Raw genomic sequence first — 72,089 nt, 5'->3', positions numbered from 1 at the left:
ATATATTCTTTGAATTCCCAGTGAGACAATGGCACTATATACCAGTAGTAAAAATTGTGGGTGCACATAACCCCAATATTTTCTTTGAATTCCCAGTCAGACAATGGCACTATATACCAGTAGTAAAAATTGTGGGTGCACGTAACCCCCATATATTCTTTGAATTCCCAGTGAGACAATGGCACTATATACCAGTAGCAAAAATTGTGGGTGCACATAACCCCAATATATTCTTTGAATTCCCAGTGAGACAATGGCACTATATACCAGTAGCAAAAATTGTGGGTGCACGTAACCCCAATATATTCTTTGAATTCCCAGTGAGACAATGGCACTATATACCAGTAGCAAAAATTGTGGGTGCACATAACCCCAATATATTCTTTGAATTCCCAGTCAGACAATGGCACTATATACCAGTAGCAAAAATTGTGGGTGCACGTAATCCCAATATATTCTTTGAATTCCCAGTGAGACAATGGCACTATATACCAGTAGGCAAAATTGTGGGTTCACGTAACCCCCATATATTCTTTGAATTCCCAGTCAGACAATGGCACTATATACCAGTAGCAAAAATTGTGGGTGCACATAACCCCAATATATTCTTTGAATTCTTAGTGAGACAATGGCACTATATACCAGTAGCAAAAAATGTGGGTGCATGTAACCCCCATATATTCTTTGAATTCCCAGTGAGACAATGGCACTATATACCAGTAGCAAAAATTGTGGGTGCACGTAACCCCAATATATTCTTTGAATTCCCAGTGAGACAATGGCACTATATACCAGTAGCAAAAATTGTGGGTGCACGTAACCCCAATATATTCTTTGAATTTCCAGTCAGAAACTGGCACTATATACCAGTAGCAAAAATCGTGGGTGCACGTAACCCCCATATATTCTTTGAATTCCCAGTGAGACAATGGCACTATATACCAGTAGTAAAAATTGTGGGTGCACATAACCCCAATATATTCCTTGAATTCCCAGTCAGACAATGGCACTATATACCAGTAGCAAAAATTGTGGGTGCACATAACCCCCATATATTCTTTGAATTCCCAGTGAGACAATGGCACTTTATACCAATAGCAAAAATTGTGGGTGCACATGACCCCAATATATTCTTTGAATTCCCAGTGAGACAATGGCACTATATACCAGTAGCAATAATTGTGGGTGCACGTAACCCCCATATATTCTTTGAATTCCCAGTGAGACAATGGCACTATATAGCAGTAGCAAAAATTGTGGGTGCACGTAACCCCCATATATTCTTTGAATTCCCAGTGAGACAATGGCACTATATACCAGTAGCAAAAATTGTGGGTGCACGTAACCCCCATATATTCTTTGAATTCCCAGTCAGACAATGGCACTATATACCAGTAGCAAAAATTGTGGGTGCACGTAACCCCCATATATTCTTTGAATTCCCAGTGAGACAATGGCACTTTATACCAATAGCAAAAATTGTGGGTGCACATGACCCCAATATATTCTTTGAATTCCCAGTGAGACAATGGCACTATATACCAGTAGCAAAAATTGTGGGTGCACGTAACCCCAATATATTCTTTAAATTACCAGTCAGAAACTGGCACTATATACCAGTAGCAAAAATTGTGGGTGCACGTAACCCCAATATATTCTTTGAATTCCCAGTGAGACAATGGCACTATATACCAGTAGCAATAATTGTGGGTGCACGTAACCCCCATATATTCTTTGAATTCCCAGTGAGACAATGGCACTATATACCAGTAGCAAAAATTGTGGGTGCACGTAACCCCCATATATTCTTTGAATTCCCAGTGAGACAATGGCACTTTATACCAGTAACAAAAATTGTGGGTGCACATGACCCCAATATATTCTTTGAATTCCCAGTCAGACAATGGCACTATATACCAGTAGCAAAAATTGTGGGTGCACGTAACCACAATATATTCTTTGAATTACCAGTCAGAAACTGGAAATATATACCAGTAGCAAAAATTGTGGGTGCACGTAACCCCAATATATTCTTTGAATTCCCAGTGAGACAATGGCACTATATACCAGTAGCAAAAATTGTGGGTGCACGTAACCCCCATATATTCAATGAATTCCCAGTGAGACAATGGCACTATATACCAGTAGTAAAAATTGTGGGTGCACATAACCCCAATATATTCTTTGAATTCCCAGTCAGACAATGGCACTATATACCAGTAGCAAAAATTGTGGGTGCATGTAACCCCCATATATTCTTTGAATTCCCTTTGAGACAATGGCACTATATACCAGTAGCAAAAATTGTGGGTGCACATAACCCCAATATATTCTTTGAATTCCCAGTCAGACAATGGCACTATATACCAGTAGCAAAAATTGTGGGTGCACGTAACCCCCATATATTCTTTGAATTCCCAGTCAGACAATGGCACTATATACCAGTAGCAAAAATTGTGGGTGCACATAACCCCAATATATTCTTTGAATTCTTACTGAGACAATGGCACTATATACCAGTAGCAAAAATTGTGGGTGCACGTAACCCCCATATATTCTTTGAATTCCCAGTGAGACAATGGCACTATATACCAGTAGCAAAAATTGTGGGTGCACGTAACCCCAATATATTCTTTGAATTCCCAGTCAGAAACTGGAACTATATACCAGTAGCAAAAATTGTGGGTGCACGTAACCCCAATATATTCTTTGAATTACCAGTCAGAAACTGGCACTATATACCAGTAGCAAAAATTGTGGGTGCACGTAACCCCCATATATTCTTTGAATTCCCAGTGAGACAATGGCACTATATACCAGTAGCAAAAATTGTGGGTGCACATAACCCCAATATATTCTTTGAATTCCCAGTGAGACAATGGCACTATATACCAGTAGCAAAAATTGTGGGTGCACGTAACCCCAATATATTCTTTGAATTCCCAGTGAGACAATGGCACTATATACCAGTAGCAAAAATTGTGGGTGCACGTAACCCCAATATATTCTTTGAATTCCCAGTGAGACAATGGCACTATATACCAGTAGCAAAAATTGTGGGTGCACGTAAACCCCATATATTCTTTGAATTCCCAGTGAGACAATGGCACTATATACCAGTAGCAAAAATTGTGGGTGCACATAACCCCAATATATTCTTTGAATTCCCAGTCAGACAATGGCACTATATACCAGTAGCAAAAATTGTGGGTGCACGTAACCCCCATATATTCTTTGAATTCCCAGTGAGACAATGGCACTATATACCAGTAGCAAAAATTGTGGGTGCACGTAACCCCAATATATTCTTTGAATTCCCAGTGAGACAATGGCACTATATACCAGTTGCAAAAATTGTGGGTGCACTTAACCCCAATATATTTTTTGAATTACCAGTCAGAAACTGGCACTATATACCAGTAGCAAAAATTGTGGGTGCACGTAACCCCAATATATTCTTTGAATTCCCAGTGAGACAATGGCACTATATACCAGTAGCAATAATTGTGGGTGCACGTAACCCCCATATATTCTTTGAATTCCCAGTGAGACAATGGCACTATACACCAGTAGCAAAAATTGTGGGTGCACATAACCCCAATATATTCTTTGAATTCCCAGTCAGACAATGGCACTATATACCAGTAGCAAAAATTGATGGTGCACGTAACCCCCATATATTCTTTGAATTACCAGTCAGAAACTGGCACTATATACCAGTAGCAAAAATTGTGGGTGCACGTAACCCCAATATATTCTTTGAATTCCCAGTGAGACAATGGCACTATATACCAGTAGCAATAATTGTGGGTGCACGTAACCCCCATATATTCTTTGAATTCCCAGTGAGACAATGGCACTATATACCAGTAGCAAAAATTGTGGGTGCACGTAACCCCAATATATTCTTTGAATTCCCAGTGAGACAATGGCACTATATACCAGTAGCAATAATTGTGGGTGCACGTAACCCCCATATATTCTTTGAATTCCCAGTGAGACAATGGCACTATATACCAGTAGCAAAAATTGTGGGTGCACATAACCCCAATATATTCTTTGAATTCCCAGTCAGACAATGGCACTATATACCAGTAGCAAAAATTGTGGGTGCACGTAACCCCCATATATTCTTTGAATTCCCAGTGAGACAATGGCACTTTATACCAGTAGCAAAAATTGTGGGTGCACATGACCCCAATATATTCTTTAAATTCCCAGTGAGACAATGGCACTATATACCAGTAGCAAAAATTGTGGGTGCACGTAACCCCCATATATTCTTTGAATTCCCAGTAAGACAATGGCACTATATAGCAGTAGCAAAAATTGTGGGTGCACATAACCCCAATATATTCTTTGAATTCCCAGTGAGACAATGGCACTATATACCAGTAGCAAAAATTGTGGGTGCACGTAACCCCAATATATTCTTTAAATTACCAGTCAGAAACTGGCACTATATACCAGTAGCAAAAATTGTGGGTGCACGTAACCCCAATATATTCTTTGAATTCCCAGTGAGACAATGGCACTATATACCAGTAGCAAAAATTGTGGGTGCACGTAACCCCCATATATTCTTTGAATTCCCAGTGAGACAATGGCACTTTATACCAATAGCAAAAATTGTGGGTGCACATGACCCCAATATATTCTTTGAATTCCCAGTGAGACAATGGCACTATATACCAGTAGCAAAAATTGTGGGTGCACGTAACCCCAATATATTCTTTAAATTACCAGTCAGAAACTGGCACTATATACCAGTAGCAAAAATTGTGGGTGCACGTAACCCCAATATATTCTTTGAATTCCCAGTGAGACAATGGCACTATATACCAGTAGCAATAATTGTGGGTGCACGTAACCCCCATATATTCTTTGAATTCCCAGTGAGACAATGGCACTATATACCAGTAGCAAAAATTGTGGGTGCACGTAACCCCCATATATTCTTTGAATTCCCAGTGAGACAATGGCACTTTATACCAGTAGCAAAAATTGTGGGTGCACATGACCCCAATATATTCTTTGAATTCCCAGTCAGACAATGGCACTATATACCAGTAGCAAAAATTGTGGGTGCACGTAACCCCCATATATTCTTTGAATTCCCAGTAAGACAATGGTACTATATAGCAGTAGCAAAAATTGTGGGTGCACATAACCCCAATATATTCTTTGAATTTTCAGTCAGACAATGGCACTATATACCAGTAGCAAAAATTGTGGGTGCACGTAACCCCCATATATTCTTTGAATTCCCAGTCAGACAATGGCACTATATACCAGTAGCAAAAATTGTGGGTGCACATAACCCCAATATATTCTTTGAATTCCCTGTGAGACAATGGCACTATATACCAGTAGCAAAAATTGTGGGTGCACGTAACCCCCATATATTCTTTGAATTCCCAGTGAGACAATGGCACTATATACCAGTAGCAAAAATTGTGGGTGCACGTAACCCCAATATATTCTTTGAATTCCCAGTGAGACAATGGCACTATATACCAGTAGCAAAAATTGTGGGTGCAGGTAACCACAATATATTCTTTGAATTACCAGTCAGAAACTGGAAATATATACCAGTAGCAAAAATTGTGGGTGCACGTAACCCCAATATATTCTTTGAATTCCCAGTGAGACAATGGCACTATATACCAGTAGCAAAAATTGTGGGTGCACGTAACCCCCATATATTCTTTGAATTCCCAGTGAGACAATGGCACTATATACCAGTAGTAAAAATTGTGGGTGCACATAACCCCAATATATTCTTTGAATTCCCAGTCAGACAATGGCACTATATACCAGTAGCAAAAATTGTGGGTGCATGTAACCCCCATATATTCTTTGAATTCCCTTTGAGACAATGGCACTATATACCAGTAGCAAAAATTGTGGGTGCACATAACCCCAATATATTCTTTGAATTCCCAGTCAGACAATGGCACTATATACCAGTAGCAAAAATTGTGGGTGCACGTAACCCCCATATATTCTTTGAATTCCCAGTCAGACAATGGCACTATATACCAGTAGCAAAAATTGTGGGTGCACATAACCCCAATATATTCTTTGAATTCTTACTGAGACAATGGCACTATATAACAGTAGCAAAAATTGTGGGTGCACGTAACCCCCATATATTCTTTGAATTCCCAGTGAGACAATGGCACTATATACCAGTAGCAAAAATTGTGGGTGCACGTAACCCCAATATATTCTTTGAATTCCCAGTGAGACAATGGCACTATATATACCAGTAGCAAAAATTGTGGGTGCACGTAACCCCAATATATTCTTTGAATTCCCAGTCGGACAATGGCACTATATACCAGTAGCAAAAATTGTGGGTGCACGTAACCCCCATATATTCTTTGAATTCCCAGTGAGACAATGGCACTATATACCAGTAGCAAAAATTGTGGGTGCACGTAACCCCAATATATTCTTTGAATTCCCAGTGAGACAATGGCACTATATACCAGTAGCAAAAATTGTGGGTGCACGTAACCCCAATATATTCTTTGAATTCCCAGTGAGACAATGGCACTATATACCAGTAGCAAAAATTGTGGGTGCACGTAACCCCAATATATTCTTTGAATTCCCAGTGAGACAATGGCACTATATACTAGTAGCAAAAATTGTGGGTGCACGTAAACCCCATATATTCTTTGAATTCCCAGTGAGACAATGGCACTATATACCAGTAGCAAAAATTGTGGGTGCACATAACCCCAATATATTCTTTGAATTCCCAGTCAGACAATGGCACTATATACCAGTAGCAAAAATTGTGGGTGCACGTAACCCCCATATATTCTTTGAATTCCCAGTGAGACAATGGCACTATATACCAGTAGCAAAAATTGTGGGTGCACGTAACCCCCATATATTCTTTGAATTCCCAGTGAGACAATGGCACTATATACCAGTAGCAAAAATTGTGGGTGCACGTAACCCCAATATATTCTTTGAATTCCCAGTGAGACAATGGCACTATATACCAGTTGCAAAAATTGTGGGTGCACGTAACCCCAATATATTTTTTGAATTACCAGTCAGAAACTGGCACTATATACCAGTAGCAAAAATTGTGGGTGCACGTAACCCCAATATATTCTTTGAATTCCCAGTGAGACAATGGCACTATACACCAGTAGCAAAAATTGTGGGTGCACATAACCCCAATATATTCTTTGAATTCCCAGTGAGACAATGGCACTATATACCAGTAGCAAAAATTGATGGTGCACGTAACCCCCATATATTCTTTGAATTACCAGTCAGAAACTGGCACTATATACCAGTAGCAAAAATTGTGGGTGCACGTAACCCCAATATATTCTTTGAATTCCCAGTGAGACAATGGCACTATATACCAGTAGCAATAATTGTGGGTGCACGTAACCCCCATATATTCTTTGAATTCCCAGTGAGACAATGGCACTATATACCAGTAGCAAAAATTGTGGGTGCACGTAACCCCAATATATTCTTTGAATTCCCAGTGAGACAATGGCACTATATACCAGTAGCAATAATTGTGGGTGCACGTAACCCCCATATATTCTTTGAATTCCCAGTGAGACAATGGCACTATATACCAGTAGCAAAAATTGTGGGTGCACATAACCCCAATATATTCTTTGAATTCCCAGTCAGACAATGGCACTATATACCAGTAGCAAAAATTGTGGGTGCACGTAACCCCCATATATTCTTTGAATTCCCAGTGAGACAATGGCACTTTATACCAGTAGCAAAAATTGTGGGTGCACATGACCCCAATATATTCTTTAAATTCCCAGTGAGACAATGGCACTATATACCAGTAGCAAAAATTGTGGGTGCACGTAACCCCCATATATTCTTTGAATTCCCAGTAAGACAATGGCACTATATAGCAGTAGCAAAAATTGTGGGTGCACATAACCCCAATATATTCTTTGAATTCCCAGTGAGACAATGGCACTATATACCAGTAGCAAAAATTGTGGGTGCACGTAACCCCAATATATTCTTTGAATTACCAGTCAGAAACTGGAACTATATACCAGTAGCAAAAATTGTGGGTGCACGTAACCCCAATATATTCTTTGAATTCCCAGTGAGACAATGGCACTATATACCAGTAGCAAAAATTGTGGGTGCACGTAACCTCCATATATTCTTTGAATTCCCAGTGAGACAATGGCACTTTATACCAATAGCAAAAATTGTGGGTGCACATGACCCCAATATATTCTTTGAATTCCCAGTGAGACAATGGCACTATATACCAGTAGCAAAAATTGTGGGTGCACGTAAACCCCATATATTCTTTGAATTCCCAGTCAGACAATGGCACTATATAGCAGTAGCAAAAATTGTGGGTGCACGTAATCCCAATATATTCTTTGAATTCCCAGTGAGACAATGGCACTATATACCAGTAGCAAAAATTGTGGGTGCACGTAACCCCCATATATTCTTTGAATTCCCAGTGAGACAATGGCACTATATACCAGTAGCAAAAATTGTGGGTGCACGTAACCCCAATATATTCTTTGAATTACCAGTCAGAAACTGGCACTATATACCAGTAGCAAAAATTGTGGGTGCACGTAACCCCAATATATTCTTTGAATTCCCAGTAAGACAATGGCACTATATACCAGTAGCAATAATTGTGGGTGCACGTAACCCCCATATATTCTTTGAATTCCCAGTGAGACAATGGCACTATATACCAGTAGTAAAAATTGTGGGTGCACATAACCCCAATATTTTCTTTGAATTCCCAGTCAGACAATGGCACTATATACCAGTAGCAAAAATTGTGGGTGCACGTAACCCCCATATATTCTTTGAATTCCCAGTGAGACAATGGCACTATATACCAGTAGCAAAAATTGTGGGTGCACATAACCCCAATATATTCTTTGAATTCCCAGTGAGACAATGGCACTATATACCAGTAGCAAAAATTGTGGGTGCACGTAACCCCAATATATTCTTTGAATTCCCAGTGAGACAATGGCACTATATACCAGTAGCAAAAATTGTGGGTGCACATAACCCCAATATATTCTTTGAATTCCCAGTCAGACAATGGCACTATATACCAGTAGCAAAAATTGTGGGTGCACGTAATCCCAATATATTCTTTGAATTCCCAGTGAGACAATGGCACTATATACCAGTAGGCAAAATTGTGGGTTCACGTAACCCCCATATATTCTTTGAATTCCCAGTCAGACAATGGCACTATATACCAGTAGCAATAATTGTGGGTGCACATAACCCCAATATATTCTTTGAATTCTTAGTGAGACAATGGCACTATATACCAGTAGCAAAAAATGTGGGTGCATGTAACCCCCATATATTCTTTGAATTCCCAGTGAGACAATGGCACTATATACCAGTAGCAAAAATTGTGGGTGCACGTAACCCCAATATATTCTTTGAATTCCCAGTGAGACAATGGCACTATATACCAGTAGCAAAAATTGTGGGTGCACATAACCCCAATATATTCTTTGAATTCCCAGTCAGACAATGGCACTATATACCAGTAGCAAAAATTGTGGGTGCACGTAATCCCAATATATTCTTTGAATTCCCAGTGAGACAATGGCACTTTATACCAATAGCAAAAATTGTGGGTGCACATGACCCCAATATATTCTTTGAATTCCCAGTGAGACAATGGCACTATATACCAGTAGCAATAATTGTGGGTGCACGTAACCCCCATATATTCTTTGAATTCCCAGTGAGACAATGGCACTATATAGCAGTAGCAAAAATTGTGGGTGCACGTAACCCCCATATATTCTTTGAATTCCCAGTGAGACAATGGCACTATATACCAGTAGCAAAAATTGTGGGTGCACGTAACCCCCATATATTCTTTGAATTCCCAGTCAGACAATGGCACTATATACCAGTAGCAAAAATTGTGGGTGCACGTAACCCCCATATATTCTTTGAATTCCCAGTGAGACAATGGCACTTTATACCAATAGCAAAAATTGTGGGTGCACATGACCCCAATATATTCTTTGAATTCCCAGTGAGACAATGGCACTATATACCAGTAGCAAAAATTGTGGGTGCACGTAACCCCAATATATTCTTTAAATTACCAGTTAGAAACTGGCACTATATACCAGTAGCAAAAATTGTGGGTGCACGTAACCCCAATATATTCTTTGAATTCCCAGTGAGACAATGGCACTATATACCAGTAGCAATAATTGTGGGTGCACGTAACCCCCATATATTCTTTGAATTCCCAGTGAGACAATGGCACTATATACCAGTAGCAAAAATTGTGGGTGCACGTAACCCCCATATATTCTTTGAATTCCCAGTGAGACAATGGCACTTTATACCAGTAGCAAAAATTGTGGGTGCACATGACCCCAATATATTCTTTGAATTCCCAGTCAGACAATGGCACTATATACCAGTAGCAAAAATTGTGGGTGCACGTAACCCCCATATATTCTTTGAATTCCCAGTAAGACAATGGCACTATATAGCACTAGCAAAAATTGTGGGTGCACATAACCCCAATATATTCTTTGAATTTTCAGTCAGACAATGGCACTATATACCAGTAGCAAAAATTGTGGGTGCACGTAACCCCCATATATTCTTTGAATTCCCAGTCAGACAATGGCACTATATGCCAGTAGCAAAAATTGTGGGTGCACATAACCCCAATATATTCTTTGAATTTTCAGTCAGACAATGGCACTATATACCAGTAGCAAAAATTGTGGGTGCACGTAACCCCCATATATTCTTTGAATTCCCAGTGAGACAATGGCACTATATACCAGTAGCAAAAATTGTGGGTGCACGTAACCCCAATATATTCTTTGAATTCCCAGTGAGACAATGGCACTATATACCAGTAGCAAAAATTGTGGGTGCACGTAACCACAATATATTCTTTGAATTACCAGTCAGAAACTGGAAATATATACCAGTAGCAAAAATTGTGGGTGCACGTAACCCCAATATATTCTTTGAATTCCCAGTGAGACAATGGCACTATATACCAGTAGCAAAAATTGTGGGTGCACGTAACCCCCATATATTCTTTGAATTCCCAGTGAGACAATGGCACTATATACCAGTAGTAAAAATTGTGGGTGCACATAACCCCAATATATTCTTTGAATTCCCAGTCAGACAATGGCACTATATACCAGTAGCAAAAATTGTGGGTGCATGTAACCCCCATATATTCTTTGAATTCCCTTTGAGACAATGGCACTATATACCAGTAGCAAAAATTGTGGGTGCACATAACCCCAATATATTCTTTGAATTCCCAGTCAGACAATGGCACTATATACCAGTAGCAAAAATTGTGGGTGCACGTAACCCCCATATATTCTTTGAATTCCCAGTCAGACAATGGCACTATATACCAGTAGCAAAAATTGTGGGTGCACATAACCCCAATATATTCTTTGAATTCTTACTGAGACAATGGCACTATATACCAGTAGCAAAAATTGTGGGTGCACGTAACCCCCATATATTCTTTGAATTCCCAGTGAGACAATGGCACTATATACCAGTAGCAAAAATTGTGGGTGCACGTAACCCCAATATATTCTTTGAATTCCCAGTGAGACAATGGCACTATATACCAGTAGCAAAAATTGTGGGTGCACGTAACCCCAATATATTCTTTGAATTACCAGTCAGAAACTGGCACTATATACCAGTAGCAAAAATTGTGGGTGCACATAACCCCAATATATTCTTTGAATTCCCAGTCAGACAATGGCACTATATACCAGTAGCAAAAATTGTGGGTGCACGTAACCCCCATATATTCTTTGAATTCCCAGTGAGACAATGGCACTATTTACCAGTAGCAAAAATTGTGGGTGCACATAACCCCAATATATTCTTTGAATTCCCAGTGAGACAATGGCACTATATACCAGTAGCAAAAATTGTGGGTGCACGTAACCCCAATATATTCTTTGAATTCCCAGTGAGACAATGGCACTATATACCAGTAGCAAAAATTGTGGGTGAACGTAACCCCAATATATTCTTTGAATTCCCAGTGAGACAATGGCACTATATACCAGTAGCAAAAATTGTGGGTGCACGTAAACCCCATATATTCTTTGAATTCCCAGTGAGACAATGGCACTATATACCAGTAGCAAAAATTGTGGGTGCACATAACCCCAATATATTCTTTGAATTCCCAGTCAGACAATGGCACTATATACCAGTAGCAAAAATTGTGGGTGCACGTAACCCCCATATATTCTTTGAATTCCCAGTGAGACAATGGCACTATATACCAGTAGCAAAAATTGTGGGTGCACGTAACCCCAATATATTCTTTGAATTCCCAGTGAGACAATGGCACTATATACCAGTTGCAAAAATTGTGGGTGCACGTAACCCCAATATATTTTTTGAATTACCAGTCAGAAACTGGCACTATATACCAGTAGCAAAAATTGTGGGTGCACGTAACCCCAATATATTCTTTGAATTCCCAGTGAGACAATGGCACGATATACCAGTAGCAATAATTGTGGGTGCACGTAACCCCCATATATTCTTTGAATTCCCAGTGAGACAATGGCACTATACACCAGTAGCAAAAATTGTGGGTGCACATAACCCCAATATATTCTTTGAATTCCCAGTCAGACAATGGCACTATATACCAGTAGCAAAAATTGATGGTGCACGTAACCCCCATATATTCTTTGAATTACCAGTCAGAAACTGGCACTATATACCAGTAGCAAAAATTGTGGGTGCACGTAACCCCAATATATTCTTTGAATTCCCAGTGAGACAATGGCACTATATACCAGTAGCAATAATTGTGGGTGCACGTAACCCCCATATATTCTTTGAATTCCCAGTGAGACAATGGCACTATATACCAGTAGCAAAAATTGTGGGTGCACGTAACCCCAATATATTCTTTGAATTCCCAGTGAGACAATGGCACTATATACCAGTAGCAATAATTGTGGGTGCACGTAACCCCCATATATTCTTTGAATTCCCAGTGAGACAATGGCACTATATACCAGTAGCAAAAATTGTGGGTGCACATAACCCCAATATATTCTTTGAATTCCCAGTCAGACAATGGCACTATATACCAGTAGCAAAAATTGTGGGTGCACGTAACCCCCATATATTCTTTGAATTCCCAGTGAGACAATGGCACTATATACCAGTAGCAAAAATTGTGGGTGCACATGACCCCAATATATTCTTTAAATTCCCAGTGAGACAATGGCACTATATACCAGTAGCAAAAATTGTGGGTGCACGTAACCCCCATATATTCTTTGAATTCCCAGTAAGACAATGGCACTATATAGCAGTAGCAAAAATTGTGGGTGCACATAACCCCAATATATTCTTTGAATTCCCAGTGAGACAATGGCACTATATACCAGTAGCAAAAATTGTGGGTGCACGTAACCCCAATATATTCTTTGAATTACCAGTCAGAAACTGGAACTATATACCAGTAGCAAAAATTGTGGGTGCACGTAACCCCAATATATTCTTTGAATTCCCAGTGAGACAATGGCACTATATACCAGTAGCAAAAATTGTGGGTGCACGTAACCTCCATATATTCTTTGAATTCCCAGTGAGACAATGGCACTTTATACCAATAGCAAAAATTGTGGGTGCACATGACCCCAATATATTCTTTGAATTCCCAGTGAGACAATGGCACTATATACCAGTAGCAAAAATTGTGGGTGCACGTAAACCCCATATATTCTTTGAATTCCCAGTCAGACAATGGCACTATATAGCAGTAGCAAAAATTGTGGGTGCACGTAATCCCAATATATTCTTTGAATTCCCAGTGAGACAATGGCACTATATACCAGTAGCAAAAATTGTGGGTGCACGTAACCCCCATATATTCTTTGAATTCCCAGTGAGACAATGGCACTATATACCAGTAGCAAAAATTGTGGGTGCACGTAACCCCAATATATTCTTTGAATTACCAGTCAGAAACTGGCACTATATACCAGTAGCAAAAATTGTGGGTGCACGTAACCCTAATATATTCTTTGAATTCCCAGTAAGACAATGGCACTATATACCAGTAGCAATAATTGTGGGTGCACGTAACCCCCATATATTCTTTGAATTCCCAGTGAGACAATGGCACTATATACCAGTAGTAAAAATTGTGGGTGCACATAACCCCAATATTTTCTTTGAATTCCCAGTCAGACAATGGCACTATATACCAGTAGCAAAAATTGTGGGTGCACGTAACCCCCATATATTCTTTGAATTCCCAGTGAGACAATGGCACTATATACCAGTAGCAAAAATTGTGGGTGCACATAACCCCAATATATTCTTTGAATTCCCAGTGAGACAATGGCACTATATACCAGTAGCAAAAATTGTGGGTGCACGTAACCCCAATATATTCTTTGAATTCCCAGTGAGACAATGGCACTATATACCAGTAGCAAAAATTGTGGGTGCACATAACCCCAATATATTCTTTGAATTCCCAGTCAGACAATGGCACTATATACCAGTAGCAAAAATTGTGGGTGCACGTAATCCCAATATATTCTTTGAATTCCCAGTGAGACAATGGCACTATATACCAGTAGGCAAAATTGTGGGTTCACGTAACCCCCATATATTCTTTGAATTCCCAGTCAGACAATGGCACTATATACCAGTAGCAAAAATTGTGGGTGCACATAACCCCAATATATTCTTTGAATTCTTAGTGAGACAATGGCACTATATACCAGTAGCAAAAAATGTGGGTGCATGTAACCCCCATATATTCTTTGAATTCCCAGTGAGACAATGGCACTATATACCAGTAGCAAAAATTGTGGGTGCACGTAACCCCAATATATTCTTTGAATTCCCAGTGAGACAATGGCACTATATACCAGTAGCAAAAATTGTGGGTGCACGTAACCCCAATATATTCTTTGAATTTCCAGTCAGAAACTGGCACTATATACCAGTAGCAAAAATTGTGGGTGCACGTAACCCCCATATATTCTTTGAATTCCCAGTGAGACAATGGCACTATATACCAGTAGTAAAGATTGTGGGTGCACATAACCCTAATATATTCTTTGAATTCCCAGTGAGACAATGGCACTATATACCAGTAGCAAAAATTGTGGGTGCACGTAACCCCCATATATTCTTTGAATTCCCAGTCAGACAATGGCACTTTATACCAGTAGCAAAAATTGTGGGTGCACATGACCCCAATATATTCTTTGAATTCCCAGTCAGACAATGGCACTATATACCAGTAGCAAAAATTGTGGGTGCACGTAACCCCCATATATTCTTTGAATTCCCAGTAAGACAATGGCACTATATAGCACTAGCAAAAATTGTGGGTGCACATAACCCCAATATATTCTTTGAATTTTCAGTCAGACAATGGCACTATATACCAGTAGCAAAAATTGTGGGTGCACGTAACCCCCATATATTCTTTGAATTCCCAGTCAGACAATGGCACTATATACCAGTAGCAAAAATTGTGGGTGCACATAACCCCAATATATTCTTTGAATTCCCAGTGAGACAATGGCACTATATACCAGTAGCAAAAATTGTGGGTGCACGTAACCCCCATATATTCTTTGAATTCCCAGTGAGACAATGGCACTATATACCAGTAGCAAAAATTGTGGGTGCACGTAACCCCAATATATTCTTTGAATTCCCAGTGAGACAATGGCACTATATACCAGTAGCAAAAATTGTGGGTGCACGTAACCACAATATATTCTTTGAATTACCAGTCAGAAACTGGAAATATATACCAGTAGCAAAAATTGTGGGTGCACGTAACCCCAATATATTCTTTGAATTCCCAGTGAGACAATGGCACTATATACCAGTAGCAAAAATTGTGGGTGCACGTAACCCCCATATATTCTTTGAATTCCCAGTGAGACAATGGCACTATATACCAGTAGTAAAAATTGTGGGTGCACATAACCCCAATATATTCTTTGAATTCCCAGTCAGACAATGGCACTATATACCAGTAGCAAAAATTGTGGGTGCACGTAACCCCCATATATTCTTTGAATTCCCAGTGAGACAATGGCACTATATACCAGTAGCAAAAATTGTGGGTGCACGTAACCCCAATATATTCTTTGAATTCCCAGTGAGACAATGGCACTATATACCAGTAGCAAAAATTGTGGGTGCACGTAACCCCAATATATTCTTTGAATTACCAGTCAGAAACTGGCACTATATACCAGTAGCAAAAATTGTGGGTGCACATAACCCCAATATATTCTTTGAATTCCCAGTCAGACAATGGCACTATATACCAGTAGCAAAAATTGTGGGTGCACGTAACCCTTATATATTCTTTGAATTCCCAGTGAGACAATGGCACTATATACCAGTAGCAAAAATTGTGGGTGCACATAACCCCAATATATTCTTTGAATTCCCAGTGAGACAATGGCACTATATACCAGTAGCAAAAATTGTGGGTGCACGTAACCCCAATATATTCTTTGAATTCCCAGTGAGACAATGGCACTATATACCAGTAGCAAAAATTGTGGGTGCACGTAACCCCAATATATTCTTTGAATTCCCAGTGAGACAATGGCACTATATACCAGTAGCAAAAATTGTGGGTGCACGTAAACCCCATATATTCTTTGAATTCCCAGTGAGACAATGGCACTATATACCAGTAGCAAAAATTGTGGGTGCACATAACCCCAATATATTCTTTGAATTCCCAGTCAGACAATGGCACTATATACCAGTAGCAAAAATTGTGGGTGCACGTAACCCCCATATATTCTTTGAATTCCCAGTGAGACAATGGCACTATATACCAGTAGCAAAAATTGTGGGTGCACGTAACCCCAATATATTCTTTGAATTCCCAGTGAGACAATGGCACTATATACCAGTTGCAAAAATTGTGGGTGCACGTAACCCCAATATATTTTTTGAATTACCAGTCAGAAACTGGCACTATATACCAGTAGCAAAAATTGTGGGTGCACGTAACCCCAATATATTCTTTGAATTCCCAGTGAGACAATGGCACGATATACCAGTAGCAATAATTGTGGGTGCACGTAACCCCCATATATTCTTTGAATTCCCAGTGAGACAATGGCACTATACACCAGTAGCAAAAATTGTGGGTGCACATAACCCCAATATATTCTTTGAATTCCCAGTCAGACAATGGCACTATATACCAGTAGCAAAAATTGATGGTGCACGTAACCCCCATATATTCTTTGAATTACCAGTCAGAAACTGGCACTATATACCAGTAGCAAAAATTGTGGGTGCACGTAACCCCAATATATTCTTTGAATTCCCAGTGAGACAATGGCACTATATACCAGTAGCAATAATTGTGGGTGCACGTAACCCCCATATATTCTTTGAATTCCCAGTGAGACAATGGCACTATATACCAGTAGCAAAAATTGTGGGTGCACGTAACCCCAATATATTCTTTGAATTCCCAGTGAGACAATGGCACTATATACCAGTAGCAATAATTGTGGGTGCACGTAACCCCCATATATTCTTTGAATTCCCAGTGAGACAATGGCACTATATACCAGTAGCAAAAATTGTGGGTGCACATAACCCCAATATATTCTTTGAATTCCCAGTCAGACAATGGCACTATATACCAGTAGCAAAAATTGTGGGTGCACGTAACCCCCATATATTCTTTGAATTCCCAGTGAGACAATGGCACTATATACCAGTAGCAAAAATTGTGGGTGCACATGACCCCAATATATTCTTTAAATTCCCAGTGAGACAATGGCACTATATACCAGTAGCAAAAATTGTGGGTGCACGTAACCCCCATATATTCTTTGAATTCCCAGTAAGACAATGGCACTATATAGCAGTAGCAAAAATTGTGGGTGCACATAACCCCAATATATTCTTTGAATTCCCAGTGAGACAATGGCACTATATACCAGTAGCAAAAATTGTGGGTGCACGTAACCCCAATATATTCTTTGAATTACCAGTCAGAAACTGGAACTATATACCAGTAGCAAAAATTGTGGGTGCACGTAACCCCAATATATTCTTTGAATTCCCAGTGAGACAATGGCACTATATACCAGTAGCAAAAATTGTGGGTGCACGTAACCTCCATATATTCTTTGAATTCCCAGTGAGACAATGGCACTTTATACCAATAGCAAAAATTGTGGGTGCACATGACCCCAATATATTCTTTGAATTCCCAGTGAGACAATGGCACTATATACCAGTAGCAAAAATTGTGGGTGCACGTAAACCCCATATATTCTTTGAATTCCCAGTCAGACAATGGCACTATATAGCAGTAGCAAAAATTGTGGGTGCACGTAATCCCAATATATTCTTTGAATTCCCAGTGAGACAATGGCACTATATACCAGTAGCAAAAATTGTGGGTGCACGTAACCCCCATATATTCTTTGAATTCCCAGTGAGACAATGGCACTATATACCAGTAGCAAAAATTGTGGGTGCACGTAACCCCAATATATTCTTTGAATTACCAGTCAGAAACTGGCACTATATACCAGTAGCAAAAATTGTGGGTGCACGTAACCCTAATATATTCTTTGAATTCCCAGTAAGACAATGGCACTATATACCAGTAGCAATAATTGTGGGTGCACGTAACCCCCATATATTCTTTGAATTCCCAGTGAGACAATGGCACTATATACCAGTAGTAAAAATTGTGGGTGCACATAACCCCAATATTTTCTTTGAATTCCCAGTCAGACAATGGCACTATATACCAGTAGCAAAAATTGTGGGTGCACGTAACCCCCATATATTCTTTGAATTCCCAGTGAGACAATGGCACTATATACCAGTAGCAAAAATTGTGGGTGCACATAACCCCAATATATTCTTTGAATTCCCAGTGAGACAATGGCACTATATACCAGTAGCAAAAATTGTGGGTGCACGTAACCCCAATATATTCTTTGAATTCCCAGTGAGACAATGGCACTATATACCAGTAGCAAAAATTGTGGGTGCACATAACCCCAATATATTCTTTGAATTCCCAGTCAGACAATGGCACTATATACCAGTAGCAAAAATTGTGGGTGCACGTAATCCCAATATATTCTTTGAATTCCCAGTGAGACAATGGCACTATATACCAGTAGGCAAAATTGTGGGTTCACGTAACCCCCATATATTCTTTGAATTCCCAGTCAGACAATGGCACTATATACCAGTAGCAAAAATTGTGGGTGCACATAACCCCAATATATTCTTTGAATTCCCAGTGAGACAATGGCACTATATACCAGTAGCAAAAATTGTGGGTGCACGTAACCCCAATATATTCTTTGAATTTCCAGTCAGAAACTGGCACTATATACCAGTAGCAAAAATTGTGGGTGCACGTAACCCCCATATATTCTTTGAATTCCCAGTGAGACAATGGCACTATATACCAGTAGTAAAAATTGTGGGTGCACATAACCCTAATATATTCTTTGAATTCCCAGTCAGACAATGGCACTATATACCAGTAGCAAAAATTGTGGGTGCACGTAACCCCCATATATTCTTTGAATTCCCAGTCAGACAATGGCACTATATACCAGTAGCAAAAATTGTGGGTGCACATAACCCCAATATATTCTTTGAATTCCCAGTGAGACAATGGCACTATATACCAGTAGCAAAAATTGTGGGTGCACGTAACCCCCATATATTCTTTGAATTCCCAGTGAGACAATGGCACTATATAGCAGTAGCAAAAATTGTGAATGCACGTAACCCCCATATATTCTTTGAATTCCCAGTGAGACAATGGCACTATATACCAGTAGCAAAAATTGTGGGTGCACGTAACCCCCATATATTCTTTGAATTCCCAGTCAGACAATGGCACTATATACCAGTAGCAAAAATTGTGGGTGCACGTAACCCCCATATATTCTTTGAATTCCCAGTGAGACAATGGCACTTTATACCAATAGCAAAAATTGTGGGTGCACATGACCCCAATATATTCTTTGAATTCCCAGTGAGACAATGGCACTATATACCAGTAGCAAAAATTGTGGGTGCACGTAACCCCAATATATTCTTTAAATTACCAGTCAGAAACTGGCACTATATACCAGTAGCAAAAATTGTGGGTGCACGTAACCCCAATATATTCTTTGAATTCCCAGTGAGACAATGGCACTATATACCAGTAGCAATAATTGTGGGTGCACGTAACCCCCATATATTCTTTGAATTCCCAGTGAGACAATGGCACTATATACCAGTAGCAAAAATTGTGGGTGCACGTAACCCCCATATATTCTTTGAATTCCCAGTGAGACAATGGCACTTTATACCAGTAGCAAAAATTGTGGGTGCACATGACCCCAATATATTCTTTGAATTCCCAGTGAGACAATGGCACTATATACCAGTAGCAAAAATTGTGGGTGCACGTAACCCCCATATATTCTTTGAATTCCCAGTAAGACAATGGCACTATATAGCAGTAGCAAAAATTGTGGGTGCACATAACCCGAATATATTCTTTGAATTTTCAGTCAGACAATGGCACTATATACCAGTAGCAAAAATTGTGGGTGCACGTAACCCCCATATATTCTTTGAATTCCCAGTCAGACAATGGCACTATATACCAGTAGCAAAAATTGTGGGTGCACATAACCCCAATATATTCTTTGAATTCCCAGTGAGACAATGGCACTATATACCAGTAGCAAAAATTGTGGGTGCACGTAACCCCCATATATTCTTTGAATTCCCAGTGAGACAATGGCACTATATACCAGTAGCAAAAATTGTGGGTGCACGTAACCCCAATATATTCTTTGAATTCCCAGTGAGACAATGGCACTATATACCAGTAGCAAAAATTGTGGGTGCACGTAACCCCAATATATTCTTTGAATTACCAGTCAGAAACTGGAAATATATACCAGTAGCAAAAATTGTGGGTGCACGTAACCCCAATATATTCTTTGAATTCCCAGTGAGACAATGGCACTATATACCAGTAGCAAAAATTGTGGGTGCACGTAACCCCCATATATTCTTTGAATTCCCAGTGAGACAATGGCACTATATACCAGTAGTAAAAATTGTGGGTGCACATAACCCCAATATATTCTTTGAATTCCCAGTCAGACAATGGCACTATATACCAGTAGCAAAAATTGTGGGTGCACATAACCCCAATATATTCTTTGAATTCCCAGTCAGACAATGGCACTATATACCAGTAGCAAAAATTGTGGGTGCACGTAACCCCCATATATTCTTTGAATTCCCAGTCAGACAATGGAACTATATACCAGTAGCAAAAATTGTGGGTGCACATAACCCCAATATATTCTTTGAATTCTTACTGAGACAATGGCACTATTTACCAGTAGCAAAAATTGTGGGTGCACGTAACCCCCATATATTCTTTGAATTCCCAGTGAGACAATGGCACTATATACCAGTAGCAAAAATTGTGGGTGCACGTAACCCCAATATATTCTTTGAATTCCCAGTGAGACAATGGCACTATATACCAGTAGCAAAAATTGTGGGTGCACGTAACCCCAATATATTCTTTGAATTCCCAGTGAGACAATGGCACTATATACCAGTAGCAAAAATTGTGGGTGCACGTAACCCCAATATATTCTTTGAATTACCAGTCAGAAACTGGCACTATATACCAGTAGCAAAAATTGTGGGTGCACGTAACCCCAATATATTCTTTGAATTCCCAGTGAGACAATGGCACTATATACCAGTAGCAAAAATTGTGGGTGCACATAACCCCAATATATTCTTTGAATTCCCAGTCAGACAATGGCACTATATACCAGTAGCAAAAATTGTGGGTGCACGTAACCCCCATATATTCTTTGAATTCCCAGTGAGACAATGGCACTATATACCAGTAGCAAAAATTGTGGGTGCACATAACCCCAATATATTCTTTGAATTCCCAGTGAGACAATGGCACTATATACCAGTAGCAAAAATTGTGGGTGCACGTAACCCCAATATATTCTTTGAATTCCCAGTGAGACAATGGCACTATATACCAGTAGCAAAAATTGTGGGTGCACGTAACCCCAATATATTCTTTGAATTCCCAGTGAGACAATGGCACTATATACCAGTAGCAAAAATTGTGGGTGTACGTAAACCCCATATATTCTTTGAATTCCCAGTGAGACAATGGCACTATATACCAGTAGCAAAAATTGTGGGTGCACATAACCCCAATATATTCTTTGAATTCCCAGTCAGACAATGGCACTATATACCAGTAGCAAAAATTGTGGGTGCACGTAACCCCCATATATTCTTTGAATTCCCAGTGAGACAATGGCACTTTATACCAGTAGCAAAAATTGTGGGTGCACATGACCCCAATATATTCTTTGAATTCCCAGTGAGACAATGGCACTATATACCAGTATCAAAAATTGTGGGTGCACGTAACCCCCATATATTCTTTGAATTTCCAGTAAGACAATGGCACTATATAGCAGTAGCAAAAATTGTGGGTGCACGTAACCCCAATATATTCTTTGAATTTTCAGTCAGACAATGGCACTATATACCAGTAGCAAAAATTCTGGGTGCACGTAACCCCCATATATTCTTTGAATTCCCAGTCAGACAATGGCACTATATACCAGTAGCAAAAATTGTGGGTGCACGTAACCCCAATATATTCTTTGAATTCCCAGTGAGACAATGGCACTATATACCAGTAGCAAAAATTGTGGGTTCACGTAACCCCAATATATTCTTTGAATTACCAGTCAGAAACTGGAACTATATACCAGTAGCAAAAATTGTGGGTGCACGTAACCCCAATATATTCTTTGAATTCCCAGTGAGACAATGGCACTATATACCAGTAGCAAAAATTGTGGGTGCACGTAACCCCCATATATTCTTTGAATTCCCAGTGAGACAATGGCACTATATACCAGTTGTAAAAATTGTGGGTGCACATAACCCCAATATATTCTTTGAATTCCCAGTCAGGCAATGGCACTATATACCAGTAGCAAAAATTGTGGGTGGACGTAACCCCCATATATTCTTTGAATTCCCAGTGAGACAATGGCACTATATACCAGTAGCAAAAATTGTGGGTGCACATAACCCCAATATATTCTTTGAATTCCCAGTCAGACAATGGCACTATATACCAGTTGTAAAAATTGTGGGTGCACATAACCCCAATATATTCTTTGAATTCCCAGTCAGACAATGGCACTATATACCAGTAGCAAAAATTGTGGGTGCACGTAAACCCAATATATTCTTTGAATTCCCAGTGAGACAATGGCACTATATACCAGTAGCAAAAATTGTGGGTGCACGTAACCCCAATATATTCTTTGAATTACCAGTCAGAAACTCGCACTATATACCAGTAGCAAAAATTGTGGGTGCACGTAACCCCCATATATTCTTTGAATTCCCAGTGAGACAATGGCACTATATACCAGTAGCAAAATTTGTGGGTGCACATAACCCCAATATATTCTTTGAATTCCCAGTGAGACAATGGCACTATATACCAGTAGTAAAAATTGTGGGTGCACATAACCCCAATATATTCTTTGAATTCCCAGTCAGACAATGGCACTATGTACCAGTAGCAAAAATTGTGGGTGCACGTAACCCCCATATATTCTTTGAATTCCCAGTGAGACAATGGCACTATATACCAGTAGTAAAAATTGTGGGTGCACATAACCCCAATATATTCTTTGAATTCCCAGTGAGACAATGGCACTGTATACCAGTAGTAAAAATTGTGGGTGCACATAACCCCAATATATTCTTTGAATTCCCAGTCAGACAATGGCACTATATACCAGTAGCAAAAATTGTGGGTGCACGTAACCCCCATATATTCTTTGAATTCCCAGTGAGACAATGGCACTATATACCAGTTGTAAAAATTGTGGGTGCACATAACCCCAATATATTCTTTGAATTCCCAGTCAGACAATGGCACTATATACCAGTAGCAAAAATTGTGGGTGCACGTAACCCCAATATATTCTTTGAATTCCCAGTGAGACAATGGCACTATATACCAGTAGCAAAAATTGTGGGTGCACGTAACCCCAATATATTCTTTGAATTACCAGTCAGAAACTCGCACTATATACCAGTAGCAAAAATTGTGGGTGCACGTAACCCCCATATATTCTTTGAATTCCCAGTGAGACAATGGCACTATATACCAGTAGCAAAAAATGTGGGTGCACATAACCCCAATATATTCTTTGAATTCCCAGTGAGACAATGGCACTATATACCAGTAGTAAAAATTGTGGGTGCACATAACCCCAATATATTCTTTGAATTCCCAGTCAGACAATGGCACTATATACCAGTAGCAAAAATTGTGGGTGCACGTAACCCCCATATATTCTTTGAATTCCCAGTGAGACAATGGCACTATATACCAGTAGTAAAAATTGTGGGTGCACATAACCCCAATATATTCTTTGAATTCCCAGTGAGACAATGGCACTGTATACCAGTAGTAAAAATTGTGGGTGCACATAACCCCAATATATTCTTTGAATTCCCAGTCAGACAATGGCACTATATACCAGTAGCAAAAATTGTGGGTGCACGTAACCCCCATATATTCTTTGAATTCCCAGTGAGACAATGGCACTATATACCAGTAGCAAAAATTGTGGGTGCACGTAACCCCAATATATTCTTTGAATTCCCAGTCAGACAATTGCACTATATACCAGTAGCAAAAATTGTGGGTGCACGTAACCCCCATATATTCTTTGAATTCCCAGTGAGACAATGGCACTATATACCAGTAGCAAAAATTGTGGGTGCACATAACCCCAATATATTCTTTGAATTCCCAGTCAGACAATGGCACTATATACCAGTAGCAAAAATTGTGGGTGCACGTAACCCCCATATATTCTTTGAATTCCCAGTGAGACAATGGCACTTTATACCAGTAGCAAAAATTGTGGGTGCACATGACCTCAATATATTCTTAGAATTCCCAGTGAGACAATGGCACTATATACCAGTAGCAAAAATTGTGGGTGCACGTAACCCCCATATATTCTTTGAATTCCCAGTCAGACAATGGCACTATATACCAGTAGCAAAAATTGTGGGTGCACATAACCCCAATATATTCTTTGAATTCCCAGTCAGACAATGGCACTATATACCAGTAGCAAAAATTGTGGGTGCACGTAACCCCCATATATTCTTTGAATTCCCAGTGAGACAATGGCACTATATACCAGTAGCAAAAATTGTGGGTGCACGTAACCCCAATATATTCTTTGAATTCCCAGTGAGACAATGGCACTATATACCAGTAGCAAAAATTGTGGGTGCACGTAACCCCAATATATTCTTTGAATTACCAGTCAGAAACTGGAACTATATACCAGTAGCAAAAATTGTGGGTGCACGTAACCCCAATATATTCTTTGAATTCCCAGTGAGACAATGGCACTATATACCAGTAGCAAAAATTGTGGGTGCACGTAACCCCCATATATTCTTTGAATTCCCAGTGAGACAATGGCACTATATACCAGTAGTAAAAATTGTGGGTGCACATAACCCCAATATATTCTTTGAATTCCCAGTCAGACAATGGCACTATATACCAGTAGCAAAAATTGTGGGTGCATGTAACCCCCATATATTCTTTGAATTCCCAGTGAGACAATGGCACTATATACCAGTAGCAAAAATTGTGGGTGCACATAACCCCAATATATTCTTTGAATTCCCAGTCAGACAATGGCACTATATACCAGTAGCAAAAATTGTGGGTGCACGTAACCCCCATATATTCTTTGAATTCCCAGTCAGACAATGGCACTATATACCAGTAGCAAAAATTGTGGGTGCACATAACCCCAATATATTCTTTGAATTCTTAGTGAGACAATGGCACTATATACCAGTAGCAAAAAATGTGGGTGCACGTAACCCCCATATATTCTTTGAATTCCCAGTGAGACAATGGCACTATATACCAGTAGCAAAAATTGTGGGTGCACGTAACCCCAATATATTTTTTGAATTCCCAGTGAGACAATGGCACTATATACCAGTAGCAAAAATTGTGGGTGTACGTAACCCCCATATATTCTTTGAATTCCCAGTGAGACAATGGCACTATATACCAGTAGCAAAAATTGTGGGTGCACATAACCCCAATATTTTCTTTGAATTCCCAGTCAGACAATGGCACTATATACCAGTAGCAAAAATTGTGGGTGCACGTAAACCCCATATATTCTTTGAATTCCCAGTGAGACAATGGCACTATATACCAGTAGCAAAAATTGTGGGTGCACGTAACCCCCATATATTCTTTGAATTCCCAGTGAGACAATGGCACTATATACCAGTAGCAAAAATTGTGGGTGTACGTAACCCCCATATATTCTTTGAATTCCCAGTGAGAAAATGGCACTATATACCAGTAGCAAAAATTGTGGGTGCACATAACCCCAATATTTTCTTTGAATTCCCAGTCAGACAATGGCACTATATACCAGTAGCAAAAATTGTGGGTGCACGTAAACCCCATATATTCTTTGAATTCCCAGTGAGACAATGGCACTATATACCAGTAGCAAAAATTGTGGGTGCACATAACCCCAATATATTCTTTGAATTCCCAGTGAGACAATGGCACTATATACCAGTATTAAAAATTGTAGGTGCACATAACCCCAATACATTCTTTGAATTCCCAGTCAGACAATGGCACTATATACCAGTAGCAAAAATTGTGGATGCACGTAACCCCCATATATTCTTTGAATTCCCAGTGAGACAATGGCACTTTATACCAATAGCAAAAATTGTGGGTGCACATGACCCCAATATATTCTTTGAATTCCCAGTGAGACAATGGCACTATATACCAGTAGCAATAATTGTGGGTGCACGTAACCCCCATATATTCTTTGAATTCCCAGTGAGACAATGGCACTATATAGCAGTAGCAAAAATTGTGGGTGCACGTAACCCCCATATATTCTTTGAATTCCCAGTGAGACAATGGCACTATATACCAGTAGCAAAAATTGTGGGTGCACGTAACCCCCATATATACTTTGAATTCCCAGTCAGACAATGGCACTATATACCAGTAGCAAAAATTGTGGGTGCACGTAACCCCCATATATTCTTTGAATTCCCAGTGAGACAATGGCACTTTATACCAATAGCAAAAATTGTGGGTGCACATGACCCCAATATATTCTTTGAATTCCCAGTGAGACAATGGCACTATATACCAGTAGCAAAAATTGTGGGTGCACGTAACCCCAATATATTCTTTAAATTACCAGTCAGAAACTGGCACTATATACCAGTAGCAAAAATTGTGGGTGCACGTAACCCCAATATATTCTTTGAATTCCCAGTGAGACAATGGCACTATATACCAGTAGCAATAATTGTGGGTGCACGTAACCCCCATATATTCTTTGAATTCCCAGTGAGACAATGGCACTATATACCAGTAGCAAAAATTGTGGGTGCACGTAACCCCCATATATTCTTTGAATTCCCAGTGAGACAATGGCACTTTATACCAGTAGCAAAAATTGTGGGTGCACATGACCCCAATATATTCTTTGAATTCCCAGTGAGACAATGGCACTATATACCAGTAGCAAAAATTGTGGGTGCACGTAACCCCCATATATTCTTTGAATTCCCAGTAAGACAATGGCACTATATAGCAGTAGCAAAAATTGTGGGTGCACATAACCCCAATATATTCTTTGAATTTTCAGTCAGACAATGGCACTATATACCAGTAGCAAAAATTGTGGGTGCACGTAACCCCCATATATTCTTTGAATTCCCAGTCAGACAATGGCACTATATACCAGTAGCAAAAATTGTGGGTGCACATAACCCCAATATATTCTTTGAATTCCCAGTGAGACAATGGCACTATATACCAGTAGCAAAAATTGTGGGTGCACGTAACCCCCATATATTCTTTGAATTCCCAGTGAGACAATGGCACTATATACCAGTAGCAAAAATTGTGGGTGCACGTAACCCCAATATATTCTTTGAATTCCCAGTGAGACAATGGCACTATATACCAGTAGCAAAAATTGTGGGTGCACGTAACCCCAATATATTCTTTGAATTACCAGTCAGAAACTGGAAATATATACCAGTAGCAAAAATTGTGGGTGCACGTAACCCCAATATATTCTTTGAATTCCCAGTGAGACAATGGCACTATATACCAGTAGCAAAAATTGTGGGTGCACGTAACCCCCATATATTCTTTGAATTCCCAGTGAGACAATGGCACTATATACCAGTAGTAAAAATTGTGGGTGCACATAACCCCAATATATTCTTTGAATTCCCAGTCAGACAATGGCACTATATACCAGTAGCAAAAATTGTGGGTGCACGTAACCCCCATATATTCTTTGAATTCCCAGTGAGACAATGGCACTTTATACCAGTAGCAAAAATTGTGGGTGCACATGACCTCAATATATTCTTAGAATTCCCAGTGAGACAATGGCACTATATACCAGTAGCAAAAATTGTGGGTGCACGTAACCCCCATATATTCTTTGAATTCCCAGTCAGACAATGGCACTATATACCAGTAGCAAAAATTGTGGGTGCACATAACCCCAATATATTCTTTGAATTCCCAGTCAGACAATGGCACTATATACCAGTAGCAAAAATTGTGGGTGCACGTAACCCCCATATATTCTTTGAATTCCCAGTGAGACAATGGCACTATATACCAGTAGCAAAAATTGTGGGTGCACGTAACCCCAATATATTCTTTGAATTCCCAGTGAGACAATGGCACTATATACCAGTAGCAAAAATTGTGGGTGCACGTAACCCCAATATATTCTTTGAATTACCAGTCAGAAACTGGAACTATATACCAGTAGCAAAAATTGTGGGTGCACGTAACCCCAATATATTCTTTGAATTCCCAGTGAGACAATGGCACTATATACCAGTAGCAAAAATTGTGGGTGCACGTAACCCCCATATATTCTTTGAATTCCCAGTGAGACAATGGCACTATATACCAGTAGTAAAAATTGTGGGTGCACATAACCCCAATATATTCTTTGAATTCCCAGTCAGACAATGGCACTATATACCAGTAGCAAAAATTGTGGGTGCATGTAACCCCCATATATTCTTTGAATTCCCAGTGAGACAATGGCACTATATACCAGTAGCAAAAATTGTGGGTGCACATAACCCCAATATATTCTTTGAATTCCCAGTCAGACAATGGCACTATATACCAGTAGCAAAAATTGTGGGTGCACGTAACCCCCATATATTCTTTGAATTCCCAGTCAGACAATGGCACTATATACCAGTAGCAAAAATTGTGGGTGCACATAACCCCAATATATTCTTTGAATTCTTAGTGAGACAATGGCACTATATACCAGTAGCAAAAAATGTGGGTGCACGTAACCCCCATATATTCTTTGAATTCCCAGTGAGACAATGGCACTATATACCAGTAGCAAAAATTGTGGGTGCACGTAACCCCAATATATTTTTTGAATTCCCAGTGAGACAATGGCACTATATACCAGTAGCAAAAATTGTGGGTGTACGTAACCCCCATATATTCTTTGAATTCCCAGTGAGACAATGGCACTATATACCAGTAGCAAAAATTGTGGGTGCACATAACCCCAATATTTTCTTTGAATTCCCAGTCAGACAATGGCACTATATACCAGTAGCAAAAATTGTGGGTGCACGTAAACCCCATATATTCTTTGAATTCCCAGTGAGACAATGGCACTATATACCAGTAGCAAAAATTGTGGGTGCACGTAACCCCCATATATTCTTTGAATTCCCAGTGAGACAATGGCACTATATACCAGTAGCAAAAATTGTGGGTGTACGTAACCCCCATATATTCTTTGAATTCCCAGTGAGAAAATGGCACTATATACCAGTAGCAAAAATTGTAGGTGCACATAACCCCAATATTTTCTTTGAATTCCCAGTCAGACAATGGCACTATATACCAGTAGCAAAAATTGTGGGTGCACGTAAACCCCATATATTCTTTGAATTCCCAGTGAGACAATGGCACTATATACCAGTAGCAAAAATTGTGGGTGCACATAACCCCAATATATTCTTTGAATTCCCAGTGAGACAATGGCACTATATACCAGTATTAAAAATTGTAGGTGCACATAACCCCAATACATTCTTTGAATTCCCAGTCAGACAATGGCACTATATACCAGTAGCAAAAATTGTGGATGCACGTAACCCCCATATATTCTTTGAATTCCCAGTGAGACAATGGCACTTTATACCAATAGCAAAAATTGTGGGTGCACATGACCCCAATATATTCTTTGAATTCCCAGTGAGACAATGGCACTATATACCAGTAGCAATAATTGTGGGTGCACGTAACCCCCATATATTCTTTGAATTCCCAGTGAGACAATGGCACTATATAGCAGTAGCAAAAATTGTGGGTGCACGTAACCCCCATATATTCTTTGAATTCCCAGTGAGACAATGGCACTATATACCAGTAGCAAAAATTGTGGGTGCACGTAACCCCCATATATACTTTGAATTCCCAGTCAGACAATGGCACTATATACCAGTAGCAAAAATTGTGGGTGCACGTAACCCCCATATATTCTTTGAATTCCCAGTGAGACAATGGCACTTTATACCAATAGCAAAAATTGTGGGTGCACATGACCCCAATATATTCTTTGAATTCCCAGTGAGACAATGGCACTATATACCAGTAGCAAAAATTGTGGGTGCACGTAACCCCAATATATTCTTTAAATTACCAGTCAGAAACTGGCACTATATACCAGTAGCAAAAATTGTGGGTGCACGTAACCCCAATATATTCTTTGAATTCCCAGTGAGACAATGGCACTATATACCAGTAGCAATAATTGTGGGTGCACGTAACCCCCATATATTCTTTGAATTCCCAGTGAGACAATGGCACTATATACCAGTAGCAAAAATTGTGGGTGCACGTAACCCCCATATATTCTTTGAATTCCCAGTGAGACAATGGCACTTTATACCAGTAGCAAAAATTGTGGGTGCACATGACCCCAATATATTCTTTGAATTCCCAGTGAGACAATGGCACTATATACCAGTAGCAAAAATTGTGGGTGCACGTAACCCCCATATATTCTTTGAATTCCCAGTAAGACAATGGCACTATATAGCAGTAGCAAAAATTGTGGGTGCACATAACCCCAATATATTCTTTGAATTTTCAGTCAGACAATGGCACTATATACCAGTAGCAAAAATTGTGGGTGCACGTAACCCCCATATATTCTTTGAATTCCCAGTCAGACAATGGCACTATATACCAGTAGCAAAAATTGTGGGTGCACATAACCCCAATATATTCTTTGAATTCCCAGTGAGACAATGGCACTATATACCAGTAGCAAAAATTGTGGGTGCACGTAACCCCCATATATTCTTTGAATTCCCAGTGAGACAATGGCACTATATACCAGTAGCAAAAATTGTGGGTGCACGTAACCCCAATATATTCTTTGAATTCCCAGTGAGACAATGGCACTATATACCAGTAGCAAAAATTGTGGGTGCACGTAACCCCAATATATTCTTTGAATTACCAGTCAGAAACTGGAAATATATACCAGTAGCAAAAATTGTGGGTGCACGTAACCCCAATATATTCTTTGAATTCCCAGTGAGACAATGGCACTATATACCAGTAGCAAAAATTGTGGGTGCACGTAACCCCCATATATTCTTTGAATTCCCAGTGAGACAATGGCACTATATACCAGTAGTAAAAATTGTGGGTGCACATAACCCCAATATATTCTTTGAATTCCCAGTCAGACAATGGCACTATATACCAGTAGCAAAAATTGTGGGTGCATGTAACCCCCATATATTCTTTGAATTCCCAGTGAGACAATGGCACTATATACCAGTAGCAAAAATTGTGGGTGCACATAACCCCAATATATTCTTTGAATTCCCAGTCAGACAATGGCACTATATACCAGTAGCAAAAATTGTGGGTGCACGTAACCCCCATATATTCTTTGAATTCCCAGTCAGACAATGGCACTATATACCAGTAGCAAAAATTGTGGGTGCACATAACCCCAATATATTCTTTGAATTCTTACTGAGACAATGGCACTATTTACCAGTAGCAAAAATTGTGGGTGCACGTAACCCCCATATATTCTTTGAATTCCCAGTGAGACAATGGCACTATATGTCAGTAGCAAAAATTGTGGGTGCACGTAACCCCAATATATTCTTTGAATTCCCAGTGAGACAATGGCACTATATACCAGTAGCAAAAATTGTGGGTGCACGTAACCCCAATATATTCTTTGAATTACCAGTCAGAATCTGGCACTATATACCAGTAGCAAAAATTGTGGGTGCACATAACCCCAATATATTCTTTGAATTCCCAGTCAGACAATGGCACTATATACCAGTAGCAAAAATTGTGGGTGCACGTAACCCCCATATATTCTTTGAATTCCCAGTGAGACAATGGCACTATATACCAGTAGCAAAAATTGTGGGTGCACATAACCCCAATATATTCTTTGAATTCCCAGTGAGACAATGGCACTATATACCAGTAGCAAAAATTGTGGGTGCACGTAACCCCAATATATTCTTTGAATTCCCAGTGAGACAATGGCACTATATACCAGTAGCAAAAATTGTGGGTGCACGTAACCCCAATATATTCTTTGAATTCCCAGTGAGACAATGGCACTATATACCAGTAGCAAAAATTGTGGGTGCACGTAAACCCCATATATTCTTTGAATTCCCAGTGAGACAATGGCACTATATACCAGTAGCAAAAATTGTGGGTGCACATAACCCCAATATATTCTTTGAATTCCCAGTCAGACAATGGCACTATATACCAGTAGCAAAAATTGTGGGTGCACGTAACCCCCATATATTCTTTGAATTCCCAGTGAGACAATGGCACTTTATACCAGTAGCAAAAATTGTGGGTGCACATGACCCCAATATATTCTTTGAATTCCCAGTGAGACAATGGCACTATATACCAGTAGCAAAAATTGTGGGTGCACGTAACCCCCATATATTCTTTGAATTTCCAGTAAGACAATGGCACTATATAGCAGTAGCAAAAATTGTGGGTGCACGTAACCCCAATATATTCTTTGAATTATCAGTCAGACAATGGCACTATATACCAGTAGCAAAAATTCTGGGTGCACGTAACCCCCATATATTCTTTGAATTCCCAGTCAGACAATGGCACTATATACCAGTAGCAAAAATTGTGGGTGCACGTAACCCCAATATATTCTTTGAATTCCCAGTGAGACAATGGCACTATATACCAGTAGCAAAAATTGTGGGTTCACGTAACCCCAATATATTCTTTGAATTACCAGTCAGAAACTGGAACTATATACCAGTAGCAAAAATTGTGGGTGCACGTAACCCCAATATATTCTTTGAATTCCCAGTGAGACAATGGCACTATATACCAGTAGCAAAAATTGTGGGTGCACGTAACCCCCATATATTCTTTGAATTCCCAGTGAGACAATGGCACTATATACCAGTTGTAAAAATTGTGGGTGCACATAACCCCAATATATTCTTTGAATTCCCAGTCAGGCAATGGCACTATATACCAGTAGCAAAAATTGTGGGTGGACGTAACCCCCATATATTCTTTGAATTCCCAGTGAGACAATGGCACTATATACCAGTAGCAAAAATTGTGGGTGCACGTAACCCCAATATATTCTTTGAATTACCAGTCAGAAACTCGCACTATATACCAGTAGCAAAAATTGTGGGTGCACGTAACCCCCATATATTCTTTGAATTCCCAGTGAGACAATGGCACTATATACCAGTAGCAAAAATTGTGGGTGCACATAACCCCAATATATTCTTTGAATTCCCAGTGAGACAATGGCACTATATACCAGTAGTAAAAATTGTGGGTGCACATAACCCCAATATATTCTTTGAATTCCCAGTCAGACAATGGCACTATATACCAGTAGCAAAAATTGTGGGTGCACGTAACCCCCATATATTCTTTGAATTCCCAGTGAGACAATGGCACTATATACCAGTAGTAAAAATTGTGGGTGCACATAACCCCAATATATTCTTTGAATTCCCAGTGAGACAATGGCACTGTATACCAGTAGTAAAAATTGTGGGTGCACATAACCCCAATATATTCTTTGAATTCCCAGTCAGACAATGGCACTATATACCAGTAGCAAAAATTGTGGGTGCACGTAACCCCCATATATTCTTTGAATTCCCAGTGAGACAATGGCACTATATACCAGTTGTAAAAATTGTGGGTGCACATAACCCCAATATATTCTTTGAATTCCCAGTCAGACAATGGCACTATATACCAGTAGCAAAAATTGTGGGTGCACGTAACCCCAATAAATTCTTTGAATTCCCAGTGAGACAATGGCACTATATACCAGTAGCAAAAATTGTGGGTGCACGTAACCCCAATATATTCTTTGAATTACCAGTCAGAAACTCGCACTATATACCAGTAGCAAAAATTGTGGGTGCACGTAACCCCCATATATTCTTTGAATTCCCAGTGAGACAATGGCACTATATACCAGTAGCAAAAATTGTGGGTGCACATAACCCCAATATATTCTTTGAATTCCCAGTGAGACAATGGCACTATATACCAGTAGTAAAAATTGTGGGTGCACATAACCCCAATATATTCTTTGAATTCCCAGTCAGACAATGGCACTATATACCAGTAGCAAAAATTGTGGGTGCACGTAACCCCCATATATTCTTTGAATTCCCAGTGAGACAATGGCACTATATACCAGTAGTAAAAATTGTGGGTGCACATAACCCCAATATATTCTTTGAATTCCCAGTGAGACAATGGCACTGTATACCAGTAGTAAAAATTGTGGGTGCACATAACCCCAATATATTCTTTGAATTCCCAGTCAGACAATGGCACTATATACCAGTAGCAAAAATTGTGGGTGCACGTAACCCCCATATATTCTTTGAATTCCCAGTGAAACAATGGCACTATATACCAGTAGCAAAAATTGTGGGTGCACGTAACCCCAATATATTCTTTGAATTCCCAGTCAGACAATTGCACTATATACCAGTAGCAAAAATTGTGGGTGCACGTAACCCCCATATATTCTTTGAATTCCCAGTGAGACAATGGCACTATATACCAGTAGCAAAAATTGTGGGTGCACATAACCCCAATATATTCTTTGAATTCCCAGTCAGACAATGGCACTATATACCAGTAGCAAAAATTGTGGGTGCACGTAACCCCCATATATTCTTTGAATTCCCAGTGAGACAATGGCACTATATACCAGTAGCAAAAATTGTGGGTGCACATAACCCCAATATTTTCTTTGAATTCCCAGTCAGACAATGGCACTATATACCAGTAGCAAAAATTGTGGGTGCACGTAAACCCCATATATTCTTTGAATTCCCAGTGAGACAATGGCACTATATACCAGTAGCAAAAATTGTGGGTGCACGTAACCCCCATATATTCTTTGAATTCCCAGTGAGACAATGGCACTATATACCAGTAGCAAAAATTGTGGGTGTACGTAACCCCCATATATTCTTTGAATTCCCAGTGAGAAAATGGCACTATATACCAGTAGCAAAAATTGTGGGTGCACATAACCCCAATATTTTCTTTGAATTCCCAGTCAGACAATGGCACTATATACCAGTAGCAAAAATTGTGGGTGCACGTAAACCCCATATATTCTTTGAATTCCCAGTGAGACAATGGCACTATATACCAGTAGCAAAAATTGTGGGTGCACATAACCCCAATATATTCTTTGAATTCCCAGTGAGACAATGGCACTATATACCAGTATTAAAAATTGTAGGTGCACATAACCCCAATACATTCTTTGAATTCCCAGTCAGACAATGGCACTATATACCAGTAGCAAAAATTGTGGATGCACGTAACCCCCATATATTCTTTGAATTCCCAGTGAGACAATGGCACTTTATACCAATAGCAAAAATTGTGGGTGCACATGACCCCAATATATTCTTTGAATTCCCAGTGAGACAATGGCACTATATACCAGTAGCAATAATTGTGGGTGCACGTAACCCCCATATATTCTTTGAATTCCCAGTGAGACAATGGCACTATATAGCAGTAGCAAAAATTGTGGGTGCACGTAACCCCCATATATTCTTTGAATTCCCAGTGAGACAATGGCACTATATACCAGTAGCAAAAATTGTGGGTGCACGTAACCCCCATATATACTTTGAATTCCCAGTCAGACAATGGCACTATATACCAGTAGCAAAAATTGTGGGTGCACGTAACCCCCATATATTCTTTGAATTCCCAGTGAGACAATGGCACTTTATACCAATAGCAAAAATTGTGGGTGCACATGACCCCAATATATTCTTTGAATTCCCAGTGAGACAATGGCACTATATACCAGTAGCAAAAATTGTGGATGCACGTAACCCCAATATATTCTTTGAATTCCCAGTGAGACAATGGCACTATATACCAGTAGCAATAATTGTGGTTGCACGTAACCCCCATATATTCTTTGAATTCCCAGTGAGACAATGGCACTATATACCAGTAGCAAAAATTGTGGGTGCACATAACCCCAATATATTCTTTGAATTCTTACTGAGACAATGGCACTATTTACCAGTAGCAAAAATTGTGGGTGCACGTAACCCCCATATATTCTTTGAATTCCCAGTGAGACAATGGCACTATATACCAGTAGCAAAAATTGTGGGTGCACGTAACCCCAATATATTCTTTGAATTCCCAGTGAGACAATGGCACTATATACCAGTAGCAAAAATTGTGGGTGCACGTAACCCCAATATATTCTTTGAATTACCAGTCAGAAACTGGCACTATATACCAGTAGCAAAAATTGTGGGTGCACATAACCCCAATATATTCTTTGAATTCCCAGTCAGACAATGGCACTATATACCAGTAGCAAAAATTGTGGGTGCACGTAACCCCCATATATTCTTTGAATTCCCAGTGAGACAATGGCACTATATACCAGTAGCAAAAATTGTGGGTGCACATAACCCCAATATATTCTTTGAATTCCCAGTGAGACAATGGCACTATATACCAGTAGCAAAAATTGTGGGTGCACGTAACCCCAACATATTCTTTGAATTCCCAGTGAGACAATGGCACTATATACCAGTAGCAAAAATTGTGGGTGCACGTAACCCCAATATATTCTTTGAATTCCCAGTGAGACAATGGCACTATATACCAGTAGCAAAAATTGTGGGTGCACGTAAACCCCATATATTCTTTGAATTCCCAGTGAGACAATGGCACTATATACCAGTAGCAAAAATTGTGGGTGCACATAACCCCAATATATTCTTTGAATTCCCAGTCAGACAATGGCACTATATACCAGTAGCAAAAATTGTGGGTGCACGTAACCCCCATATATTCTTTGAATTCCCAGTGAGACAATGGCACTTTATACCAGTAGCAAAAATTGTGGGTGCACATGACCCCAATATATTCTTTGAATTCCCAGTGAGACAATGGCACTATATACCAGTAGCAAAAATTGTGGGTGCACGTAACCCCCATATATTCTTTGAATTTCCAGTAAGACAATGGCACTATATAGCAGTAGCAAAAATTGTGGGTGCACGTAACCCCAATATATTCTTTGAATTTTCAGTCAGACAATGGCACTATATACCAGTAGCAAAAATTCTGGGTGCACGTAACCCCCATATATTCTTTGAATTCCCAGTCAGACAATGGCACTATATACCAGTAGCAAAAATTGTGGGTGCACGTAACCCCAATATATTCTTTGAATTCCCAGTGAGACAATGGCACTATATACCAGTAGCAAAAATTGTGGGTTCACGTAACCCCAATATATTCTTTGAATTACCAGTCAGAAACTGGAACTATATACCAGTAGCAAAAATTGTGGGTGCACGTAACCCCAATATATTCTTTGAATTCCCAGTGAGACAATGGCACTATATACCAGTTGTAAAAATTGTGGGTGCACATAACCCCAATATATTCTTTGAATTCCCAGTCAGGCAATGGCACTATATACCAGTAGCAAAAATTGTGGGTGGACGTAACCCCCATATATTCTTTGAATTCCCAGTGAGACAATGGCACTATATACCAGTAGCAAAAATTGTGGGTGCACATAACCCCAATATATTCTTTGAATTCCCAGTCAGACAATGGCACTATATACCAGTTGTAAAAATTGTGGGTGCACATAACCCCAATATATTCTTTGAATTCCCAGTCAGACAATGGCACTATATACCAGTAGCAAAAATTGTGGGTGCACGTAACCCCAATATATTCTTTGAATTCCCAGTGAGACAATGGCACTATATACCAGTAGCAAAAATTGTGGGTGCACGTAACCCCAATATATTCTTTGAATTACCAGTCAGAAACTCGCACTATATACCAGTAGCAAAAATTGTGGGTGCACGTAACCCCCATATATTCTTTGAATTCCCAGTGAGACAATGGCACTATATACCAGTAGCAAAAATTGTGGGTGCACATAACCCCAATATATTCTTTGAATTCCCAGTGAGACAATGGCACTATATACCAGTAGTAAAAATTGTGGGTGCACATAACCCCAATATATTCTTTGAATTCCCAGTCAGACAATGGCACTATATACCAGTAGCAAAAATTGTGGGTGCACGTAACCCCCATATATTCTTTGAATTCCCAGTGAGACAATGGCACTATATACCAGTAGTAAAAATTGTGGGTGCACATAACCCCAATATATTCTTTGAATTCCCAGTGAGACAATGGCACTGTATACCAGTAGTAAAAATTGTGGGTGCACATAACCCCAATATATTCTTTGAATTCCCAGTCAGACAATGGCACTATATACCAGTAGCAAAAATTGTGGGTGCACGTAACCCCCATATATTCTTTGAATTCCCAGTGAGACAATGGCACTATATACCAGTTGTAAAAATTGTGGGTGCACATAACCCCAATATATTCTTTGAATTCCCAGTCAGACAATGGCACTATATACCAGTAGCAAAAATTGTGGGTGCACGTAACCCCAATATATTCTTTGAATTCCCAGTGAGACAATGGCACTATATACCAGTAGCAAAAATTGTGGGTGCACGTAACCCCAATATATTCTTTGAATTACCAGTCAGAAACTCGCACTATATACCAGTAGCAAAAATTGTGGGTGCACGTAACCCCCATATATTCTTTGAATTCCCAGTGAGACAATGGCACTATATACCAGTAGCAAAAATTGTGGGTGCACATAACCCCAATATATTCTTTGAATTCCCAGTGAGACAATGGCACTATATACCAGTAGTAAAAATTGTGGGTGCACATAACCCCAATATATTCTTTGAATTCCCAGTCAGACAATGGCACTATATACCAGTAGCAAAAATTGTGGGTGCACGTAACCCCCATATATTCTTTGAATTCCCAGTGAGACAATGGCACTATATACCAGTAGTAAAAATTGTGGGTGCACATAACCCCAATATATTCTTTGAATTCCCAGTGAGACAATGGCACTGTATACCAGTAGTAAAAATTGTGGGTGCACATAACCCCAATATATTCTTTGAATTCCCAGTCAGACAATGGCACTATATACCAGTAGCAAAAATTGTGGGTGCACGTAACCCCCATATATTCTTTGAATTCCCAGTGAGACAATGGCACTATATACCAGTAGCAAAAATTGTGGGTGCACATAACCCCAATATATTCTTTGAATTCCCAGTGAGACAATGGCACTATATACCAGTAGTAAAAATTGTGGGTGCACATAACCCCAATATATTCTTTGAATTCCCAGTGAGACAATGGCACTATATACCAGTATTAAAAATTGTAGGTGCACATAACCCCAATACATTCTTTGAATTCCCAGTCAGACAATGGCACTATATACCAGTAGCAAAAATTGTGGGTGCACGTAACCCCCATATATTCTTTGAATTCCCAGTGAGACAATGGCACTTTATACCAATAGCAAAAATTGTGGGTGCACATGACCCCAATATATTCTTTGAATTCCCAGTGAGACAATGGCACTATATACCAGTAGCAATAATTGTGGGTGCACGTAACCCCCATATATTCTTTGAATTCCCAGTGAGACAATGGCACTATATAGCAGTAGCAAAAATTGTGGGTGCACGTAACCCCCATATATTCTTTGAATTCCCAGTGAGACAATGGCACTATATACCAGTAGCAAAAATTGTGGGTGCACGTAACCCCCATATATACTTTGAATTCCCAGTCAGACAATGGCACTATATACCAGTAGCAATAATTGTGGTTGCACGTAACCCCCATATATTCTTTGAATTCCCAGTGAGACAATGGCACTATATACCAGTAGCAAAAATTGTGGGTGCACGTAACCCCCATATATTCTTTGAATTCCCAGTAAGACAATGGCACTATATAGCAGTAGAAAAAATTGTGGGTGCACATAACCCCAATATATTCTTTGAATTTTCAGTCAGACAATGGCACTATATACCAGTAGCAAAAATTGTGGGTGCACGTAACCCCCATATATTCTTTGAATTCCCAGTCAGACAATGGCACTATATACCAGTAGCAAAAATTGTGGGTGCACATAACCCCAATATATTCTTTGAATTCTTACTGAGACAATGGCACTATTTACCAGTAGCAAAAATTGTGGGTGCACGTAACCCCCATATATTCTTTGAATTCCCAGTGAGACAATGGCACTATATACCAGTAGCAAAAATTGTGGGTGCACGTAACCCCAATATATTCTTTGAATTCCCAGTGAGACAATGGCACTATATACCAGTAGCAAAAATTGTGGGTGCACGTAACCCCAATATATTCTTTGAATTACCAGTCAGAAACTGGCACTATATACCAGTAGCAAAAATTGTGGGTGCACATAACCCCAATATATTCTTTGAATTCCCAGTCAGACAATGGCACTATATACCAGTAGCAAAAATTGTGGGTGCACGTAACCCCCATATATTCTTTGAATTCCCAGTGAGACAATGGCACTATATACCAGTAGCAAAAATTGTGGGTGCACATAACCCCAATATATTCTTTGAATTCCCAGTGAGACAATGGCACTATATACCAGTAGCAAAAATTGTGGGTGCACGTAACCCCAACATATTCTTTGAATTCCCAGTGAGACAATGGCACTATATACCAGTAGCAAAAATTGTGGGTGCACGTAACCCCAATATATTCTTTGAATTCCCAGTGAGACAATGGCACTATATACCAGTAGCAAAAATTGTGGGTGCACGTAAACCCCATATATTCTTTGAATTCCCAGTGAGACAATGGCACTATATACCAGTAGCAAAAATTGTGGGTGCACATAACCCCAATATATTCTTTGAATTCCCAGTCAGACAATGGCACTATATACCAGTAGCAAAAATTGTGGGTGCACGTAACCCCCATATATTCTTTGAATTCCCAGTGAGACAATGGCACTTTATACCAGTAGCAAAAATTGTGGGTGCACATGACCCCAATATATTCTTTGAATTCCCAGTGAGACAATGGCACTATATACCAGTAGCAAAAATTGTGGGTGCACGTAACCCCCATATATTCTTTGAATTTCCAGTAAGACAATGGCACTATATAGCAGTAGCAAAAATTGTGGGTGCACGTAACCCCAATATATTCTTTGAATTTTCAGTCAGACAATGGCACTATATACCAGTAGCAAAAATTCTGGGTGCACGTAACCCCCATATATTCTTTGAATTCCCAGTCAGACAATGGCACTATATACCAGTAGCAAAAATTGTGGGTGCACGTAACCCCAATATATTCTTTGAATTCCCAGTGAGACAATGGCACTATATACCAGTAGCAAAAATTGTGGGTTCACGTAACCCCAATATATTCTTTGAATTACCAGTCAGAAACTGGAACTATATACCAGTAGCAAAAATTGTGGGTGCACGTAACCCCAATATATTCTTTGAATTCCCAGTGAGACAATGGCACTATATACCAGATGTAAAAATTGTGGGTGCACATAACCCCAATATATTCTTTGAATTCCCAGTCAGGCAATGGCACTATATACCAGTAGCAAAAATTGTGGGTGGACGTAACCCCCATATATTCTTTGAATTCCCAGTGAGACAATGGCACTATATACCAGTAGCAAAAATTGTGGGTGCACATAACCCCAATATATTCTTTGAATTCCCAGTCAGACAATGGCACTATATACCAGTTGTAAAAATTGTGGGTGCACATAACCCCAATATATTCTTTGAATTCCCAGTCAGACAATGGCACTATATACCAGTAGCAAAAATTGTGGGTGCACGTAACCCCAATATATTCTTTGAATTACCAGTCAGAAACTCGCACTATATACCAGTAGCAAAAATTGTGGGTGCACGTAACCCCCATATATTCTTTGAATTCCCAGTGAGACAATGGCACTATATACCAGTAGCAAAAATTGTGGGTGCACATAACCCCAATATATTCTTTGAATTCCCAGTGAGACAATGGCACTATATACCAGCAGTAAAAATTGTGGGTGCACATAACCCCAATATATTCTTTGAATTCCCAGTCAGACAATGGCACTATATACCAGTAGCAAAAATTGTGGGTGCACGTAACCCCCATATATTCTTTGAATTCCCAGTGAGACAATGGCACTATATACCAGTAGTAAAAATTGTGGGTGCACATAACCCCAATATATTCTTTGAATTCCCAGTGAGACAATGGCACTGTATACCAGTAGTAAAAATTGTGGGTGCACATAACCCCAATATATTCTTTGAATTCCCAGTCAGACAATGGCACTATATACCAGTAGCAAAAATTGTGGGTGCACGTAACCCCCATATATTCTTTGAATTCCCAGTGAGACAATGGCACTATATACCAGTTGTAAAAATTGTGGGTGCACATAACCCCCATATATTCTTTGAATTCCCAGTAAGACAATGGCACTATATAGCAGTAGAAAAAATTGTGGGTGCACATAACCCCAATATATTCTTTGAATTTTCAGTCAGACAATGGCACTATATACCAGTAGCAAAAATTGTGGGTGCACGTAACCCCCATATATTCTTTGAATTCCCAGTCAGACAATGGCACTATATACCAGTAGCAAAAATTGTGGGTGCACATAACCCCAATATATTCTTTGAATTCTTACTGAGACAATGGCACTATTTACCAGTAGCAAAAATTGTGGGTGCACGTAACCCCCATATATTCTTTGAATTCCCAGTGAGACAATGGCACTATATACCAGTAGCAAAAATTGTGGGTGCACGTAACCCCAATATATTCTTTGAATTCCCAGTGAGACAATGGCACTATATACCAGTAGCAAAAATTGTGGGTGCACGTAACACCAATATATTCTTTGAATTACCAGTCAGAAACTGGCACTATATACCAGTAGCAAAAATTGTGGGTGCACATAACCCCAATATATTCTTTGAATTCCCAGTCAGACAATGGCACTATATACCAGTAGCAAAAATTGTGGGTGCACGTAACCCCCATATATTCTTTGAATTCCCAGTGAGACAATGGCACTATATACCAGTAGCAAAAATTGTGGGTGCACATAACCCCAATATATTCTTTGAATTCCCAGTGAGACAATGGCACTATATACCAGTAGCAAAAATTGTGGGTGCACGTAACCCCAACATATTCTTTGAATTCCCAGTGAGACAATGGCACTATATACCAGTAGCAAAAATTGTGGGTGCACGTAACCCCAATATATTCTTTGAATTCCCAGTGAGACAATGGCACTATATACCAGTAGCAAAAATTGTGGGTGCACGTAAACCCCATATATTCTTTGAATTCCCAGTGAGACAATGGCACTATATACCAGTAGCAAAAATTGTGGGTGCACATAACCCCAATATATTCTTTGAATTCCCAGTCAGACAATGGCACTATATACCAGTAGCAAAAATTGTGGGTGCACGTAACCCCCATATATTCTTTGAATTCCCAGTGAGACAATGGCACTTTATACCAGTAGCAAAAATTGTGGGTGCACATGACCCCAATATATTCTTTGAATTCCCAGTGAGACAATGGCACTATATACCAGTAGCAAAAATTGTGGGTGCACGTAACCCCCATATATTCTTTGAATTTCCAGTAAGACAATGGCACTATATAGCAGTAGCAAAAATTGTGGGTGCACGTAACCCCAATATATTCTTTGAATTTTCAGTCAGACAATGGCACTATATACCAGTAGCAAAAATTCTGGGTGCACGTAACCCCCATATATTCTTTGAATTCCCAGTCAGACAATGGCACTATATACCAGTAGCAAAAATTGTGGGTGCACGTAACCCCAATATATTCTTTGAATTCCCAGTGAGACAATGGCACTATATACCAGTAGCAAAAATTGTGGGTTCACGTAACCCCAATATATTCTTTGAATTACCAGTCAGAAACTGGAACTATATACCAGTAGCAAAAATTGTGGGTGCACGTAACCCCAATATATTCTTTGAATTCCCAGTGAGACAATGGCACTATATACCAGTTGTAAAAATTGTGGGTGCACATAACCCCAATATATTCTTTGAATTCCCAGTCAGGCAATGGCACTATATACCAGTAGCAAAAATTGTGGGTGGACGTAACCCCCATATATTCTTTGAATTCCCAGTGAGACAATGGCACTATATACCAGTAGCAAAAATTGTGGGTGCACATAACCCCAATATATTCTTTGAATTCCCAGTCAGACAATGGCACTATATACCAGTAGCAAAAATTGTGGGTGCACGTAACCCCAATATATTCTTTGAATTCCCAGTGAGACAATGGCACTATATACCAGTAGCAAAAATTGTGGGTGCACGTAACCCCAATATATTCTTTGAATTACCAGTCAGAAACTCGCACTATATACCAGTAGCAAAAATTGTGGGTGCACGTAACCCCCATATATTCTTTGAATTCCCAGTGAGACAATGGCACTATATACCAGTAGCAAAAATTGTGGGTGCACATAACCCCAATATATTCTTTGAATTCCCAGTGAGACAATGGCACTATATACCAGTAGTAAAAATTGTGGGTGCACATAACCCCAATATATTCTTTGAATTCCCAGTCAGACAATGGCACTATATACCAGTAGCAAAAATTGTGGGTGCACGTAACCCCCATATATTCTTTGAATTCCCAGTGAGACAATGGCACTATATACCAGTAGTAAAAATTGTGGGTGCACATAACCCCAATATATTCTTTGAATTCCCAGTGAGACAATGGCACTGTATACCAGTAGTAAAAATTGTGGGTGCACATAACCCCAATATATTCTTTGAATTCCCAGTCAGACAATGGCACTATATACCAGTAGCAAAAATTGTGGGTGCACGTAACCCCCATATATTCTTTGAATTCCCAGTGAGACAATGGCACTATATACCAGTTGTAAAAATTGTGGGTGCACATAACCCCAATATATTCTTTGAATTCCCAGTCAGACAATGGCACTATATACCAGTAGCAAAAATTGTGGGTGCACGTAACCCCAATATATTCTTTGAATTCCCAGTGAGACAATGGCACTATATACCAGTAGCAAAAATTGTGGGTGCACGTAACCCCAATATATTCTTTGAATTACCAGTCAGAAACTCGCACTATATACCAGTAGCAAAAATTGTGGGTGCACGTAACCCCCATATATTCTTTGAATTCCCAGTGAGACAATGGCACTATATACCAGTAGCAAAAATTGTGGGTGCACATAACCCCAATATATTCTTTGAATTCCCAGTGAGACAATGGCACTATATACCAGTAGTAAAAATTGTGGGTGCACATAACCCCAATATATTCTTTGAATTCCCAGTCAGACAATGGCACTATATACCAGTAGCAAAAATTGTGGGTGCACGTAACCCCCATATATTCTTTGAATTCCCAGTGAGACAATGGCACTATATACCAGTAGTAAAAATTGTGGGTGCACATAACCCCAATATATTCTTTGAATTCCCAGTGAGACAATGGCACTGTATACCAGTAGTAAAAATTGTGGGTGCACATAACCCCAATATATTCTTTGAATTCCCAGTCAGACAATGGCACTATATACCAGTAGCAAAAATTGTGGGTGCACGTAACCCCCATATATTCTTTGAATTCCCAGTGAGACAATGGCACTATATACCAGTAGCAAAAATTGTGGGTGCACATAACCCCAATATATTCTTTGAATTCCCAGTGAGACAATGGCACTATATACCAGTAGTAAAAATTGTGGGTGCACATAACCCCAATATATTCTTTGAATTCCCAGTGAGACAATGGCACTATATACCAGTATTAAAAATTGTAGGTGCACATAACCCCAATACATTCTTTGAATTCCCAGTCAGACAATGGCACTATATACCAGTAGCAAAAATTGTGGGTGCACGTAACCCCCATATATTCTTTGAATTCCCAGTGAGACAATGGCACTTTATACCAATAGCAAAAATTGTGGGTGCACATGACCCCAATATATTCTTTGAATTCCCAGTGAGACAATGGCACTATATACCAGTAGCAATAATTGTGGGTGCACGTAACCCCCATATATTCTTTGAATTCCCAGTGAGACAATGGCACTATATAGCAGTAGCAAAAATTGTGGGTGCACGTAACCCCCATATATTCTTTGAATTCCCAGTGAGACAATGGCACTATATACCAGTAGCAAAAATTGTGGGTGCACGTAACCCCCATATATACTTTGAATTCCCAGTCAGACAATGGCACTATATACCAGTAGCAAAAATTGTGGGTGCACGTAACCCCCATATATTCTTTGAATTCCCAGTGAGACAATGGCACTTTATACCAATAGCAAAAATTGTGGGTGCACATGACCCCAATATATTCTTTGAATTCCCAGTGAGACAATGGCACTATATACCAGTAGCAAAAATTGTGGGTGCACGTAACCCCAATATATTCTTTAAATTACCAGTCAGAAACTGGCACTATATACCAGTAGCAAAAATTGTGGGTGCACGTAACCCCAATATATTCTTTGAATTCCCAGTGAGACAATGGCACTATATACCAGTAGCAATAATTGTGGGTGCACGTAACCCCCATATATTCTTTGAATTCCCAGTGAGACAATGGCACTATATACCAGTAGCAAAAATTGTGGGTGCACGTAACCCCCATATATTCTTTGAATTCCCAGTGAGACAATGGCACTTTATACCAGTAGCAAAAATTGTGGGTGCACATGACCCCAATATATTCTTTGAATTCCCAGTGAGACAATGGCGCTATATACCAGTAGCAAAAATTGTGGGTGCACGTAACCCCCATATATTCTTTGAATTCCCAGTAAGACAATGGCACTATATAGCAGTAGCAAAAATTGTGGGTGCACATAACCCCAATATATTCTTTGAATTTTCAGTCAGACAATGGCACTATATACCAGTAGCAAAAATTGTGGGTGCACGTAACCCCCATATATTCTTTGAATTCCCAGTCAGACAATGGCACTATATACCAGTAGCAAAAATTGTGGGTGCACATAACCCCAATATATTCTTTGAATTCCCAGTGAGACAATGGCACTATATACCAGTAGCAAAAATTGTGGGTGCACGTAACCCCCATATATTCTTTGAATTCCCAGTGAGACAATGGCACTATATACCAGTAGCAAAAATTGTGGGTGCACGTAACCCCAATATATTCTTTGAATTCCCAGTGAGACAATGGCACTATATACCAGTAGCAAAAATTGTGGGTGCACGTAACCCCAATATATTCTTTGAATTACCAGTCAGAAACTGGAAATATATACCAGTAGCAAAAATTGTGGGTGCACGTAACCCCAATATATTCTTTGAATTCCCAGTGAGACAATGGCACTATATACCAGTAGCAAAAATTGTGGGTGCACGTAACCCCCATATATTCTTTGAATTCCCAGTGAGACAATGGCACTATATACCAGTAGTAAAAATTGTGGGTGCACATAACCCCAATATATTCTTTGAATTCCCAGTCAGACAATGGCACTATATACCAGTAGCAAAAATTGTGGGTGCATGTAACCCCCATATATTCTTTGAATTCCCAGTGAGACAATGGCACTATATACCAGTAGCAAAAATTGTGGGTGCACATAACCCCAATATATTCTTTGAATTCCCAGTCAGACAATGGCACTATATACCAGTAGCAAAAATTGTGGGTGCACGTAACCCCCATATATTCTTTGAATTCCCAGTCAGACAATGGCACTATATACCAGTAGCAAAAATTGTGGGTGCACATAACCCCAATATATTCTTTGAATTCTTACTGAGACAATGGCACTATTTACCAGTAGCAAAAATTGTGGGTGCACGTAACCCCCATATATTCTTTGAATTCCCAGTGAGACAATGGCACTATATACCAGTAGCAAAAATTGTGGGTGCACGTAACCCCAATATATTCTTTGAATTCCCAGTGAGACAATGGCACTATATACCAGTAGCAAAAATTGTGGGTGCACGTAACCCCAATATATTCTTTGAATTACCAGTCAGAAACTGGCACTATATACCAGTAGCAAAAATTGTGGGTGCACATAACCCCAATATATTCTTTGAATTCCCAGTCAGACAATGGCACTATATACCAGTAGCAAAAATTGTGGGTGCACGTAACCCCCATATATTCTTTGAATTCCCAGTGAGACAATGGCACTATATACCAGTAGCAAAAATTGTGGGTGCACATAACCCCAATATATTCTTTGAATTCCCAGTGAGACAATGGCACTATATACCAGTAGCAAAAATTGTGGGTGCACGTAACCCCAATATATTCTTTGAATTCCCAGTGAGACAATGGCACTATATACCAGTAGCAAAAATTGTGGGTGCACGTAAACCCCATATATTCTTTGAATTCCCAGTGAGACAATGGCACTATATACCAGTAGCAAAAATTGTGGGTGCACATAACCCCAATATATTCTTTGAATTCCCAGTCAGACAATGGCACTATATACCAGTAGCAAAAATTGTGGGTGCACGTAACCCCCATATATTCTTTGAATTCCCAGTGAGACAATGGCACTTTATACCAGTAGCAAAAATTGTGGGTGCACATGACCCCAATATATTCTTTGAATTCCCAGTGAGACAATGGCACTATATACCAGTAGCAAAAATTGTGGGTGCACGTAACCCCCATATATTCTTTGAATTTCCAGTAAGACAATGGCACTATATAGCAGTAGCAAAAATTGTGGGTGCACGTAACCCCAATATATTCTTTGAATTTTCAGTCAGACAATGGCACTATATACCAGTAGCAAAAATTCTGGGTGCACGTAACCCCCATATATTCTTTGAATTCCCAGTCAGACAATGGCACTATATACCAGTAGCAAAAATTGTGGGTGCACGTAACCCCAATATATTCTTTGAATTCCCAGTGAGACAATGGCACTATATACCAGTAGCAAAAATTGTGGGTTCACGTAACCCCAATATATTCTTTGAATTACCAGTCAGAAACTGGAACTATATACCAGTAGCAAAAATTGTGGGTGCACGTAACCCCAATATATTCTTTGAATTCCCAGTGAGACAATGGCACTATATACCAGTAGCAAAAATTGTGGGTGCACGTAACCCCCATATATTCTTTGAATTCCCAGTGAGACAATGGCACTATATACCAGTTGTAAAAATTGTGGGTGCACATAACCCCAATATATTCTTTGAATTCCCAGTCAGGCAATGGCACTATATACCAGTAGCAAAAATTGTGGGTGGACGTAACCCCCATATATTCTTTGAATTCCCAGTGAGACAATGGCACTATATACCAGTAGCAAAAATTGTGGGTGCACATAACCCCAATATATTCTTTGAATTCCCAGTCAGACAATGGCACTATATACCAGTTGTAAAAATTGTGGGTGCACATAACCCCAATATATTCTTTGAATTCCCAGTCAGACAATGGCACTATATACCAGTAGCAAAAATTGTGGGTGCACGTAACCCCAATATATTCTTTGAATTCCCAGTGAGACAATGGCACTATATACCAGTAGCAAAAATTGTGGGTGCACGTAACCCCAATATATTCTTTGAATTACCAGTCAGAAACTCGCACTATATACCAGTAGCAAAAATTGTGGGTGCACGTAACCCCCATATATTCTTTGAATTCCCAGTGAGACAATGGCACTATATACCAGTAGCAAAAATTGTGGGTGCACATAACCCCAATATATTCTTTGAATTCCCAGTGAGACAATGGCACTATATACCAGTAGTAAAAATTGTGGGTGCACATAACCCCAATATATTCTTTGAATTCCCAGTCAGACAATGGCACTATATACCAGTAGCAAAAATTGTGGGTGCACGTAACCCCCATATATTCTTTGAATTCCCAGTGAGACAATGGCACTATATACCAGTAGTAAAAATTGTGGGTGCACATAACCCCAATATATTCTTTGAATTCCCAGTGAGACAATGGCACTGTATACCAGTAGTAAAAATTGTGGGTGCACATAACCCCAATATATTCTTTGAATTCCCAGTCAGACAATGGCACTATATACCAGTAGCAAAAATTGTGGGTGCACGTAACCCCCATATATTCTTTGAATTCCCAGTGAGACAATGGCACTATATACCAGTAGCAAAAATTGTGGGTGCACGTAACCCCAATATATTCTTTGAATTCCCAGTCAGACAATTGCACTATATACCAGTAGCAAAAATTGTGGGTGCACGTAACCCCCATATATTCTTTGAATTCCCAGTGAGACAATGGCACTATATACCAGTAGCAAAAATTGTGGGTGCACATAACCCCAATATATTCTTTGAATTCCCAGTCAGACAATGGCACTATATACCAGTAGCAAAAATTGTGGGTGCACGTAACCCCCATATATTCTTTGAATTCCCAGTGAGACAATGGCACTTTATACCAATAGCAAAAATTGTGGGTGCACATGACCCCAATATATTCTTTGAATTCCCAGTGAGACAATGGCACTATATACCAGTAGCAAAAATTGTGGGTGCACGTAACCCCCATATATTCCTTGAATTCCCAGTGAGACAATGGCACTATATACCAGTAGCAAAAATTGTGGGTGCACGTAACCCCCATATATTCTTTGAATTCCCAGTGAGACAATGGCACTTTATACCAGTAGCAAAAATTGTGGGTGCACATGACCTCAATATATTCTTTGAATTCCCAGTGAGACAATGGCACTATATACCAGTAGCAAAAATTGTGGGTGCACATAACCCCAATAAATTCTTTGAATTCCCAGTGAGACAATGGCACTATATACCAGTAGCAAAAATTGTGGGTGCACGTAACCCCCATATATTCTTTGAATTCCCAGTGAGACAATGGCACTATATACCTGTAGCAAAAATTGTGGGTGCACGTAACCCCAATATATTCTTTGAATTCCCAGTGAGACAATGGCACTATATACCAGTAGCAAAAATTGTGGGTGCACGTAACCCCCATATATTCTTTGAATTCCCAGTCAGACAATGGCACTATATACCAGTAGCAAAAATTGTGGGTGCACATAACCCCAATAAATTCTTTGAATTCCCAGTGAGACAATGGCACTATATACCAGTAGCAAAAATTGTGGGTGCACGTAACCCCCATATATTCTTTGAATTCCCAGTGAGACAATGGCACTATATACCTGTAGCAAAAATTGTGGGTGCACGTAACCCCAATATATTCTTTGAATTCCCAGTGAGACAATGGCACTATATACCAGTAGCAAAAATTGTGGGTGCACGTAACCCCAATATATTCTTTGAATTACCAGTCAGAAACTGGAACTATATACCAGTAGCAAAAATTGTGGGTGCACGTAACCCCAATATATTCTTTGAATTCCCAGTGAGACAATGGCACTATATACCAGTAGCAAAAATTGTGGGTGCACGTAACCCCCATATATTCTTTGAATTCCCAGTGAGACAATGGCACTATATACCAGTAGTAAAAATTGTGGGTGCACATAACCCCAATATATTCTTTGAATTCCCAGTCAGACAATGGCACTATATACCAGTAGCAAAAATTGTGGGTGCATGTAACCCCCATATATTCTTTGAATTCCCAGTGAGACAATGGCACTATATACCAGTAGCAAAAATTGTGGGTGCACATAACCCCCATATATTCTTTGAATTCCCAGTCAGACAATGGCACTATATACCAGTAGCAAAAATTGTGGGTGCACGTAACCCCCATATATTCTTTGAATTCCCAGTCAGACAATGGCACTATATACCAGTAGCAAAAATTGTGGGTGCACATAACCCCAATATATTCTTTGAATTCTTAGTGAGACAATGGCACTATATACCAGTAGCAAAAAATGTGGGTGCACGTAACCCCCATATATTCTTTGAATTCCCAGTGAGACAATGGCACTATATACCAGTAGCAAAAATTGTGGGTGCACGTAACCCCAATATATTTTTTGAATTCCCAGTGAGACAATGGCACTATATACCAGTAGCAAAAATTGTGGGTGTACGTAACCCCCATATATTCTTTGAATTCCCAGTGAGACAATGGCACTATATACCAGTAGCAAAAATTGTGGGTGCACATAACCCCAATATTTTCTTTGAATTCCCAGTCAGACAATGGCACTATATACCAGTAGCAAAAATTGTGGGTGCACGTAAACCCCATATATTCTTTGAATTCCCAGTGAGACAATGGCACTATATACCAGTAGCAAAAATTGTGGGTGCACGTAACCCCCATATATTCTTTGAATTCCCAGTGAGACAATGGCACTATATACCAGTAGCAAAAATTGTGGGTGTACGTAACCCCCATATATTCTTTGAATTCCCAGTGAGAAAATGGCACTATATACCAGTAGCAAAAATTGTGGGTGCACATAACCCCAATATTTTCTTTGAATTCCCAGTCAGACAATGGCACTATATACCAGTAGCAAAAATTGTGGGTGCACGTAAACCCCATATATTCTTTGAATTCCCAGTGAGACAATGGCACTATATACCAGTAGCAAAAATTGTGGGTGCACATAACCCCAATATATTCTTTGAATTCCCAGTGAGACAATGGCACTATATACCAGTATTAAAAATTGTAGGTGCACATAACCCCAATACATTCTTTGAATTCCCAGTCAGACAATGGCACTATATACCAGTAGCAAAAATTGTGGATGCACGTAACCCCCATATATTCTTTGAATTCCCAGTGAGACAATGGCACTTTATACCAATAGCAAAAATTGTGGGTGCACATGACCCCAATATATTCTTTGAATTCCCAGTGAGACAATGGCACTATATACCAGTAGCAAAAATTGTGGGTGCACGTAACCCCCATATATTCTTTGAATTCCCAGTCAGACAATGGCACTATATAGCAGTAGCAAAAATTGTGGGTGCACGTAATCCCAATATATTCTTTGAATTCCCAGTGAGACAATGGCACTATATACCAGTAGCAAAAATTGTGGGTGCACGTAACCCCCATATATTCTTTGAATTCCCAGTCAGACAATGGCACTATATACCAGTAGCAAAAATTGTGGGTGCACATAATCCCAATATATTCTTTGAATTCTTAGTGAGACAATGGCACTATATACCAGTAGCAAAAATTGTGGGTGCACGTAACCCCCATATATTCTTTGAATTCCTAGTGAGACAATGGCACTATATACCAGTAGCAAAAATTGTGGGTGCACGTAACCCCAATATATTCTTTGAATTCCCAGTGAGACAATGGCACTATATACCAGTTGCAAAAATTGTGGGTGCACGTAACCCCAATATATTTTTTGAATTACCAGTCAGAAACTGGCACTATATACCAGTAGCAAAAATTGTGGGTGCACGTAACCCCAATATATTCTTTGAATTCCCAGTGAGACAATGGCACTATATACCAGTAGCAATAATTGTGGGTGCACGTAACCCCCATATATTCTTTGAATTCCCAGTGAGACAATGGCACTATATACCAGTAGCGAAAATTGTGGGTGCACATAACCCCAATATATTCTTTGAATTCCCAGTCAGACAATGGCACTATATACCAGTAGCAATAATTGTGGGTGCACGTAACCCCCATATATTCTTTGAATTCCCAGTGAGACAATGGCACTATATACCAGTAGCAAAAATTGTGGGTGCACATAACCCCAATATATTCTTTGAATTCCCAGTCAGACAATGGCACTATATACCAGTAGCAAAAATTGTGGGTGCACGTAACCCCCATATATTCTTTGAATTCCCAGTGAGACAATGGCACTATATACCAGTAGCAAAAGTTGTGGGTGCACATAACCCCAATATATTCTTTGAATTCCCAGTGAGACAATGGCACTATATACCAGTAGCAAAAATTGTGGGTGCACGTAACCCCCATATATTCTTTGAATTCCCAGTGAGACAATGGCACTATATACCAGTAGCAAAAATTGTGGGTGCACGTAACCCCAATATATTCTTTGAATTCCCAGTGAGACAATGGCACTATATACCAGTAGCAATAATTGTGGGTGCACGTAACCCCCATATATTCTTTGAATTCCCAGTGAGACAATGGCACTATATACCAGTAGCAAAAATTGTGGGTGCACATAACCCCAATATATTCTTTGAATTCCCAGTCAGACAATGGCACTATATACCAGTAGCAAAAATTGTGGGTGCACGTAACCCCCATATATTCTTTGAATTCCCAGTGAGACAATGGCACTTTATACCAGTAGCAAAAATTGTGGGTGCACATGACCCCAATATATTCTTTAAATTCCCAGTGAGACAATGGCACTATATACCAGTAGCAAAAATTGTGGGTGCACATAACCCCAATATATTCTTTGAATTCCCAGTGAGACAATGGCACTATATACCAGTAGCAAAAATTGTGGGTGCACGTAACCCCAATATATTCTTTGAATTACCAGTCAGAAACTGGAACTATATACCAGTAGCAAAAATTGTGGGTGCACGTAACCCCAATATATTCTTTGAATTCCCAGTGAGACAATGGCACTATATACCAGTAGTAAAAATTGTGGGTGCACATAACCCCAATATATTCTTTGAATTCCCAGTCAGACAATGGCACTATATACCAGTAGCAAAAATTGTGGGTGCACGTAAACCCCATATATTCTTTGAATTCCCAGTGAGACAATGGCACTATATACCAATAGCAAAAATTGTGGGTGCACATAACCCCAATATATTCTTTGAATTCCCAGTCAGACAATGGCACTATATACCAGTAGCAAAAATTGTGGTTGCACGTAACCCCAATATATTCTTTGAATTACCAGTCAGAAACTGGAACTTTATACCAGTAGCAAAAATTGTGGGTGCACGTAACCCCAATATATTCTTTGAATTCCCAGTGAGACAATGGCACTATATACCAGTAGCAAAAATTGTGGGTGCACGTAACCCCCATATATTCTTTGAATTCCCAGTGAGACAATGGCACTATATACCAGTAGTAAAAATTGTGGGTGCACATAACCCCAATATATTCTTTGAATTCCCAGTCAGACAATGGCACTATATACCAGTAGCAAAAATTGTGGGTGCACGTAACCCCCATATATTCTTTGAATTCCCAGTGAGACAATGGCACTATATACCAGTAGCAAAAATTGTGGGTGCACATAACCCCAATATATTCTTTGAATTCCCAGTCAGACAATGGCACTATATACCAGTAGCAAAAATTGTGGGTGCACGTAACCCCCATATATTCTTTGAATTCCCAGTCAGACAATGGCACTATATACCAGTAGCAAAAATTGTGGGTGCACATAACCCCAATATATTCTTTGAATTCTTAGTGAGACAATGGCACTATATACCAGTAGCAAAAAATGTGGGTGCACGTAACCCCCATATATTCTTTGAATTCCCAGTGAGACAATGGCACTATATACCAGTAGCAAAAATTGTGGGTGCACGTAACCCCAATATATTCTTTGAATTCCCAGTGAGACAATGCACAATATACCAGTAGCAAAAATTGTGGGTGCACATAACCCCAATATTTTCTTTGAATTCCCAGTCAGACAATGGCACTATATACCAGTAGCAAAAATTGTGGGTGCACGTAAACCCCATATATTCTTTGAATTCCCAGTGAGACAATGGCACTATATACCAGTAGCAAAAATTGTGGGTGCACATAACCCCCATATATTCTTTGAATTCCCAGTGAGACAATGGCACTATATACCAGTATTAAAAATTGTAGGTGCACATAACCCCAATATATTCTTTGAATTCCCCAGTCAGACAATGGCACTATATACCAGTAGCAAAAATTGTGGGTGCACGTAACCCCCATATATTCTTTGAATTCCCAGTGAGACAATGGCACTTTATACCAATAGCAAAAATTGTGGGTGCACATGACCCCAATATATTCTTTGAATTCCCAGTGAGACAATGGCACTATATACCAGTAGCAAAAATTGTGGGTGCACGTAAACCCCCATATATTCTTTGAATTCCCAGTCAGACAATGGCACTATATAGCAGTAGCAAAAATTGTGGGTGCACGTAATCCCAATATATTCTTTGAATTCCCAGTGAGACAATGGCACTATATACAGTAGCAAAAATTGTGGTGCACGTAACCCCCATATATTCTTTGAATTCCCAGTCAGACAATGGCACTATATACCAGTAGCAAAAATTGTGGGTGCACATAACCCCAATATATTCTTTGAATTCTTAGTGAGACAATGGCACTATATACCAGTAGCAAAAATTGTGGGTGCACGTAACCCCCCATATATTCTTTGAATTCCCAGTGAGACAATGGCACTATATACCAGTAGCAAAAATTGTGGGTGCACGTAACCCCAATATATTCTTTAAATTCCCAGTGAGACAATGGCACTATATACCAGTAGCAAAAATTGTGGGTGCACGTAACCCCCATATATTCTTTGAATTGCCAGTCAGAAACTGGCACTATATACCAGTAGCAAAAATTGTAGGTGCACGTAACCCCAATATATTCTTTGAATTCCCAGTCAGACAATGGCACTATATACCAGTAGCAAAAATTGTGGGTGCACGTAACCCCCATATATTCTTTGAATTCCCAGTGAGACAATGGCACTATATACCAGTAGCAAAAATTGTGGGTGCACATAACCCCAATATATTCTTTGAATTCCCAGTCAGACAATGGCACTATATACCAGTAGCAAAAATTGTGGGTGCACGTAACCCCCATATATTCTTTGAATTCCCAGTCAGACAATGGCACTATATACCAGTAGCAAAAATTGTGGGTGCACATAACCCCAATATATTCTTTGAATTCTTAGTGAGACAATGGCACTATATACCAGTAGCAAAAAATGTGGGTGCACGTAACCCCCATATATTCTTTGAATTCCCAGTGAGACAATGGCACTATATACCAGTAGCAAAAATTGTGGGTGCACGTAACCCCAATATATTCTTTGAATTCCCAGTGAGACAATGGCACTATATACCAGTAGCAAAAATTGTGGGTGTACGTAACCCCCATATATTCTTTGAATTCCCAGTGAGACAATGGCACTATATACCAGTAGCAAAAATTGTGGGTGCACATAACCCCAATATTTTCTTTGAATTCCCAGTCAGACAATGGCACTATATACCAGTAGCAAAAATTGTGGGTGCACGTAAACCCCATATATTCTTTGAATTCCCAGTGAGACAATGGCACTATATACCAGTAGCAAAAATTGTGGGTGCACATAACCCCAATATATTCTTTGAATTCCCAGTGAGACAAAGGCACTATATACCAGTATTAAAAATTGTAGGTGCACATAACCCCAATATATTCTTTGAATTCCCAGTCAGACAATGGCACTATATACCAGTAGAAAAAATTGTGGGTGCACGTAACCCCCATATATTCTTTGAATTCCCAGTGAGACAATGGCACTTTATACCAATAGCAAAAATTGTGGGTGCACATGACCCCAATATATTCTTTGAATTCCCAGTGAGACAATGGCACTATATACCAGTAGCAAAAATTGTGGGTGCACGTAAACCCCATATATTCTTTGAATTCCCAGTCAGACAATGGCACTATATAGCAGTAGCAAAAATTGTGGGTGCACGTAATCCCAATATATTCTTTGAATTCCCAGTGAGACAATGGCACTATATACCAGTAGCAAAAATTGTGGGTGCACGTAACCCCCATATATTCTTTGAATTCCCAGTCAGACAATGGCACTATATACCAGTAGCAAAAATTGTGGGTGCACATAACCCCAATATATTCTTTGAATTCTTAGTGAGACAATGGCACTATATACCAGTAGCAAAAATTGTGGGTGCACGTAACCCCCCATATATTCTTTGAATTCCCAGTGAGACAATGGCACTATATACCAGTAGCAAAAATTGTGGGTGCACGTAACCCCAATATATTCTTTAAATTCCCAGTGAGACAATGGCACTATATACCAGTAGCAAAAATTGTGGGTGCACGTAACCCCCATATATTCTTTGAATTGCCAGTCAGAAACTGGCACTATATACCAGTAGCAAAAATTGTGGGTGCACGTAACCCCAATATATTCTTTGAATTCCCAGTGAGACAATGGCACTATATACCAGTAGCAATAATTGTGGGTGCACGTAACCCCCATATATTCTTTGAATTCCCAGTGAGACAATGGCACTATATACCAGTAGCAAAAATTGTGGGTGCACATAACCCCAATATATTCTTTGAATTCCCAGTCAGACAATGGCACTATATACCAGTAGCAAAAATTGTGGGTGCACGTAACCCCCATATATTCTTTGAATTCCCAGTGAGACAATGGCACTATATACCAGTAGCAAAAATTGTAGGTGCACATAACCCCAATATATTCTTTGAATTCCCAGTGAGACAATGGCACTATATACCAGTAGCAAAAATTGTGGGTGCACGTAACCCCCATATATTCTTTGAATTCCCAGTGAGACAATGGCACTATATACCAGTAGCAAAAATTGTGGGTGCACGTAACCCCAATATATTCTTTGAATTCCCAGTGAGACAATGGCACTATATACCAGTAGCAATAATTGTGGGTGCACGTAAACCCCATATATTCTTTGAATTCCCAGTGAGACAATGGCACTATATACCAGTAGCAAAAATTGTGGGTGCACATAACCCCAATATATTCTTTGAATTCCCAGTCAGACAATGGCACTATATACCAGTAGCAAAAATTGTGGGTGCACGTAACCCCCATATATTCTTTGAATTCCCAGTGAGACAATGGCACTTTATACCAGTAGCAAAAATTGTGGGTGCACATGACCCCAATATATTCTTTGAATTCCCAGTGAGACAATGGCACTATATACCAGTAGCAAAAATTGTGGGTGCACGTAACCCCCATATATTCTTTGAATTCCCAGTAAGACAATGGCACTATATAGCAGTAGCAAAAATTGTGGGTGCACATAACCCCAATATATTCTTTGAATTCCCAGTGAGACAATGGCACTATATACCAGTAGCAAAAATTGTGGGTACACGTAACCCCAATATATTCTTTGAATTACCAGTCAGAAACTGGAACTATATACCAGTAGCAAAAATTGTGGGTGCACGTAACCCCAATATATTCTTTGAATTCCCAGTGAGACAATGGCACTATATACCAGTAGCAAAAATTGTGGGTGCACGTAACCCCCATATATTCTTTGAATTCCCAGTAAGACAATGGCACTATATACCAGTAGTAAAAATTGTGGGTGCACGTAACCCCCATATATTCTTTGAATTCCCAGTCAGACAAGGGCACTATATACCAGTAGCAAAAATTGTGGGTGCACGTAACCCCCATATATTCTTTGAATTCCCAGTGAGACAATGGCACTATATACCAGTAGCAAAAATTGTGGGTGCACATAACCCCAATATATTCTTTGAATTCCCAGTCAGACAATGGCACTATATACCAGTAGCAAAAATTGTGGGTGCACGTAACCCCAATATATTCTTTGAATTACCAGTCAGAAACTGGAACTTTATACCAGTAGCAAAAATTGTGGGTGCACGTAACCCCAATATATTCTTTGAATTCCCAGTGAGACAATGGCACTATATACCAGTAGCAAAAATTGTGGGTGCACGTAAACCCCACATAATCTTTGAATTCCCAGTCAGACAATGGCACTATATAGCAGTAGCAAAAATTGTGGGTGCACGTAATCCCAATATATTCTTTGAATTCCCAGTGAGACAATGGCACTATATACCAGTAGCAAAAATTGTGGGTGCACGTAACCCCCATATATTCTTTGAATTCCCAGTCAGACAATGGCACTATATACCAGTAGCAAAAATTGTGGGTGCACATAACCCCAATATATTCTTTGAATTCTTAGTGAGACAATGGCACTATATACCAGTAGCAAAAATTGTGGGTGCACGTAACCCCCATATATTCTTTGAATTCCCAGTGAGACAATGGCACTATATACCAGTAGCAAAAATTGTGGGTGCACGTAACCCCAATATATTCTTTGAATTCCCAGTGAGACAATGGCACTATATACCAGTTGCAAAAATTGTGGGTGCACGTAACCCCAATATATTCTTTGAATTCCCAGTGAGACAATGGCACTATATACCAGTAGCAAAAATTGTGGGTACACGTAACCCCAATATATTCTTTGAATTACCAGTCAGAAACTGGAACTATATACCAGTAGCAAAAATTGTGGGTGCACGTAACCCCAATATATTCTTTGAATTCCCAGTGAGACAATGGCACTATATACCAGTAGCAAAAATTGTGGGTGCACGTAACCCCCATATATTCTTTGAATTCCCAGTAAGACAATGGCACTATATACCAGTAGTAAAAATTGTGGGTGCACGTAACCCCCATATATTCTTTGAATTCCCAGTCAGACAAGGGCACTATATACCAGTAGCAAAAATTGTGGGTGCACGTAACCCCCATATATTCTTTGAATTCCCAGTGAGACAATGGCACTATATACCAGTAGCAAAAATTGTGGGTGCACATAACCCCAATATATTCTTTGAATTCCCAGTCAGACAATGGCACTATATACCAGTAGCAAAAATTGTGGGTGCACGTAACCCCAATATATTCTTTGAATTACCAGTCAGAAACTGGAACTTTATACCAGTAGCAAAAATTGTGGGTGCACGTAACCCCAATATATTCTTTGAATTCCCAGTGAGACAATGGCACTATATACCAGTAGCAAAAATTGTGGGTGCACGTAAACCCCACATAATCTTTGAATTCCCAGTCAGACAATGGCACTATATAGCAGTAGCAAAAATTGTGGGTGCACGTAATCCCAATATATTCTTTGAATTCCCAGTGAGACAATGGCACTATATACCAGTAGCAAAAATTGTGGGTGCACGTAACCCCCATATATTCTTTGAATTCCCAGTCAGACAATGGCACTATATACCAGTAGCAAAAATTGTGGGTGCACATAACCCCAATATATTCTTTGAATTCTTAGTGAGACAATGGCACTATATACCAGTAGCAAAAATTGTGGGTGCACGTAACCCCCATATATTCTTTGAATTCCCAGTGAGACAATGGCACTATATACCAGTAGCAAAAATTGTGGGTGCACGTAACCCCAATATATTCTTTGAATTCCCAGTGAGACAATGGCACTATATACCAGTTGCAAAAATTGTGGGTGCACGTAACCCCAATATATTCTTTGAATTACCAGTCAGAAACTGGCACTATATACCAGTAGCAAAAATTGTGGGTGCACGTAACCCCAATATATTCTTTGAATTCCCAGTGAGACAATGGCACTATATACCAGTAGCAATAATTGTGGGTGCACGTAACCCCCATATATTCTTTGAATTCCCAGTGAGACAATGGCACTATATACCAGTAGCAAAAATTGTGGGTGCACATAACCCCAATATATTCTTTGAATTCCCAGTCAGACAATGGCACTATATACCAGTAGCAAAAATTGTGGGTGCACGTAACCCCCATATACTCTTTGAATTACCAGTCAGAAACTGGCACTATATACCAGTAGCAAAAATTGTGGGTGCACGTAACTAGAGATGAGCGAACACTAAAATGTTCGAGGTTCGAAATTCGATTCGAACAGCCGCTCACTGTTCGAGTGTTCGAATGGGTTTCGAACCCCATTATAGTCTATGGGGAACATAAACTCGTTAAGGGGGAAACCCAAATTCGTTTCTGGAGGGTCACCAAGTCCACTATGACACCCCAGGAAATGATACCAACACCCTGGAATGACACTGGGACAGCAGGGGAAGCATGTCTGGGGGCATAAAAGTCACTTTATTTCATGGAAATCCCTGTCAGTTTGCGATTTTCGCAAGCTAACTTTTCCCCATAGAAATGCATTGGCCAGTGCTGATTGGCCAGAGTACGGAACTCGACCAATCAGCGCTGGCTCTGCTGGAGGAGGCGGAGTCTAAGATAGCTCCACACCAGTCTCCATTCAGGTCCGACCTTAGACTCCGCCTCCTCCGGCAGAGCCAGCGCTGATTGGCCGAAGGCTGGCCAATGCATTCCTATGCGAATGCAGACTTAGCAGTGCTGAGTCAGTTTTGCTCAACTACACATCTGATGCACACTCGGCACTGCTACATCAGATGTAGCAATCTGATGTAGCAGAGCCGAGGGTGCACTAGAACCCCTGTGCAAACTCAGTTCACGCTAATAGAATGCATTGGCCAGCGCTGATTGGCCAATGCATTCTATTAGCCCGATGAAGTAGAGCTGAATGTGTGTGCTAAGCACACACATTCAGCACTGCTTCATCAAGCCAATACAATGCATTAGCCAGTGCTGATTGGCCAGAGTACGGAATTCGGCCAATCAGCGCTGGCTCTGCTGGAGGAGGCGGAGTCTAAGGTCGGACCTGAATGGAGACTGGTGTGGAGCGATCTTAGACTCCGCCTCCTCCAGCAGAGCCAGCGCTGATTGGCCGAATTCCGTACTCTGGCCAATCAGCACTGGCTAATGCATTGTATTGGCGTGATGAAGCAGTGCTGAATGTGTGTGCTTAGCACACACATTCAGCTCTACTTCATCGGGCTAATAGAATGCATTGGCCAGCGCTGATTGGCCGAATTCCGTACTCTGGCCAATCAGTGCTGGCCAATGCATTCTATTAGCTTGATGAAGCAGAGTGTGCACAAGGGTTCAAGCGCACCCTCGGCTCTGATGTAGCAGAGCCGAGGCTGCACAAGGGTTCAAGCGTACCCTCGGCTCTGATGTAGGAGAGCCGAGGGTGCACTTGAACCCTTGTGCACACTCTGCTTCATCAAGCTAATAGAATGCATTGGCCAGCACTGATTGGCCAGAGTACGGAATTCGGCCAATCAGCGCTGGCCAATGCATCCCTATGGGAAAAAGTTTATCTCACAAAAATCACAATTACACACCCGATAGAGCCCCAAAAAGTTATTTTTAATAACATTCCCCCCTAAATAAAGGTTATCCCTAGCTATCCCTGCCTGTACAGCTATCCCTGTCTCATAGTCACAAAGTTCACATTCTCATATGACCCGGATTTGAAATCCACTATTCGTCTAAAATGGAGGTCACCTGATTTCGGCAGCCAATGACTTTTTCCAATTTTTTTCAATGCCCCCAGTGTCGTAGTTCCTGTCCCACCTCCCCTGCGCTGTTATTGGTGCAAAAAAGGCGCCAGGGAAGGTGGGAGGGGAATCGAATTTTGGCGCACTTTACCACGTGGTGTTCGATTCGATTCGAACATGGCGAACACCCTGATATCCGATCGAACATGTGTTCGATAGAACACTGTTCGCTCATCTCTACACGTAACCCCAATATATTCTTTGAATTCCCAGTGAGACAATGGCACTATATACCAGTAGCAATAATTGTGGGTGCACGTAACCCCAATATATTCTTTGAATTCCCAGTGAGACAATGGCACTATATACCAGTAGCAAAAAATGTGGGTGCACGTAACCCCCATATATTCTTTGAATTCCCAGTGAGACAATGGCACTATATACCAGTAGCAAAAATTGTGGGTGCACATAACCCCAATATATTCTTTGAATTCCCAGTGAGACAATGGCACTATATACCAGTAGCAAAAAATGTGGGTGCACGTAACCCCCATATATTCTTTGAATTCCCAGTGAGACAATGGCACTATATACCAGTAGCAAAAATTGTGGGTGCACGTAACCCCAATATATTCTTTGAATTCCCAGTGAGACAATGGCACTATATACCAGTAGCAATAATTGTGGGTGCACGTAAACCCCATATATTCTTTGAATTCCCAGTGAGACAATGGCACTATATACCAGTAGAAAAAATTGTGGGTGCACATAACCCCAATATATTCTTTGAATTCCCAGTCAGACAATGGCACTATATACCAGTAGCAAAAATTGTGGGTGCACGTAACCCCCATATATTCTTTGAATTCCCAGTGAGACAATGGCACTTTATACCAGTTTCAAAAATTGTGGGTGCACATGACCCCAATATATTCTTTGAATTCCCAGTGAGACAATGGCACTATATACCAGTAGCAAAAATTGTGGGTGCACGTAACCCCCATATATTCTTTGAATTCCCAGTAAGACAATGGCACTATATAGCAGTAGCAAAAATTGTGGGTGCACATAACCCCAATATATTCTTTGAATTCCCAGTGAGACAATGGCACTACATACCAGTAGCAAAAATTGTGGGTACACGTAACCCCAATATATTCTTTGAATTACCAGTCAGAAACTGGAACTATATACCAGTAGCAAAAATTGTGGGTGCACGTAACCCCAATATATTCTTTGAATTCCCAGTGAGACAATGGCACTATATACCAGTAGCAAAAATTGTGGGTGCACATAACCCCCATATATTCTTTGAATTCCCAGTGAGACAATGGCACTATATACCAGTAGTAAAAATTGTGGGTGCACATAACCCCAATATATTCTTTGAATTCCCAGTCAGACAAGGGCACTATATACCAGTAGCAAAAATTGTGGGTGCACGTAACCCCCATATATTCTTTGAATTCCCAGTGAGACAATGGCACTATATACCAGTAGCAAAAATTGTGGGTGCACATAACCCCAATATATTCTTTGAATTCCCAGTCAGACAATGGCACTATATACCAGTAGCAAAAATTGTGGGTGCACGTAACCCCAATATATTCTTTGAATTACCAGTCAGAAACTGGAACTTTATACCAGTAGCAAAAATTGTGGGTGCACGTAACCCCAATATATTCTTTGAATTCCCAGTGAGACAATGGCACTATATACCAGTAGTAAAAATTGTGGGTGCACATAACCCCAATATATTCTTTGAATTCCCAGTCAGACAATGGCACTATATACCAGTAGCAAAAATTGTGGGTGCACGTAACCCCCATATATTCTTTGAATTCCCAGTGAGACAATGGCACTATATACCAGTAGCAAAAATTGTGGGTGCACATAACCCCAATATATTCTTTGAATTCCCAGTCAGACAATGGCACTATATACCAGTAGCAAAAATTGTGGGTGCACGTAACCCCCATATACTCTTTGAATTCCCAGTCAGACAATGGCACTATATACCAGTAGCAAAAATTGTGGGTGCACATAACCCCAATATATTCTTTGAATTCCCAGTCAGACAATGGCACTATATACCAGTAGCAAAAATTGTGGGTGCACGTAACCCCAATATATTCTTTGAATTACCAGTCAGAAACTGGAACTTTATACCAGTAGCAAAAATTGTGGGTGCACGTAACCCCAATATATTCTTTGAATTCCCAGTGAGACAATGGCACTATATACCAGTAGCAAAAATTGTGGGTGCACGTAAACCCCACATAATCTTTGAATTCCCAGTCAGACAATGGCACTATATACCAGTAGCAAAAATTGTGGGTGCACGTAATCCCAATATATTCTTTGAATTCCCAGTGAGACAATGGCACTATATACCAGTAGCAAAAATTGTGGGTGCACGTAACCCCCATATATTCTTTGAATTCCCAGTCAGACAATGGCACTATATACCAGTAGCAAAAATTGTGGGTGCACATAACCCCAATATATTCTTTGAATTCTTAGTGAGACAATGGCACTATATACCAGTAGCAAAAATTGTGGGTGCACGTAACCCCCATATATTCTTTGAATTCCCAGTGAGACAATGGCACTATATACCAGTAGCAAAAATTGTGGGTGCACGTAACCCCAATATATTCTTTGAATTCCCAGTGAGACAATGGCACTATATACCAGTTGCAAAAATTGTGGGTGCACGTAACCCCAATATATTCTTTGAATTCCCAGTGAGACAATGGCACTATATACCAGTAGCAAAAATTGTGGGTACACGTAACCCCAATATATTCTTTGAATTACCAGTCAGAAACTGGAACTATATACCAGTAGCAAAAATTGTGGGTGCACGTAACCCCAATATATTCTTTGAATTCCCAGTGAGACAATGGCACTATATACCAGTAGCAAAAATTGTGGGTGCACGTAACCCCCATATATTCTTTGAATTCCCAGTAAGACAATGGCACTATATACCAGTAGTAAAAATTGTGGGTGCACGTAACCCCCATATATTCTTTGAATTCCCAGTCAGACAAGGGCACTATATACCAGTAGCAAAAATTGTGGGTGCACGTAACCCCCATATATTCTTTGAATTCCCAGTGAGACAATGGCACTATATACCAGTAGCAAAAATTGTGGGTGCACATAACCCCAATATATTCTTTGAATTCCCAGTCAGACAATGGCACTATATACCAGTAGCAAAAATTGTGGGTGCACGTAACCCCAATATATTCTTTGAATTACCAGTCAGAAACTGGAACTTTATACCAGTAGCAAAAATTGTGGGTGCACGTAACCCCAATATATTCTTTGAATTCCCAGTGAGACAATGGCACTATATACCAGTAGCAAAAATTGTGGGTGCACGTAAACCCCACATAATCTTTGAATTCCCAGTCAGACAATGGCACTATATAGCAGTAGCAAAAATTGTGGGTGCACGTAATCCCAATATATTCTTTGAATTCCCAGTGAGACAATGGCACTATATACCAGTAGCAAAAATTGTGGGTGCACGTAACCCCCATATATTCTTTGAATTCCCAGTCAGACAATGGCACTATATACCAGTAGCAAAAATTGTGGGTGCACATAACCCCAATATATTCTTTGAATTCTTAGTGAGACAATGGCACTATATACCAGTAGCAAAAATTGTGGGTGCACGTAACCCCCATATATTCTTTGAATTCCCAGTGAGACAATGGCACTATATACCAGTAGCAAAAATTGTGGGTGCACGTAACCCCAATATATTCTTTGAATTCCCAGTGAGACAATGGCACTATATACCAGTTGCAAAAATTGTGGGTGCACGTAACCCCAATATATTCTTTGAATTACCAGTCAGAAACTGGCACTATATACCAGTAGCAAAAATTGTGGGTGCACGTAACCCCAATATATTCTTTGAATTCCCAGTGAGACAATGGCACTATATACCAGTAGCAATAATTGTGGGTGCACGTAACCCCCATATATTCTTTGAATTCCCAGTGAGACAATGGCACTATATACCAGTAGCAAAAATTGTGGGTGCACATAACCCCAATATATTCTTTGAATTCCCAGTCAGACAATGGCACTATATACCAGTAGCAAAAATTGTGGGTGCACGTAACCCCCATATACTCTTTGAATTACCAGTCAGAAACTGGCACTATATACCAGTAGCAAAAATTGTGGGTGCACGTAACTAGAGATGAGCGAACACTAAAATGTTCGAGGTTCGAAATTCGATTCGAACAGCCGCTCACTGTTCGAGTGTTCGAATGGGTTTCGAACCCCATTATAGTCTATGGGGAACATAAACTCGTTAAGGGGGAAACCCAAATTCGTGTCTGGAGGGTCACCAAGTCCACTATGACACCCCAGGAAATGATACCAACACCCTGGAATGACACTGGGACAGCAGGGGAAGCATGTCTGGGGGCATAAAAGTCACTTTATTTCATGGAAATCCCTGTCAGTTTGCGATTTTCGCAAGCTAACTTTTCCCCATAGAAATGCATTGGCCAGTGCTGATTGGCCAGAGTACGGAACTCGACCAATCAGCGCTGGCTCTGCTGGAGGAGGCGGAGTCTAAGATAGCTCCACACCAGTCTCCATTCAGGTCCGACCTTAGACTCCGCCTCCTCCGGCAGAGCCAGCGCTGATTGGCCGAAGGCTGGCCAATGCATTCCTATGCGAATGCAGACTTAGCAGTGCTGAGTCAGTTTTGCTCAACTACACATCTGATGCACACTCGGCACTGCTACATCAGATGTAGCAATCTGATGTAGCAGAGCCGAGGGTGCACTAGAACCCCTGTGCAAACTCAGTTCACGCTAATAGAATGCATTGGCCAGCGCTGATTGGCCAATGCATTCTATTAGCCCGATGAAGTAGAGCTGAATGTGTGTGCTAAGCACACACATTCAGCACTGCTTCATCAAGCCAATACAATGCATTAGCCAGTGCTGATTGGCCAGAGTACGGAATTCGGCCAATCAGCGCTGGCTCTGCTGGAGGAGGCGGAGTCTAAGGTCGGACCTGAATGGAGACTGGTGTGGAGCGATCTTAGACTCCGCCTCCTCCAGCAGAGCCAGCGCTGATTGGCCGAATTCCGTACTCTGGCCAATCAGCACTGGCTAATGCATTGTATTGGCGTGATGAAGCAGTGCTGAATGTGTGTGCTTAGCACACACATTCAGCTCTACTTCATCGGGCTAATAGAATGCATTGGCCAGCGCTGATTGGCCGAATTCCGTACTCTGGCCAATCAGTGCTGGCCAATGCATTCTATTAGCTTGATGAAGCAGAGTGTGCACAAGGGTTCAAGCGCACCCTCGGCTCTGATGTAGCAGAGCCGAGGCTGCACAAGGGTTCAAGCGTACCCTCGGCTCTGATGTAGGAGAGCCGAGGGTGCACTTGAACCCTTGTGCACACTCTGCTTCATCAAGCTAATAGAATGCATTGGCCAGCACTGATTGGCCAGAGTACGGAATTCGGCCAATCAGCGCTGGCCAATGCATCCCTATGGGAAAAAGTTTATCTCACAAAAATCACAATTACACACCCGATAGAGCCCCAAAAAGTTATTTTTAATAACATTCCCCCCTAAATAAAGGTTATCCCTAGCTATCCCTGCCTGTACAGCTATCCCTGTCTCATAGTCACAAAGTTCACATTCTCATATGACCCGGATTTGAAATCCACTATTCGTCTAAAATGGGGGTCACCTGATTTCGGCAGCCAATGACTTTTTCCAATTTTTTTCAATGCCCCCAGTGTCGTAGTTCCTGTCCCACCTCCCCTGCGCTGTTATTGGTGCAAAAAAGGCGCCAGGGAAGGTGGGAGGGGAATCGAATTTTGGCGCACTTTACCACGTGGTGTTCGATTCGATTCGAACATGGCGAACACCCTGATATCCGATCGAACATGTGTTCGATAGAACACTGTTCGCTCATCTCTACACGTAACCCCAATATATTCTTTGAATTCCCAGTGAGACAATGGCACTATATACCAGTAGCAATAATTGTGGGTGCACGTAACCCCAATATATTCTTTGAATTCCCAGTGAGACAATGGCACTATATACCAGTAGCAAAAAATGTGGGTGCACGTAACCCCCATATATTCTTTGAATTCCCAGTGAGACAATGGCACTATATACCAGTAGCAAAAATTGTGGGTGCACATAACCCCAATATATTCTTTGAATTCCCAGTGAGACAATGGCACTATATACCAGTAGCAAAAAATGTGGGTGCACGTAACCCCCATATATTCTTTGAATTCCCAGTGAGACAATGGCACTATATACCAGTAGCAAAAATTGTGGGTGCACGTAACCCCAATATATTCTTTGAATTCCCAGTGAGACAATGGCACTATATACCAGTAGCAATAATTGTGGGTGCACGTAAACCCCATATATTCTTTGAATTCCCAGTGAGACAATGGCACTATATACCAGTAGAAAAAATTGTGGGTGCACATAACCCCAATATATTCTTTGAATTCCCAGTCAGACAATGGCACTATATACCAGTAGCAAAAATTGTGGGTGCACGTAACCCCCATATATTCTTTGAATTCCCAGTGAGACAATGGCACTTTATACCAGTTTCAAAAATTGTGGGTGCACATGACCCCAATATATTCTTTGAATTCCCAGTGAGACAATGGCACTATATACCAGTAGCAAAAATTGTGGGTGCACGTAACCCCCATATATTCTTTGAATTCCCAGTAAGACAATGGCACTATATAGCAGTAGCAAAAATTGTGGGTGCACATAACCCCAATATATTCTTTGAATTCCCAGTGAGACAATGGCACTACATACCAGTAGCAAAAATTGTGGGTACACGTAACCCCAATATATTCTTTGAATTACCAGTCAGAAACTGGAACTATATACCAGTAGCAAAAATTGTGGGTGCACGTAACCCCAATATATTCTTTGAATTCCCAGTGAGACAATGGCACTATATACCAGTAGCAAAAATTGTGGGTGCACATAACCCCCATATATTCTTTGAATTCCCAGTGAGACAATGGCACTATATACCAGTAGTAAAAATTGTGGGTGCACATAACCCCAATATATTCTTTGAATTCCCAGTCAGACAAGGGCACTATATACCAGTAGCAAAAATTGTGGGTGCACGTAACCCCCATATATTCTTTGAATTCCCAGTGAGACAATGGCACTATATACCAGTAGCAAAAATTGTGGGTGCACATAACCCCAATATATTCTTTGAATTCCCAGTCAGACAATGGCACTATATACCAGTAGCAAAAATTGTGGGTGCACGTAACCCCAATATATTCTTTGAATTACCAGTCAGAAACTGGAACTTTATACCAGTAGCAAAAATTGTGGGTGCACGTAACCCCAATATATTCTTTGAATTCCCAGTGAGACAATGGCACTATATACCAGTAGTAAAAATTGTGGGTGCACATAACCCCAATATATTCTTTGAATTCCCAGTCAGACAATGGCACTATATACCAGTAGCAAAAATTGTGGGTGCACGTAACCCCCATATATTCTTTGAATTCCCAGTGAGACAATGGCACTATATACCAGTAGCAAAAATTGTGGGTGCACATAACCCCAATATATTCTTTGAATTCCCAGTCAGACAATGGCACTATATACCAGTAGCAAAAATTGTGGGTGCACGTAACCCCCATATACTCTTTGAATTCCCAGTCAGACAATGGCACTATATACCAGTAGCAAAAATTGTGGGTGCACATAACCCCAATATATTCTTTGAATTCTTAGTGAGACAATGGCACTATATACCAGTAGCAAAAAATGTGGGTGCACGTAACCCCCATATATTCTTTGAATTCCCAGTGAGACAATGGCACTATATACCAGTAGCAAAAATTGTGGGTGCACGTAACCCTAATATATTCTTTGAATTCCCAGTGAGACAATGGCACTATATACCAGTAGCAAAAATTGTGGGTGTACGTAACCCCCATATAT

The sequence above is a fragment of the Leptodactylus fuscus genome, chromosome 5 (assembly GCF_031893055.1).
Source record: "Leptodactylus fuscus isolate aLepFus1 chromosome 5, aLepFus1.hap2, whole genome shotgun sequence".
NCBI lineage: Eukaryota > Metazoa > Chordata > Amphibia > Anura > Leptodactylidae > Leptodactylus > Leptodactylus fuscus.
This window is presented reverse-complemented; position numbering follows the sequence as displayed.